The 68,341-nt window shown below is 31.6% G+C and overlaps 6 protein-coding genes across 7 annotated transcripts in view; 2 read left to right on the top strand and 4 right to left on the bottom strand.

Moving 5' to 3' along the window:
• Positions 1 to 13,330: 13,330 nt before the first annotated feature.
• Positions 13,331 to 28,109, bottom strand: LOC132749324 (ras-related protein Rab-22A-like). The gene is made up of 7 exons (XM_060739050.1): positions 27,895 to 28,109; positions 27,497 to 27,576; positions 26,856 to 26,937; positions 25,492 to 25,563; positions 23,800 to 23,923; positions 18,387 to 18,479; positions 13,331 to 13,805 (listed from the first exon to the last, which is right to left on the bottom strand). The coding sequence occupies exons 1-7, from the start codon at positions 27,928 to 27,930 to the stop codon at positions 13,678 to 13,680; spliced, it is 615 nt and encodes a 204-aa protein (XP_060595033.1). The 5' UTR covers positions 27,931 to 28,109; the 3' UTR covers positions 13,331 to 13,677.
• Positions 28,110 to 35,573: 7,464 nt separating this feature from the next.
• LOC132749323 (uncharacterized) lies at positions 35,574 to 39,542 on the bottom strand. Its single transcript, XM_060739049.1, has 2 exons — positions 39,183 to 39,542; positions 35,574 to 38,710 (listed from the first exon to the last, which is right to left on the bottom strand). Exon 2 carries the CDS (start codon positions 38,644 to 38,646, stop codon positions 36,115 to 36,117), a length of 2,532 nt encoding a protein of 843 aa, XP_060595032.1. The 5' UTR covers positions 38,647 to 38,710; positions 39,183 to 39,542; the 3' UTR covers positions 35,574 to 36,114.
• Positions 39,543 to 41,068: 1,526 nt separating this feature from the next.
• On the bottom strand, positions 41,069 to 44,861 carry LOC132749321 (uncharacterized). Of its 2 annotated transcripts, none has more exons than XM_060739047.1 (2): positions 44,728 to 44,861; positions 41,069 to 44,279 (listed from the first exon to the last, which is right to left on the bottom strand). In XM_060739047.1, the coding sequence occupies exon 2, from the start codon at positions 44,225 to 44,227 to the stop codon at positions 41,705 to 41,707; it is 2,523 nt and encodes an 840-aa protein (XP_060595030.1). In that variant the 5' UTR covers positions 44,228 to 44,279; positions 44,728 to 44,861; the 3' UTR covers positions 41,069 to 41,704. The 2 variants fall into 2 exon arrangements, with proteins under 2 accessions (XP_060595030.1, XP_060595031.1); XM_060739048.1 differs by having other exon boundaries at positions 41,069 to 44,276; positions 44,728 to 44,847.
• A 1,182-nt stretch (positions 44,862 to 46,043) lies between these two features.
• Positions 46,044 to 51,096, bottom strand: LOC132749311 (probable imidazolonepropionase). Its single transcript, XM_060739035.1, is given in 8 exon segments — positions 46,044 to 46,315; positions 46,870 to 47,030; positions 47,253 to 47,471; positions 48,037 to 48,274; positions 48,634 to 48,911; positions 49,159 to 49,223; positions 50,153 to 50,259; positions 50,876 to 51,096. Coding segments are annotated over 8 exon segments (1,320 nt in total). The 5' UTR covers positions 51,025 to 51,096; the 3' UTR covers positions 46,044 to 46,212.
• An 8,336-nt stretch (positions 51,097 to 59,432) lies between these two features.
• LOC132749320 (complement C1q-like protein 4) lies at positions 59,433 to 61,011 on the top strand. The gene is made up of 3 exons (XM_060739046.1): positions 59,433 to 59,673; positions 60,103 to 60,338; positions 60,754 to 61,011. Exons 1-3 carry the CDS (start codon positions 59,508 to 59,510, stop codon positions 60,970 to 60,972), a joined length of 621 nt encoding a protein of 206 aa, XP_060595029.1. The 5' UTR covers positions 59,433 to 59,507; the 3' UTR covers positions 60,973 to 61,011.
• A 3,287-nt stretch (positions 61,012 to 64,298) lies between these two features.
• LOC132749319 (T-box transcription factor TBX20-like) overlaps positions 64,299 to 68,341 on the top strand; it is an 11,422-nt gene continuing 7,379 nt past the window's right edge. Inside the window, exons 1-2 of the mRNA XM_060739045.1 lie at positions 64,299 to 64,761; positions 66,086 to 66,305. Coding sequence (XP_060595028.1) covers positions 64,626 to 64,761; positions 66,086 to 66,305 — 356 coding nt within the window. The 5' untranslated portion in view covers positions 64,299 to 64,625. The remainder of the gene's footprint in view (positions 64,762 to 66,085; positions 66,306 to 68,341) is intronic.

Here is a 68,341-nt window from a genome sequence, read left to right as displayed (position 1 = left end):
ATTATGAAATTTCATGAATTAGTACATTTTTGTGTTTCTTAAGCTTTTCACGTAAATCCTTAATCCATTATAGAGTGTTTAATAATGTAAGTCAGCGAGAATCAAATTACAGAAACAAAAATAGTTTATTGTGTAAACAAGGCGCCCTTATCTATTTATATGCGTTTTGACATATACTAATCATAAAAGCAAACTGATTTACATAGGTATTTATACGATAAATGCGCACGTGCTTTTAATAATTTTGAAGTATTTTGAAGTACATGAACATGTATATGTTTGAATACATTATAAAATCAATGTTTCAAATAAATATTTACCGATTAAATGAAGTCATGTACATGTACTATCTCAATAATTTTCGTTGAAATTTAGACCGTTCAGAATAAATTAAATAATACTTAAATGTACAAATGTACTATATCACATACACTGACTGAAGATTAAACATATTAAATTCCTGTAACATCTTAAATGAAAGTCATACAACTTAACAAAGATATTAATCTTTACCTTTTGGTATTTGTATTCCTTTTATTGTCAAAATTAAAACATATAGTTATCCCTATGTTTTCTTTTATTTCTTTACTCTTATTTATAACAGTCTATAAATTAAACGTTTTGACAAACATCATTCTAAATTGAGGTCAGTAAATACTTTCTATATGATATTGTTAAATCAATATCGATTGGATTTGTGGACATGTCAGATCAGGAATGACAGTGCAAGAGAGGAAACTCTTGTTGAAAAACAGAAATACGACAGAATAACCTCCCCCCGTGTTTTACATTGTTACGTGTGCGATTTACGAAAATAATAATTCATTTGGATTTAAATGTCTTTTTGTGTGTAGATATTCAAAGAATGATTCTTTTCCTAGTATTTAGTAAGAATATGCTGGAACATGTGGACATTTTTCCAATTCATGTTGATGTTGTTGTTGTTTTTTGTACAAGATATAGATCCAAGATGTCATATATGATGTGAGTGTAACAGAGAACAAATAGTAATGAAGCTGTTCATAATGAATGTTTATTTTAAATTTGAAGTAAAAGAAAGTTAAAAGAATGAATAAGAAAAATTCAAAGTTTAAGGAGGAGATAATTCTGGAAATAAGGATGCTAGATTTATAAACCTTGTCTTTTTATAATAATGTGGGAGTTTGAAGTAAATCCTAAAAGCAATGAAGAAGTTGGAGTAAAATATACATGTACCAATTTCTCGAAAAATATCTAGGTTCAAGGGGAACATAATTCTGGAAATAGTCTTGCTAGAGTATTGAACCTTCTCCCAAATGATTTGAGTGATAATACGAAACATATTTATGAAGTTTGAAGAAGATACATTAAGAAATAAAGAAGTTATCAAAAACACATTTTTTTCATGTAAGTTCAAGGGAGGTAATTCTGATAATTTTTGTGCTTGAGTTAAAACCATGTCACATATGATGTGGTTGAGGACCAGAAACTTATGTTTGAAGTAAATACCTAAAGAAATAAAGAACTTATAGTGAAAAAGCCTAAAAACTAGAATCAGAAATCTTGACGAGGTTGCCGACGTTTGTTAAGTATGACAGCTCTCAATATACTAGTAATCCCTATCATCAAGATTAAAATGATGTGTATAATTTCCATTCTACCATCTATCCATATTTTAAGTTTCATAAAAATTTTCAGCTTTTTTTGACTAAACACAAATATTGTTATATTTGCCATGTTTTAAGCCTATTTGTTGCCATGGCAACCAATTTTTTTTTTTCAAAATAGGTGAAAAGAAAAAGACATGCATAATCTCCATACTGCCATCTACCCATATTTGAAGTTTCATAAAAATATTTTCAGTACTTTTTGCATTATCACTAGATCCAGTTTTTGTGTTAAATTTTCAATATTTTCAGTCTATTTCTTGCCATAGCAACCAGAATTTTCAACATAGGAAGAAAAGAAAAAGACGTGCATAATCTCCATACTGCCATCTATCAAGTTTCATAAAAATATTTTCAGTACTTTTGGCGTTATCACTGGATCCAGTTTATGTGTAAAATTTGCCATATTTTCAGTCTTTTTGTTGCCATAGCAACCAGAATTTTCAAAATAGGAAGAAAAGAAAAAGACATGCATAATTTCCATACTGCCATCTATCCATTTATCAAATTTCATAAAAAATATTTTCAGTACTTTTTGCTTTATCGCGGGATCCAGTTTTGTGGACGGACGGACTGACGGACGAACAGACGGAGGGTAAACCTAAAGTCCCCTCCGGTAAACAAGTAGGGGACTAATAAAACTACTGTGAAAACAAAGATGGTGAATAAAAAAAGAAGAAAAAGACAAAATTTAAAAATTTAATTCATATATCTCTCAAGAATAAGTTTAATACAATAACAAAAGATAATGACCAATTACATAATATAACTTATAAGAAGATTAAATTCAAGCAAGGTGCGAAAATACATGAACTTAAATATATACTGCTAGAATTTTAGAGGAATTTATAATAATTTCACAAATGACATGGAATGCGTTTGCTAAATAAATAAAACTAAATAAATGTAAATAAACTTTGCTGACTTCTACAGAACACACATTTTATTAGAATTGAATAAAAAGGTCAAATATAAACGTAATCATAAAACAAGAGGGCCATGATGGCCCTGAAATCGCTCACCTGTACAAAGGCATCCAGGGCAGGGCTAATTTTAACCCAGGGGCTTTTATTTAAACAACCTTGGTAGACACCCATTTAAAGATGTTACATGATAAATAGCCAAGCTCAAGGCCAATTTTGTCCCCCATGGCTTTTATTTGAACCAACTTAGTAGACACTCACTAGAAGATAGTTCATGCTTAATATTTAATAACTAAACTCTAGCTTTTTGGGGTTTTTCTAAAGAAGATTTTTTAAGGTTTTTACTATATACATACATGTATAAGGAAAATCAATGAACCCCATGGCGGGACCAATTTTAACCCCAGGACCCTTTTTTGAACAAAAATGGAAGACACCTATTAGAAGATGTTTCATGCTAAATATCTTAGCTCTAGCTCTTACAATTTTTTAAAGAAGATTTTTAAGTTTTTACTATATACTATAAAGAAAGGGAAAAACAAGACCCCCTGGAGCGGGCCCAATTTTGACCCCAGGGCTTTTATTTGAGCAAACTTGGTAGACACCCACTAGAAGATAGTTCATGCCTACTATCTAAGCTCTAGCTATTTGGGTTTTTTAAAAGAAGATTTTTTTTAAAGTTTTTACTATATACAAATAAGGAAAATCAATGACCCCCGGGGAGGGGCCAATTTTGAAACCAGGACATTTATTTAAACAAACTTGGTAGACACTGACTAGATGATGTTTAATGCCAAATATTTAAGCTCTAGCTCTTTTGGTTTTCTAAAAGAAGATATTTTAAGTTTTTTTCTTTCGGTTGCCATGGCAACCAGAGTTTTGCTTGGAATTAAATTCTTTGAACAATTTTTAAAGTTGACTACCAAAGAAACATTCCTTTGAAGTTTGAATGAAATTGGCTTAGCATTTTTATGAGGAGATGTCGTTTAAAGTAAAAGTTTACGGACGGACGGACGCTGGACGAAAAGCGATCACAAAAGCTCACCATGTCACTTTGTGACAGGTTAGCTAAAAAGGAATGAACAAGGCATTGCAATGTAATTAAAGGAATGAAAGCACTGTCTGAAAATAATATTTCCTATCAAATGTTAGCATATAATCAGAGATTTAAATATAGCTCTGTGATATAATGAATCAATAACTAAAAAAATAGTGAAATATAAGCAAGACACCCAAAAGGGCCTATAACACTCACCTAAGTAAATGGAAAAGTAAATGTCAGATAAATTCATAAATGCAGAAGTACATTTGGCACTAGAAGCATAAATGATTTAAAACGGCCTTCAGCTTTTCTAAATGTTAAATATGTAGTAGTTAGGTAAATCGTTTGATATAATTGTCAATTCAAACAAATTAAGGCTGAAAATAAAGTTTTCGACCAAAGAAACAATAATGAAATGTCTCCCTCAAATCTACCGGTTTGCTCTCTTCATTAAATTAGTAAAGCGGACAATTCGTTTTCCGATCTTATATATTCAGATGATCACTACAGTCAATGCTACATGTCTCACATCAAAGTCCCAGAGGCAACACCTTCCTGTTTAAGGTAGAACACCCCTAATGGGCACTATAAGGAACTGTAAAATTGACAACAAAGGACAGTTATATGCCTTAAATGATGTCACCTGTATGCAAAATTTAAACAAAATTTACCGTGTGGTTAATGAGTTATGGACATTTTTCTGAACTAAAACTTTTCCATTAGAAGGGCTTTTTTTCAGAAATTAGGAAACTCTGAATAATCTAAAATATCACCATTATGAAAAATGTTTTCCTATTTTTTATTTTATTAAACTTTGAAAATATCTGGTATCATATTTGCTATTAAATTTGGCATTATTTAGTAAATAAATACCTACAATAATTATATAATTAAAATGAAACACTTTTTTCTTCCATTAGGGATCTGAGAGATTAATAAAAAAACATGCTAAAAAGAAAAACAAGAATTTGTAACAGAGTTACCAACGTCCCCCGCCTCGGGAAGTTTTATATGAAGCATTAATATGTGCTATTTCAAAAGATTTAAGTATATGATCAATGCTACATCTGCAAATGCAACAATAAATTTGTTAAAAAAATAAAATGAAACACGGAATTTAAAAATCTATCATGTTAAGCTTTGACCTCTAAGTGTGACCTTGACTTTGGAGGTAGGGGAGCAGGTGTTGTGCATGACATAACGTCTTATTATTGAGACTATTTGTGCCAAGTATTTTCAAAATCCCTTGAACTATGAAGAAGTTATAGATTGGACACAAAATATACCATATAACAGACTATGTAAATCTTTGATCTCTAAGTGTGACCTTGACCTTGGAGGTAGGGACACAGATGTTACGCATGACATATCATCTAATCATTGTGATTATTTGTGCCAAGTATTTTCAAAATCCCTTAATCTATGAAGAAGTAATGGATGGGACACAAAATATACCAAATAACAGACTCTGTTAACCTTTGACCTCTAAGTGTGACCTTGACCTTGGAGGTAGGGGTGCAGGTGTTGTACTTGACATATTGTCTTATTATTGAGACTATTTGTGCCAAGTTATTTCATTCCTTGAACTATGAAGAAGTTCTAGATCCGACACAAAATATACCCTATAACAGACTATGTTAATTTTTGACCTCTAAGTGTGACCTTGACCTTGGAGGTAGGGATGCAGGTGTTGCGCATGACACATCCTCTTATTATAGTGACTATTTGTGCCAAGTATTTTCAAAATCCTTTGATCTATGAAAAAGTTATGGACCAGACACAAAATATATCCTGTAACAGACTATGTAAGTATTTGACCTCCAAGTGTGACCTTGACCTTAGAGGTAGGTGACCGGTTTTGGCGCATGACACATCGTCTGTTTATTGTAAACAATTATGGCAAGTATTTACAAAATTCCTTCATAGATAAGAAAGTTATGGACCGGACACGACATATACCCTCAAATAGACAATGTTGACCTTGAATGAGCAAGTGCGACCTTGACCCTGGAGGTAGGGGTCTGGTTGTTGCACATGACACATCGTCTATTTATAACAAACATTTGTGCCAACTTATTTCAAATTCCTTTGATAAATGACAAAGTTATGGACCGGACACGAAATATACCCTGTAACAGATTATGTTAATATTTGACCTCCAAGTGTGACCTTGACCTTGAAGGTAGGTGACTGGTTTTTGCGCATGACACATCGTCTGATTATTGTGAACAATTATGGCAAGTATTTACAAAATCCCTTCATAGATAATAAAGTTATGGACCGGACACGACATATACCCTCAAATAGACAATGTTGACCTTGAATGAGCAAGTGCGATCTTGACCCTGGAGGTAGGGATCTGGTTGTTGCGCATGACACATTGTCTTATTATAGTTAACATTTGTGCCAAGTTATTTCAAATTCCTTTGATAAATGACAAAGTTATGGACCAGACAAGAAAGTGTGACGGACGGAAGGACAGACAGACAGACGGACGGACGGAGCCTATTTCTATATCCCCCTTTTTTCTTCGAAAAGGCGGGGACAAAAAAAGAAAAAAAAGTTGCCTCTTCTGGGGTTTGAACCAACGCCCCTCAGTTTCAATAAACTTTACAGTGATTCTAGCCTATTTGAATACTCTTCAAAGTGGAGATAGTGCATTAGGGGTGTACTACCTTCATAAAAGAAGATTCTTTATCTTTTTTTCATATCAGGGTGGGGGCATTTGGGCATGATCAGGGGTGGGGGCATTAATGCATGATCAGGGTTGGGGCATGTGGAATAATCAGGGTTGGGGGCAATTGGGCATGATCAGTCATTTGGGCATGATGCAAAGAGCAACTCCTGTAGATTCAGACAAGAGGATATAAACGTTGATTTTTTTTTTTTTTCATTTTAATCTGCGTAAAAAAATAACTTTAGAATGGAGCAAATTTGAACCCACTCTGTATGCTGTTTCGAAATTTAAAAGAAAAGCACTTAGAAATGTTCATACCAAATATTTTACTTGTCTGGGCATTATAGTTTCTGACTAAATATTTTGTAATTTGTCAAGTTTTTCAAATTCAAAGTATATTTTTAGCTCTAATGACTTACTTTTGCACAAAACCAAAAACATTTATAACCATATACCTAATATATTTTTGAAGACTATGTTAAACAAACAGTAGGCGATCACTAAAGTACACCTTATGTGAGCTAAAAATAACACAGAAATAAAATATCCTTACTTACTTATGTAAATATAACAAGCACAAATTAAACAATCTCCAGTTCATATTATGCAGTACACAATGAATGCTCTAGTTTTTATAAAAAATAAGAATGGAAGAAAAAGAAAAAAATTATAAGAAATCTAATTTTAAACTCTGGTGATCCTTAAATTGTAAAATGAAAGTACGCGAATGTAAATAAAATGTTTCATGAAGCTATATCATGTAAGAAAATATATTTACAGAACTGCTAGCCTAATTGAAAAAGGTTGGGTACATGGGGGAACACACTTTAGATAGTTAAGGGTTTTTTTCCATATTAAACAGGTAAGTTTAGAAAATTCAGTCAAAACTGTGAATAAAGGAGAGACCATAACTTGTTTTTTATTGACAAGTGGTCTTTATTTAGAGATTACTCTATTGTATTATTATCAATAAAGGCTTGTCAAAGAGTGGTCTTTATTTACAGGACAGTTTTACTCATTATTCAGAGGTGGTATTTAACACAGGTTTGTCTGTATACTGTATTCCTAGAAATGATCGCGGATGCAATATTTCGCGTTTTTCACAACCTCAACATTTTCGCGGAGACAATTTTTCGGGGATTTGTAGTAACCGCGAAATCCTCGAATATTAAGTCGCCACGGCCTAAATTACAGTATCTGGGGTCAATGTTTTTATGCATAACCTTGCCTGTTGGGTTCCTTTAATTATCTTATTTTTTGTCAAGTTGTGCCGAAAGCGCTACATTACTCGATACATTTTCATCTGAACACAGACAGTTGTTCCGTGGCCACTTTTTACTTATTTCCTCACCTTCTTCACTATGTGATTAAGTAAGATTTTGCCAGACCCGTTAGTTTTTATTTTTATTCTCATTTGAATCATAACTGACTTTATCTTCAAAATGTCGATACATAATTTTTTTCATGGTATCAGACTGTACATCGCTTTCATTATAACAACAAAACAGCTGTATATCAATGTAGCACTTGATCGCTATTATACTTTTAACAAAGGATTACACCTACTTCAAGCAAATAAAATCCAAGCCATTCAATGTACGCAAACTGTAAATGCTTTTGTATACGCCGTAACTGGCAAATAATGTCAAAAAACATGATAATTACTAATAATTGACTTTTATCAGGGTCCAAACATGTATCTATAACATACATACATAATTCTTTACACATTTCTATAGCACCTGTGTTTATATGTTTTTGTGTAAGTAGATAAAACTAGATTATAATAAATATTCTGCATGTTTATGATTTTATTCGGGTGAAGCTATAAATGTTCGCGGTTTGTTATAAGTGACATATTCGCGGCTTAAAAGGTTCGCGGAATCATGCCTACCGCAAAAAGCGCTAACTTAAAACGCGCGAAATCTTTTCTAGGAATACTGTATACAATTGAACACCATCATCTTTAACTTTATGCGAAGCAGTTTATATATAAGTTAATCTGTCCTAAAACTATATCATTTGATAATCATCAAAATCGTTTAAGACAACTTTAATATCAAAATGAAAATACATCAAAAGGAAGGCTTTCTTAATGATTTGAGCATTACAAATATCTTGTGAATGTTTGAGTGACAGACAGAATAAACAAGAGCACCACATGCAATGTTAACGCTCGTCTGTTAAAAAGTCTAAGTTAGAAAGGGCATAACACGAAAAATATTGCTTTCAGAATTATGCCCCTTGTCTGTACCTTGTCATGACCAGCAAGTATTCTAAGTTTTATGTTGATAACGTTTGAAATGTTTGAATAATGGTCTACTTTAAAGCTTTTGCATGACAGCAACAATGATGATGCCACCGCAGTGATCATAATAGTTTGACTTTTTGTTCGAAACAGACAAGCTAAAAGTAACCTCTTTCAGACAAACAAGATATATCCAATACCTTAAGGCTTTAGCTAAAATAATTCCCAAATTATTCTGACCTTATATTACCAAGATAGTTTCTCCCCAACATCGAAACCAGACACAACTTTTCATTGCACCATTAATGTTTCATTTAAAGTAAATAGTTCAGCATAAAATCTGGATGAGACATGACACTGTACGAAGTTGAGCAATTATATATGCACCAATTAACAGAAAGTTATAATCTATAACAATTTGAATATAATATATATCAAAATAATATCATGCTTTAAAACATTTAACAAAACACACCAAAAACTTTCAGAAAATACTTAAAAATAGATGAGCCGTGTCACGACAAACCAACATAATGGGTTTGCGACCAGCATGGATCCAGACCAGCCTGCGCATTCGCGCAGTCTGATCAGGATCCATGCTGTTAGCTTACAAACCCTATTACAAGTAGAGAAACTGATAGCGAACAGCATGGATCCTGATCAGACTGCACGGATGGGCAGGCTGGTCTGGATCCATGCTGGTCGCAAACGCACTATGTTGGTTTTGTCGTGACACGGCTCAAATGTTCTAAATCTGATTTTGCAAATTTGGTACATGAACAAATACATGTAGACAATAGTAATTCAATAAATCGTTTCTGTAATTATACATATTCCAAAGAATGATTGTCTAAACTGGAAGCAAGAATTATTTGGAAAGATATTCAACATATTTATCCAATACCCTGTTAATCTAAATTTTAACCTTTAATGACTCTACAAAAATATAAGAACCTTCCAGCATCACACATTTTAGAGCACATTATGCCTCAGAAATCTATATTTTATTAAATTCATTAGAAAGGGCAAAAATGTGTTTCATGATGTTTAAATAATTTGGATTAAGGGCATGTTAGATGTTTTACAACTGAAAAAAAGTAACCCTTAACATGCAGTTATGTACCGAAAAGTAGTAAAATGTAAATATACTAGTATTTTGACTTCCATACAAAGTACTAATTCAATTGCCGTGGCAACTGTAACAAGATACCAAAAACAGTTTTTGAGAAATAAAAATTATACAACTTCAGGCATAATGAGCCTTTTAACATAGCATACATAGTAGCAAAAATTGGACACTTGACACAGTATTGGCATATCTTACAAAAAGGCACAGGAAGGAACGAAAGCTAAGATCTAACTATCTATTTTAAAACTGCATCAATGTCTGTAAAACTATTAACTTAACACAAATAAAACAAACATAATTTAGCAATAACTACCAACACTTATTGTATCTTTTTCAATCCCTTTGTATAAAATAAAATTATTATAAGTTAACATTATTTCTTTATAAAAATGATGCACTTCATATTCTTTATACCATCTTATTGTTAGCAAAATCCAGGGTTCATATTCTTTATACCATCTTATTGTTAGCAAAATCCAGGGTCTAGTTACAAAGTCTTTAGTATTATAACCATAAAGCAATCTGTATCTGATGCATGTTAATTTTCATGAATGTTTAAAAACTTTACTAACTTCTAAAACTTTTATGTTGTCATGTATAAAAATTGAGCGATTTAGCTTCAAATGCATAACATTTGCAAGAATTATCTATTATATATGAAAAAAGGCAACATATCTCTTTCACCTAGAGTAACAATGTAAAAATTTAGAGATAAAAACGGAAAATTCTGTCATATTTTGCACAAACTTGTAAACTGAAATTTCTATTGAGAATATTTATACAAAGTGACCCTCTGTACAGCAACTACCTTTATGCTTACAGTAACTATTTATAATTTTCCCAAAGTAAGATTTAAACATCTCTTATAATAGAGCAACACCACACAGAAACAACAAAAATATCTGTCTCCTAAAGAGTTGTTGCTCTGTGGAGGTGGTAATGCAACATTCATTAAATTATTAATTTATATATATTTCTTTAGTTGCATTTTTTAAGGTTTTGTTAACACATATGTAGGCATTCTGATTTAACTGCCACCATGTCTTTTTAATAAATTACCACTTTAATTGTATCAAGCTATATCTTTGCTGCATGCAGTTTACAAAAAGAAATTGTTTTTTTTTTTTAGAAAACGAAAAAATACGAAATGCCTACATGAAAGGAAATATGTTGGTATGGCAAAAATGTACAAAATCATTGCTAAGCGATAAATACTTTCAGGCTACTAAAAACAGCAGCATATTACTTTGTTCCAGAACATTTTATTCTATTGAAGAACATGTAAATTATACATGCATCCAGCAAAATCAAAAACATTCTATGTTACAACTATTCTGAAAATTAACTACAAGATTATGCAAACAACATAATTCTAGATTACCATTTTTAAAATTAATAATAACATTTAATTAGGTAATATTTCTTACACTTTAGAAAAAAATAGAAGAAAATATTTTTTATACAAAGTATATTTCTTGTTTTTAAATATATCAGCAGTTTATAAATTTCTATCTACTAATATCTACTAAAAGTGTATTAATATCTTTATGAGTATAAAAGAAATGGTTTTACATAAAACAGTGATATGGTTTTAAAACAAGAGCTGTCCGTAAGACAGCGCGCTCGACTTTTTTAGTGCTTGCCTATAATACAAAACATTGACAGTTAAGGGCCATAATTCAAATAAAATCTTTGACAGAATTACCTTCTCCTGGACATGTTTGGGAATCATGATTGTAAACAAGTATTCCAACTTTCAAATTAATATCTCAAACAGTTCAGTCAAAAAGTGGACTGGTACTAAAAACTTAACCAAGATTCTAAGTCGATAAAAGGCCTTAATTTTTAAAACAAATCCTTGACAGAGTTACCTTCTCTTGCGTACAGATGGGGGTAATGATGTGAAATAGCATTAAAAGTTTCAAAGCAATATCTCAAAGGGTTAAGGCAATAAGTGGATTTTACCCATATTCAATGTATTTTCTAAGTCAAAAAGGGGCATAATTCTGTCAAAAACCTTGACAGAGTTATGTCCTCTTGTCTGTTGATGAAGGTCGTGATGGTAAACAAGTATGGTCAGTTTCAAAGCAATACCTCCAATGGTTTTGAAATAAAGTGAGGTGGTACAAAAAACTTAACCAAGCTCAATACACTTTCTAAGTCAAAAAAGGGCCATAATTCTGTCAAAAACCTTGACAGAGTTATGTACTCTTGTCTGTAGATGGAGGTTATGATGGTGAACAAGTATGGTAAGTTTCAAAGCCATACTTGTAATACTTCTGAAATAAAGTGGGGTGGTACGAAAAACTTAACCAAGGTGTGACGCCAACGCTAACGCTAACGCCGACGCCGGGGCGAGTAGGATAGCTCCCCTTTTCATAGAAAAGTCGAGCTAAAAAAACCCATAAAATGACTATATAAAAGCATCTACTGTATTTGTCTATATGAATGATCAAAGTTTTAGTATTTCAGTAAAGAATTGTATTATGTTTTGCACTGATGAAGGCATATAGCCGAAACATATGCAATAAACAACTACTGAATGTTCCTGTTTTGTGTGGCTTCTGTGTTAATTGTATTTCAGTTAATTAAGATAAGTCTTCACGTCGACCCTTCCAAGAGAGTTTCACAGGAATAATTTAACATTAAGCCTGCGAATGGCAAACAAGCACAACTCATGTGAACAGTGCAGCACAAGATTAACCAAAAGATCATGGTCTGTTACCTGTTTGCTATTCAGTCAGTACATATTTTGATTTTTTTTTCCTGAAAATAATGAAAGGCTATACTGAAAGATGAACTTTAGCAAGTTTAAGATATTAGACTTGATAAGGGTTAATAGTAAAGTGGCTACAGAGAAATTTAATGCAAATTTATGTGACCTGGAAAGGATGGGTAGATTGTAACAAGTGTATTTCAATCAATACCAAATGGGATAAAATCTACAATTTTCAAAATTTCAAAAATTACAGCCAGAATTAAAAACAAGCACTCTCAAAAATTGTTTATCAAATTGTTTTTCTTATATTTATTTTCGTTACAGTGTCAAACTGCAACAGTATGTTAGTGATATGTTAGCAGGCATTTACTGTATGTGTATTTAAATTCGCGGAAGCAAATTTTCGCGGAAAGGTCCTTTTTGGGGGTCTATACAAATATTCGCGCTATTTTGAATTCGCGGAGGCGACTGCCGAAAATCATAAATTCGCGTAGACCACTCAGGTTAAAAAATAAGGAAAATTACTGTAATCATCGTGGGAGTTCACAATTATTTTCAATACTAGGTGTCAAAAAATACGCTATTGTACAGAAAAAAGACACTGTCTAGCGGACAGATTATAGCAAACAAAAGAATGCCCGTAAACGTGTATAATTAATCATAGTTTGCGTCATAAACATCTTGACATCTGATTAGATCATGTTTTGGTTTTTCTGAACAATACAAAAAACACAAACATTAACTTTTTAAAATCATGAATAACTTGGAAACCAAAACACAATTACTCAGTAAATATTTAAATAAAAAGTGTGAAAGCGAAAATATGACTTTTAAGGAATAATTCGTGTAGAAATATTCGCGCTAAACATGAATTCGCGGATCGAATGTCACCGCGAAGATCGCGAAAATTTGAAGCCCGCGAATATTTCTACACATACAGTATTCCCTGATTCTATACCAGAACAAGCCTGCAAGAAACAGTTATCTCCTCCTTATAAATATCATGATAAGAGGGGATAAACTACAGAAGCTAAGGATGGGAAATCGCTTCATCTAGCACTTAAACAAGGTTTAATTTATAATAAACTAACACAATGAAATGTGACCCCAAAATAGCTCCTAACATATAACATTGGAAATTACAATAATTGTGATCCAATAAATATAAATTACATCATTCCAAATCCAATCTTGTCAAGTTTGCGTGCACCATTCTGTCATTCACATCAATATAGACAAATACAGTAGTTTATGATATAAATAATAACTATTTCTAAAGAACATAATGATATATCAGCTTTTCTTCCCGCCGCCACAACATGAACGTTTTTTCTGTTCTGGTTCTTCCGGCTTATGAGTCTGACCTAAACTGACGCCAAGATGACGCGGCCGGTATATATCTTCTGCAGGTAATTTCCTCGCTGAAATGACAAATAACAAATTTGTGCAAGTTCTTATCTTAGTGAGTCACATATGGTAAAACATATCTTTAAAGTATAAACATTGTTCAACTTATCGCCTAACAATCAAAAGGACATCTATAAGAATTTATATTTAAAGGAAATATTTAGGATATATAAATTACAGTATTAATATAACAGTCGAGAAACAAGATTGCATTTGTGAAAAATGCTATGCCACCGCATTTATACAACACTATATAGTAATGTAGGAACACAATTTTTTTGTTTCTTTACAATTGAAGATTGCCATAATGCATAGATCACTGACCTATTTAATTGTTATTATCAAACTAGTGGTTAAATCTATTGTTATTCAAATAAAAAATCAGAGCAGGAATCTATCAATGCAGTTGTGTCTAGTGAATTTGGTGATGAATGTCATATTTCACATGACCTAAATTCCATGACTGTACATCAAAGGACAACACAGTAAGACACTTTGTCAAAATCTAGGCCAGCTGATATCAAAGTTCACTATACATCTTAATCTGTGCACTGTGATGGTTCAAATTTCATAGCTGGCATTTGCTATATATACATATACATATAAGGAAACTATCACCTCTGGGGCAGGGAAATTTTAACACTAGGGGCATAATTTAAACAAATTTGGTAGAGGACCCATAGGTGATATTATATACAAATATCAAAGCTCAAAGCCTTGTACCTTCAGACAAAAAGATTTTTAATTTTTACTATATGACATAAGTGACTGAAAATTAATGACCCCCAGGGCGGGGCCAATTTTGACCCCAGGGCTATAATTTGGACAATCTTGCTAGAGGTTCACTACACAATGTTTCATGCAAAATATCTAACCTCTAGCCTTTGTCAATTTAGAGGAAGTGATTTTTTAAAGTTTTTACTATATACATATAAGGAAAACCTATGACCCCTGGATCGGGGCTAATTTTGACACTAGAGGCAAATTTGAACAACTTTGGTAGAGTACCTATAGATGATATCATATACCAAATATCAAAGCTCTAAGTTATGTACCTTCAGACAAGAAGGTATTTTAATTATTCACTATATGTACATAGTTAAAATCAATGACCCCCGGGGCAGGGTCAATTTTGACCCCAAGGCTATAATTTGAACAATCTTGGTAGAGGTTCACTACACAATGTTTCATGCAAAATATCTTACCTCTAGCCTTTGTCAATTTTGAGAAGATGATTTTTTAAGTTTTTACTATATACATATAAGGAAAACCTATGACCCCCGGGGCGGGGCTAATTTTGACACTAGAGGCAAAATTTGAACAACTTTGGTAGAGTACCTATAGATGATATCATATACCAAATATCAAAGCTCTAAGCCTTGTACCTTCAGACAAGAAGGTATTTTAAGTTTTTACTATATGTACATATAGTGAAAATCAATGACCCCCGGGGCGGGGCCAATTTTGACCCCAGGGCTATAATTTGAACAATCTTGGTAGAGGTCTACCAGACAATGCCTTATGCAAAATATCTATGCTCTAGGCCTTGTGTGTCTTTACAAGAAGATTTTTTAAATTTATTCTTATAATTCCTTTTGGTTGCCATGGCAACCAGAATTCTGCATGGAATGAAATTCTTTGAACAACTTTGGAAGCCCTTCATCCAAGGATCAATCCTGCCAAGTTTGGTTAAAATTGAACTATATGACATTAGTGACTGAAAATTAATGACCCCCAGGGCGGGGCCAATTTTGACCCCAGGGCTATAATTTGAACAATCTTGCTAGAGGTTCACTACACAATGTTTCATGCAAAATATCTAACCTCTAGCCTTTGTCAATTTAGAGGAAATGGTTTTTTTAAAGTTTTTACTATATACATATAAGGAAAACCTATGACCCCTGGGGCGGTGGAGGTCTACCAGACAATGCCTTATGCAAAATATCTTTGCTCTAGGCCTTGTGTGTCTTTACAAGAAGATTTTTTAAATTTATTCTTATAATTCCTTTTGGTTGCCATGGCAACCAGAATTCTGCATGGAATGAAATTCTTTGAACAACTTTGGAAGCCCTTCACCCAAGGATCAATCCTGCCACGTTTGGTTGAAATTGAACTAGTGGTTTTTCACAAGAAGATTTTTTAAGTTCACTATATAATCTATATAACACACAAACACACATACACACAGGTGAATCGCTATATGCCACCGCATCGCATATGCTGCAGTGGCATAATAAATTGAAATATTTCAAGTTCAACTGATTTAAAAACACTTCAAATTGCAATAACCTGAGAAGTCATTAAACAAATAAACCCATTGTTATTTTTTTAATGTACAATAGTAAAATAACCCTAATACAAGACACTTAACTATTCATTGCCTGAGTTTCATAACAATGACATACTAAAGTATAGTCAAATGATGCCCCATATTACAATATTTACACATTTCAATATACAATAATGTAATACAGGACATAATAATAATATCATCAAAATATCAAGGAGAACACACTATGTTATAGAAGACACACCTTTTGGTATCAATAAGGTACTTATCAAATAAATAGGGATAAAAAGTAAAATTATTTTATTGACTGTATAAGTCTGAAACTTCCAATTCAAACTATTCTTCAATCTGACATCAGTTCATGTTAGCCATAGGAAGCAAACAATCAAGCTTTAAAGCATCATTCAGCTTTTATTTTCTGTTGGAAAACAATTCTGTGTTGTTTCAAACTATGTATCTCAGTAATTTTATCTTTGAAAAGTCAGAGACATAGATAACATTATCTATGTTTCTGGAAAAGTGCATAATATCACTGTTAATTAAGCCTTCTTCAAAATAGTGTCCAGGGAGCTATTTGTAACAAGTAAGTGACATTCGTTTCTAAAAATAGAAGATCAGAAAACGAATCGTCCACTTTACTAACTTAAATATAGAGAACGGACCGGTAGATTAGCTGTATCAAGAGGTATTCTTATTTCATCTTTGGCAAATTTCATTTTCTACCTTTTGACAATTAAATGAAATAATTTATCTAAAAATTACATATCAAATCTTTAGAAAAGCTGAAGGTTGCTTTAATAAACATGTTAAACCCTTACAAAACGAATATCTGAAATGGATCTGCTCCACTTTAAATCTGGATAAAATCATTCATATTATCTAGGTAAAGATATCTTTTCAAACTAGAACTATCACTAAATGTGATTAATACCCCTGCAAAACTTCTCCGGAAATGAAGATGTTACTAGTAACAGAATACCTTGTAAAAGAATTGAAATAGAGTTATGGTTGTGGGCAATTAAAGATAGTTGTAGTTCTTGTATGTTGCATTTCCTTTTATTGTTGGCCATTGATGAAGTTTTATTGAATTACTTTGTTATAAAGCCAGAGAGACAAGGAAAAGAGACAAAGGGCAATAACTCTATAAATTCTGAAGGTGGAGTTATGGTTATTGTACACTGCACTTCCTATCATTGCGCTTGACCAATGTATGAAGTTGTATTGAATTCCAACTACTAGTTTTCAAGTTATGCACTGGACAGAAAAAACAAGCAATGGAAAAGTAACAAAGGGCAATAACTCTGTAATTAGTCAAGATGGAGTTATGGTTCTTGTGCACTGCACTTCCCCTTATTGTGCTTGACTATTGTATGAAGTTGTTTTGAATTCCAACCAGTAGTCTTTAAGTTATGGTCTGAACAAAAGAAAGCAATGGAAAAGTAACAAAGGGCAATAACTCTGTAATAAGTCAAGATGGAGTTATGGTTCTTGTGCACTGCACTTCCCCTTATTGTTCTTGACCATTGTATGAAGTTGTTTTGAATTCCAACCAGTAGTTTTCAAGTTATGCCCCGGACAAGGAAAAGTAACAAAGGGCAGTAACTCTGTAATTAGTAAAGATGGAGTTATGGTTCTTGTGCACTGCACTTCCTCTCAATGTGCTTGACTATTGTATGAAGTTATATTGAATTTCAACCATTAGTCTTCAAGTTATGGTCTGGACAAAAGAAAGCAATGGAAAAGTAACAAAGGGCAATAACTCTGTAATTACTTTAGATAGAGTTATATTTCTTGTGCACTTCACTTCCACTTATTGTGCTTGACCATTGTATGAAGTTATTTTGAATTCCAACCAGTAGTTTTCAAGTTATGCTCCAGAACAAGGAAAAGTAACAAAGGGCAATAACTCTGTAATTAGTCAAGACATGACATAGGTTTTTTGACATGAAGGGACTTTAAATAAATTTTTGAGATTAGTGTTCTATCTAATGTAAATTTTAACCAAAATTTCAGATCATTCGCTCAGTATGTTTTTCTAGAATAATTATTTTATTGTGAAAAATGGCCCAAAATTGTAAAGCGTTGCAATGCTTTAACTCAAATTGGGCTAAGAATATTACAAATACAATTTTCAATTTATTTTTAAAGATATTACTTAATTATCTTTTGCATATCTTTCTGTTTTAAGTAATGATCTTTGTTGTAAATTTAAATTTCATGTTTTTATGCTTCTGACCTCAGTGGATTTCCTTTGATAACTGAGCCAATGAGTGGTCACAGAGTATATAAGTTAGAATAAACATACCTATAGTTTCAAACAGCTGTTGTATGTTTACTGCTGTTAGAGCACTTGTCTCTGTAAATATTGCATTTATATCCAATGCATAATCCTTCGCTTCTAAAACAGAGAAAATAGAGAAGTTTCTAAAATAACATCTAAATATATATATAAGTAACCCCAAATATGAGTTATATTTTTATATTACATAATGCATATTTTTGTCCATTTTGTATGTATATTTTACTTGTTTGTATTTTATAATTTAAACCTTTAAATAACATGTATTTTTTGCAGTAATAACTTCTTCAAACTTTGGGATAGAAACCATCATTCTTAACATGTCAAACATACTTAAGATATTGTTAAAACAACACATTTTTCTTAAGCCTAAGAAGCACTTTAGGTCTTTTTAGCACTTTTCTTTGTTTAACAGATGGACTGTTTTTTATAGAGTAAATACAAACAAATACAGAATAATAGTTGAGTAAAATATCACAGCTTTGTTTCCTTCTTAGTTTTTGACATTTATAACTTCAAAGTGAAAACCCATTAATAAATTCTACTTTTCAAACAATTCCAAAACATACCTATAAAAGAGACAGTTTAAGGTTAGACAGTCATAATTTCTTGGACTGTCAATAAAGGATATATTTTGACTTATACTGTCTATGTGTTTTTCTACAGGTATGTTAAATTTTATTTTATATTTTAACTCATGTTAAACTTTATTTTATATTTTAACTCTTTTTCTAAAATCTATAGGAAATGAAATTTTGTAAACTTACTTTAGTTACTGACTTGTAAAAATGTAACTTTATGTTTTACTTACAACATATTTTTTATAGTTTGACTTATATTTTTGGAACACATGAATACATTGAACATTGATTTTTGTAATGTAAATTAAGTATTTTATTATATACATTTTGTTGACATGGTACCTGTTACCTATTTTAATTATCAAAATGTTCTCATAATGCTGAGTGAATAATTATTTCCCCAACTTAATTTTAATAAATAATTGTTATTATATTGAAATAAATTGTCTAAGAATTTTATATATTGATATACATGTATTGAGAATTCTTGATTAAGAATATTTCTTATTATACATTGTATTTGTAAATATAATTTCTTGGACTGTCAATAAAGGATATATTTTGACTTATACTGTCTATGTGTTTTTCTACAGACTATAAACAAAATAAAAATCCTTCCCCTCAAACAAGCAGTTCGTTAAAGATCGTTAAAGATTGGTGGAGAAAGAACCGGGTAATGTCAACACCTGTGAATCGTTATTATTATCTTCGGTCAACGGAACAGGAAGGGAGCTCAGAAGATCCATATGAATCAAACTTGGCGCTGAGTGACCACGAAGACACTTTCTTGCCTGAAGAGACCAATACGGATCCAGTGTTAAATATTACATACTCAACATTCCCAGCTGGTATGACATCACAGATTCACATGCCGTATTTCCATGGCAACCCTGGAGAATGTGCAACAAATTGGCTTCAATGGTTTGAGAACTATGGTGAGGTAAATGCCGTAGCTAGAGATAAAAGAGCAAGACTCATTCCTTTCTACTTGAGAGACCATGCACTGGCTTGGTTACACATGCAGTCTGATGAGGTGACATCTGACCTTAATCAATTGACAACAGCCTTGCGACTACGTTTTAATGGTAGTAATGGCCTTAATGCTGATATGGCTCTATTTAACTTACAGCAACTGCCAGGTGAAAGCACAGCATCCTACTTCACTAGGATTTACCAAACAATAGCCAACAAACAGTATCCTGAAGGTTTACTTATTAGTTTAACTTTAAAAGGATTATCAAATAGTGTAAAACAGATTGTAATGCCACAAAATCACAAGACACTTGAAGATTTGCGGAAGGCTTGCAGCCTTGCTGAACAAACTTTAGCAGCTACAAATATTCCAGTGACAATTGCACCAGTGGCTGCCACACAAATCAGTGACAATATCAATGAACAGTTGTGTGCTATAAATAAGAAACTGTCAAAGCTTGAGCTCAAACAGACTTATAATCAAACATGGAGTAGACAAAGGCACCAGAGACAACAGAACCAGGATCAAAGACAGGAAAACCAACAACTGAAAATGGCACGACAGAACAACTCAGAGGCACAGTGCAGAAGATGCCCAGGGTTCAGTGATGGCTCTATTCTGATGTGTGTACTAATGTGCATAATGGTCATGTTCGGTCTGATTTATTTAAGTGAAAGAACAGAAAATGTGAAACAGCTTAATCACGGAATTCTCTTAAAGAAAGAAAACCCTGTGTTCATTGCAAGTGACTTTTGGTACCAAAGTTTTGAGATTGAATACCCATTAGATATTGCTATGCCATATATTATTTCCTTTGCAAATGAAATATTGTTGTTATATACTATGAATGTAACTGTATTTTTGACAATCTTACTCTTATATACATTCCATAGAGTAAGGAAACAAAGCACGGCCTTATTAATTATACAACAGGTGCAACAAGTCAAAGGGCTTCCATCTACAGTTCCTAGTTTTATTTACAAACCAAAAACTGCAGCTCCACAGCTAAATCAGTCTCTGTCTTTGGACTTAAAATGGGAACATTCAAATTTTGTTTTGCTTCTTCTCATACTTATTTTGATTGCTATCTACTTGTTTAAAAAGAATTGTAAAAGTAAAAACTCTACAGTGTGTCTAGAGATCTTAAACAATGATGACTGTGTTCTACTTGACATTATTCGGTTGCCCAGGTGCCCATCTAGTTACCATATCAATGTCCCTGCTTCAGTATCTGATTTTAACATTGAAAAGCATTGTCTGTCATGCAAGTTAACTGTATGTTGGCCTGGCTTCTCTATAGTGGACAAACAGTCTGAAACAATTCTTTATGTTTCTTCAGCAATTCCTCTTAGTATGACCATAGCAAACAAACTACAAAATATTTTTACAAAACCATTCTATGTTTACTTTTATCAAAAACACAATAACCTACTCATACCAATTAGACATCAATAAGTACCACCAGGACAGTTACTATTTAGCATTGACTCTCACTGTTGTATATTGATGTATATTCTTTTAATTTTTGTAAACTCATATATTTGTAATATGACTTTCACTTTTTATTCTTTGTTTGTATTTAATTTAAAAACATTATGTTTAAATACCTTCGTCTAAAAACTTTCATAATTCTTACTTCGTTCAAACTTTGGGGTCAAAGTTCTCGAAGCCGAGGGGAATTATAAGGAACCCCAAATATGAGTTATATTTTTATATTACATAATGCATATTTTTGTCCATTTTGTATGTATATTTTACTTGTTTGTATTTTATAATTTAAACCTTTAAATAACATGTATTTTTTGCAGTAATAACTTCTTCAAGCTTTGGGATAGAAACCATCATTCTTAACATGTCAAACATACTTAAGATATTGTTAAATCAACACATTTTTCTTATGCCTAGGAAGCACTTTAGGTCTTTTTAGCACTTTTCTTTGTTTAACAGATGGACTGTTTTTTATAGAGTAAATACAAACAAATACAGAATAATAGTTGGGTAAAATATCACAGCTTTGTTTCCTTCTTAGTTTTTGACATTTATAACTTCAAAGTGAAAACCCATTAATAAATTAATTCTACTTTTCAAACAATTCCAAAACATACCTATAAAAGAGACAGTTTAAGGTTAGACAGTCATAATTTCTTGGACTGTCAATAAAGGATATATTTTGACTTATACTGTCTATGTGTTTTTCTACAGGTATGTTAAATTTTATTTTATATTTTAACTCATGTTAAACTTTATTTTATATTTTAACTCTTTTTCTAAAATCTATAGGAAATGAAATTTTGTAAACTTACTTTAGTTACTGACTTGTAAAAATGTAACTTTATGTTTTACTTACAACATGTTTTTTATAGTTTGACTTATATTTTTGGAACACATGAATACATTGAACATTGATTTTTGTAATGTAAATTAAGTATTTTATTATATACATTTTGTTGACATGGTACCTGTTACCTATTTTAATTATCAAAATGGTCTCATAATGCTAAGTGAATAATTATTTCCCCAACTTAATTTTAATAAATAATTGTTATTATATTGAAATAAATTGTCTAAGAATTTTATATATTGATATACATGTATTGAGAATTCTTAATTAAGAATATTTCTTATTATACATTGTAAATATAATTTCTTGGACTGTCAATAAAGGTTAATTTTGACTTATACTGTCTATGTGTTTTTCTACAGACTATAAACAAAATAAAAACCATTCCCCTCAAACAAGCAGTTCGTTAAATATACATGAAGATCATTGATGTAATACCTTTTCATTAAATTGTTTTTAACACTCCTGCACTGTAGTTTATATGATAAATACAAAATAATTCTAACAAGGCTTAAACAATCTTACATCATATGATATTGGACCTTACATGATTTATATTTTACTATCAACTTATGTTTACTAAAGTTCTGGCAAGTTTTATAATGCTCAAAATTTTAAGATAAGTTCAATACCAGTCTTTAGGAAATGACTATGAATAAAAAAACTCTTCATTACATGATATTATAAAGCCAGAAAACATAAAATACAATAAAATAATTTGTTTAATATACTATTTTAAAAAAGTCACACAAAGGTTTAAAGACGACATGCAATTTATAAATATGTGTAATATGAAGAAACATATAATACATGTATATTATATTAATTACAAGCAATGTATGTGATAAAATTTGATTTCTCAACAGTTCTATACATACACAAAAATCAAATGTTATTTAGATTCATTATTAAATAATCACTATCATGTATCATTTCAAAAGCAGAATGCATGTTGATTCAAAATGTATAAACATATCCTTTGTGAAGCTGAATATCATAAAACAGAGTTCTACTTTTAACTATAACAATTACAGTTATAAATTACACCTGGGATTCAACTGAAATAAATTTAAATCATACAGGGAAGCAACTGCAAGGTATCTTATATCAGTATAAGAGGCTATATGTTATGGAGTTTAGATGAGTGATAATATTCATGACGACTGCGGTCTGCCCTGCATGATTTACTACAAAACATCTATACAACATATCATGAGATATATCAAATTTAAATAATCAAAAGGCTATGTTCATTTTATCAAGCACATAGGAAGATAATCAAATTTCATGATGTCTTTCAGTTTACTAATATCCTAAGGGGTGTCAATATCTTTAAATCATACAATATAAACAAGACAACACATCAGCTTGTATTGATATTAAACTCCATTTCCCGAAGTGCATCTTGAAAGTATTACTTAACATACAATTTGCGGATTCAGTTTAATTGAATAAAGTCCCAATACAATTTTCAGAAAAACAAAAAAAAATGAAAAATACAATTTAAACAAGAAAACAACATACTCTTTGTATCAACTTCTCTGAGATCCTCCAAGTCACATTTATTGCCAGCAATTGCTATGACAATATTCCCTGATGCATTCTTGTTTAACTCATTAATCCAGTCCTTAACACCAGGAAATGATGACTGCAATAAACAAACAACAGCTGTCCTAAAGTAGCATACTAACTTTTCTCAGTGTTCGTAATGAAGAGATAGTTTGAAAAATTTAGTTCTGGCTTCCATAACTTTGTATGTCACTTTTATTTTGACACTGTGAAACAAGTCTAGAAGTACTATAAATCCTGTTCACTGAAGTCTTTTGAGCTAGAGAAATTATGTTTAATGTAATGATCATATTTTACTGTTAAAGCTGGTCACAGTAACCTTGAACTTTGACCTTTAGATCCAAATTGGGTAAGATGGGTAAGACTCACTAAGATGCATGCACATACAAAATTTTTTAAGTTTCAAGGTCATTAAAGTTTAATTTAATGACCAATATCATGTTTCTCTATTATAGGTACCAGAGTCCTTGACCTATGATATTTTGACCAGAAAATGGATGTGCAGGTAGAACTCATCAAAATGCATCTCATTCTGCATATTCAGTTTCAAAGTAATAGCTTTGTAATTATTGCATTCTATGACCATAAACAAAAACAATAATAGAATAGGTTAATCAATGCCAACAGTGTCTATTCTAGGATTCAAAAAAACCGGGGGGATTTTTATCGAAAAGTAAGAATTTTTTACATTTGTTGATCTTTTTCCTTCTTTCTCTATGCAAAATTTCCCCCCTGCCTCTGAAAAAATAGGGGGAATTCTCAAAAATATGAGTGAATCCGCCCATATCCTCTCCTAGAATAGACACTGGGCCAATGCAAACAGGTGTGTCATGACAATATGCCTTTTCTTCAAGAACAAAAATACAAACAAATATTACATTGAACTCCCTTCCTTTTTATGTACTAGATAATTAAATAATACTGACCTTCATGGAAAACACATAAATAAAAATATTTTTTTGTTACTATATTGAGTAAATGTATAATTGATTTTGTACCAAACATGGATTTATTTCCTTATTATTAAATACTTGTTACATTCATTACCAATTTCATATTACAATGTTACATATTTTTCTTCCCTATGAAACAACCTAACTTACTCTTATATTGACAGAATAATTTCCTGTCATTTAAAGATGACTAGATTTTTTTCCCAGAGGAATTTTTACATGATGTTGTTTTAAATTAAATTAATGACAACAAACTATATGATTAAATTCTGAGAGATTTCAGTTTGCATCAAGGTACACTCTCACTTAAGCTACAATAACTTCTTATCTATTAGTTGATATTTTAAAGTTTTAAAGTCCTGCCCAAACTATTAATTTGACTTGAGAAGGAGCACTTAAATTGACAATCCATACACTGCTTTAAAAAGAAGCAAGTTGCTTGGAAAAAACCCTATCTGTAAGCTATACATGTAGCTGTACATAAATGGGTTGACAAAAGTAATATTAATTATTATTTTCAGACAAAACACTGGCATCTTTTTATAACCATTTGCCTTCCATTAAGCAAATACACATATATTGTTTAGCCACTTGTAAAGGTTATGTTAGGATGTTTGAAATATCTTAATTGTTATTTCATATAGGTTGTAAGTATATCATTCTACTTTTTTAAATATAAGTATTACAGACTTACCTCCCTTGTTACATCATAAACAACAATAGCAGCTGATGCACCTCTATAATACATGGGGGCCAGAGCTCTATACTGTAAATATAATTATATTCAATCATATATCACTTTACAGGAATGATAAGTAACAAAACATAAGCATTTTTTTCTCATCTGACAAAGGAATTGTAAAGAGAAAATAAAGAAATTTATGGAATAGCTTATTTTATATGAAAAATATGCATCTGTTTAAAAAATACAGCATTAAAAAATAGGAAATTTTGTGTTTGGTTAAACATAGTAAAACTTTTTTATCAGACTACAGGTTGACAAGTAGGCCGTGGCATGAAAAGTTAAATACATTTTTTATACACTTTTTTAAGTTTTTAGTTTACTGGTATCATATAATTTTCTAAAAACAAACAAGCACAACACATTTGGTGCAAATTTTTCCCTGTTGATTGCAACAATTAAAACAAATTAAATTGAAGAGTAGTGGTATTATCACTGTTAATTTTTTCTGCATAATCAATAACTTTGCAAATGTGAATATTCAAGAGAATTAATACTCAAGTTCAATTAGTTACCAAGTAAAAGAGGCAGAGGTCTAGAAATACTTATCATTTATTTCTCCTAATTATCCTACAGACATGCCATCTGCTTCATCCTCATTAGACAGTATGCCAAGATTGAGTACAACATCTTTGACAGTTTTCAAAATTTTATTCAATACACCAATATTTACAAAAATTCTTAGTAAAAAAAAGGAACATCACAATAGTTTCAGGATTATCCCCAATTATAACATCTGCAGCTTACCACGATCCATGTTTCATGTTCATGCCTTTCATATAAATGTAGTTCAAAAGTATGGTAAGTAATTTTGACACTAATTCTATTACAAGTAAGTAAAATCTAGCTGTGGGGACATTAATGTCCCTTGTCTTGTCATGATAACCAAGTATGCAATGTTACTTGTTGAGATCTGTGATAGATTTGAAATCATTCTACTTAATAAGCAAATTTGAGGAATTTTTTAAATTAAAACAAAGCATAACTCAAACAATATAGCTTTCAGAATATAACCGGGTCACACTATCTACCAACTGCATCTTGTCAGATAAGTATGAATGCGAAGATTCAGTTTTAAGTGTTTGAGTAACATTAAAGTTTTTGCAAGATAATCGCAACAATGATGACTCAGTGATCAATACATCGTCATGTATTATTAAGCCTTTTTATTGAAACATATGAGCTAAAACCTGTTTTGAATTTCTACAAAATCTAACATAAATTTGCCAATTATTCATTAAAACATTTATGCAATATAAAATACTTGTAACACTGTAGTGTGGGTTTGTAAAAATTAAAACTTTTTCTGAACATACCTTCTCTTGCCCAGCTGTGTCCCAGATTTGGAATACAAATGAATTTCCATCAACAATTATACGTTTTGTCATAAACGATGCACTACAATAGATATAGAAAAATCTGTATGGAAAAATATATGTTACGTTACTATCACAATCAAAGGAATTTCAATATAAATTAACTGAATAGGGTATAAAATGACTCCAGGGTGTACTTCATTGAATTACAAAAAGAAGGTATCACATGGAAGGGCTATGGTTATTTATGAATTTCTTTTAATATACATTTGTAAAATAATAATCTTATTTAAGCTGTTGGTAGAAGAAATTGGAAAAGTTTACATACTATTACTAATGTCATGCTAACGCAGTTTTAATTTATAGTAATTAAATATGAGTATCAATTAGTGAATCAATCATTTCATGTGTCATCACATTGCTATGTTAATAAACTTAAAGTAAGTACATGTACATAAAGTAATCTAACAGTCTGAACTTCTTATAGTAAAAAATCCAAATAATAAAAAAAAAACAATTATTAAATTGATAAAACAGAATTACTGGTACATCAAAATTGGAGTTACTAGGGTGCATAAAAAGAAAAACATTGTTTCTAAAGAGTTATTAAAGAAAGAAATAACACTATACTAGATGTATACCCTATGGTGCTCTCTAAGTTTTCTTTATACTGATCTCTGACAAACCGAAGTACAATACTGGATTTTCCTACACCAGAGTCCTACAATAAATCAATGTTTTCACAATTATCACACAGTACATGTACCCGAGATTTGTATAAAAATATAAGGCAATGATATCATAAATGGCGGGGTATTCTGATAATGGAACAATCGCAACTTTTTGACTTACAAAGTAACAATAAAAGTCGAAGAATTCTGATTGAAAATGGATGCATAAACAGGACCACTGCACACTTCTATGGGAACCATAATATGACAGGGAACCAGATTAATGAAAGCAGTGCATAAAATACCGAATGACACTTTTAAAAACTTGACTTATGCAGAACAGTAACACAAATGAAAAAGAAACTCACTCCAAGCAAACATAGTTTAACTTCTCTCGCCGCCATCTGGGACAATTCTAATTATCTTACATAATCATGAACAACAAAAATTCCATATAATTAATTGTCTACTAATATATATTTATCTTTTTTCGTGGAAAAGGAAGGGAAATGTGTTTTGAATTTTTCAAATATATGACATCCGTTTTGTTCAGTTTCACTACCGTCCACCATATTGGTTTAGTCACATGACTGTCACGTGATCTATGTTAATTTACAATGAAGGGAAATAAATACCAAAAAGAGGCGGGTTATGTATAGGTTAGTGTTTAATAATACGTATTAACAAAAATAATTGGTCAAGCATGCCGCAGGCAGGCGACCAATTATTTTTGTTAATGCGTATTATTAAACATTAACCTATTTAATGATCAACATTATTTTTTTTAAACCAAAAACAAGGCAATTCTCTAAATCACCGATAGCTCCGCCCTATAGCTCTACAAGATGGTTTCCAACATGTCACATTTAGATAAGCTAAATAAATGGCCCTTTCAACATATAATCAGGCACATTTTTTACTAAATGTCACAGAATGTATACCTTTATCTACAGTAAGACTGTCGTGTTTCTATAAAATATGTGAGAGAAAAAAAAACAGCGAGGAAAATGATGCAATTAGGTGAAAACAATGGAGTTAATGAAATATGTACATCCTTTTCAAATAAATGGAAAATGTGAGAAAAATAAATTAGAGATTATTAATTGATACAAATCGTTATTAGCTTCAAGTTTTTCACTAACATTTAAAATCCCTATTGAATCGCTCATTTGAAAAACAGTTCATTTTTTTCTGTGTGTCAATTTAGGTTTAAAGGTGGAGGGGGTCCATTTTCAATGAGTATTCCAGCCAAAAAATTAATCATTGTATTCTTAATATCAAGGATTGTTAATGCAGTTCATTCCTATCAAGTGGAAGAAAATAATGTTTTGGTTACTTTTTCTAGAAAATATAAAGTTTAAAACAGTCAGCAATTTATAACAGACATTTTTCTTAGAGTTAAAAGGGTATAAAAAGTTACTATGTAATCATTTGTCTCTGCGTGCCCCACATGTATTATCTATGCATTAAATTAATTGATTGTATCAACACCTGACATCGCCTAATTTTTTTTACGTTGGCATTGTTTTGCTAACCTAGATATTTTACCATTCAGAGTGCAAATCACACCTCTAACTCCTCCCTAATATAATGCATTATTGAAATTTGTTAGACTGGTTAGACGACAGATTAAGTGAATTTTATTTAGTTAGTACACATTAACCAAAGTTAGACTTAGCAGAAATTTGAAAAATACTACAATGTGATTGGACAAAAAATAATTTTGATCATTAAAGATTTTTTTTAAATGATATTAACTATTGCATCTTAAATTCTTATATTCAAATTCATTGGTTCCCAAAGACAATTTAAAGGCAATAACATTCAAATCAATCTGTCATGTTCAGACACGGCTCACATAAAATTATGCTTTTTGACTTAATGATATTTAAAGGGAACTTGTATTCACAGTAGAATCTACATACCGTATAATTTTGTAAACATTAAAGCATATTGAAATTCAATTTTAACAAGTACCACTTTGGCGGAAAGATAAGCGTGCAAGTATGATTCATGTATCTCTATTAATGCGATGCTGAATTCTTACTGTACCAAGTTCATTATGCTCAAAATTGTCATTCAATGAGTGGAAATGAGGAATTCCTTTGCAAAAACAAATTGTTCCTTGTACTTTTCTGTAGCTATAAACAAAATTTCTATAATCCAAATGTAATATTTCACTCATTTGAATGTCTTTAAACTTAGGGTTCAGTGAACGACGCACGCCGTCCCATGCTGATCTTTGCTATCATATTTTGGTAGCTGATATATCTTGCCAATATTAGAAAGGCCTTATATATTTTCACGGTCAAAAACAGTGAAGAATTTTACTTAGTTCAGAGAAACTGACAGCCATATGTGTAAAACATTTTACAATTAGTGCAGCAGAATACGGACTCTTTCATTGGACAAAGCCAACCGATATATGGCTTAAGTAACCTACTTAAACATACAAAATGCATATATCCCGTCTACTTGTCTCGTATAAATAGTTACCTAAATAAATCTTTGCTATATGTGTCGACAGTCTAGATTCTGAGGAAGAATTTGAACACTGGCTTAATGTATCACATCTTAAACGAATTTGATATTTTGGTTCACAGCAGCTAACCGCAATCGGCTTTGAATTCGGGACTGACCATTGCTTTTATAAGGGATTTGGATTGCAGACAATACATCTTAAAGGATTTTACTGAAGAAAGAAAAAAATTGAGAATAAACATTATATATTCAACCTACATTTCCACGGACGGTAAACACATTTTTTGTTAGACGTCCAGAGCGATTTAGTAAATGTATTTAAATCCTTTATTCTAAAGTAAACTTACGATATGAAAGTAGAAACATTCTTCTCAATGCCTACTGCCAGTAGAAAGGCCATCCTGTTAGCTCAAAGGGTAGAGCGTTGGACTGTGAATCGGGTGACCCGATTTCCGGACAGTGCAGGTCACTTTCGTTGTAATTCATCATGAAATCCTTTCTACGGCATTCGCACTGTACCTTTGCTCTGGCGTGTACAGAAGTTTTAAGTTCCTTGCGAAAGTGAATGCAACTATAGCACAAGTGAACTGCTCGACAGCCTGCTAAGGAACGATTCGGTGGCTGAATTGTGCTCTGGTAAACTCGTTGTCGCTCACGTCCATGATCCGGAGTGAAAACTACTAATACCACCACCACTGCCAGTACAAGTACATTCCAGATAGTCTGTACAATAACGGAAGAATACGGGTTAGAGCACTTATCCTATATTTTTCAAATCTTTGTTTAATAGCTCGATTATAATGCTCCTTCAAAAACAAGCTTTATTTGTCAGTACCAATAGAACTTTACTTTTATGACAAGTACTTGTATAATAACAATACATATTGTGGTTCATTAAAACATATTCCTCGCAACTGATAATGTTTATCCATGACATTTCAAGCTTAGGAATATAAAATCTTGTTATGATATTAAGGTATTCTGATATTGATATGCAGTCGATTATCATTGTTTATCATTGTTTATCAAATGAAAGTTATTGTTCGTTATCAATTGTTGTAGTACCGAATATTCAAAATTTACCTCAATTGATTTTAAATAATTTATCGTATAGATAAAACAGATCACAAAGTCCATGATTTATCCGCGCGAATCTGTTGGTTGCAACAAAGGAAAGATATTAAAACATAAGGCTCAAAGGACACCAGTAAAACAACTATAGCATATATATAAAAAATATATACATTATGTTTTATCATTTATTAAGCCAACTTGCTATAAGACCATTTATATCATGAACATTCAACGTTTGCACCGAGTGATCCTCCAAATGAATCATGATTGTATTCAATCTCATTAATTTAGTCTCGTATTCATTTCGAGTCCAAAATATTCCTATCAATTCCATATTGTACCCGAAATATATTTATCAATACAGTATATCAGGTTAATGATGTTATCGGCTTTATTTGTATTTTACTCATATATAATAAAAACACAATGTTGATTTATTTGATGTGTTTTTCCTTAAAGGAAATAAAGTACATTGTTGGGAACAATACTGATTCTAATGAACTCGTTAACAAGATGCAATACCTTAATTTGGACGAGATGATATAGATTTAGTAGCTGTGTACTCACCTGATAGAAGTCAGTACTAAACTTTATATAATTTTCAATAAAGTAAAACATACTCGTTACTTCCCCTACACCGGTCTCAAGTTATGTTGTCCTATTGAAAAAGAAAGGTTTGATGATATTCCAAGAGAACTTAGAACTTGTAACCTATGTACCAGTAACTCTTTAGGCGACGAATTCCATTATCTTTTTGAATGTTCACATTTAGTTAATACAAGAAAGCTGTATCTTGATAAATATTTCTATGAACGTCCAAGTGCTTTAAAATTTGAAAAATTAATGAACCATAGTAATAAAGATATCCTTTTGAAACTTGCCATATTTTGCAAAAATATTATGTTATTATTTAAATAATGTTAGCTTATTAGATTATGTATTTTCTCTTTGTTTTTTCTCGCAATGATTTTTGATTTTTCTCTCTCATCCTCCATTATCAGTCAATTATTACAGTAATTTTATTACATCATGGAGTTGTATGACCATTTATAATTTGCCATTTTGTAGTATTTTGTTTTTACATATTATTTGCCATTTTGTATTATTTTGTATGTATGTACTGTTTTATGTTGTCACATGCCCATATGGGCCCTGACGTATTCAATAAACCTTGAAACCTTGAAACCTTGTGTTACAGTTACTTCCCTTAGATTTTAGAAAATGGTCCGTCTCATAATCAATTCTTAAATCTTGATCATGCTCCAAAAATAGTTTTATTTCTCATTTTCATTCCATTGCATTCAAATACACCATTAGTCATTTGAAGGAATGAGGGTTGATTATATAATTATACTAGGCTCTGAAATCCATCAATGAAACCCGTTCTGATAGGCCTTTAACATGCAATATTTTTAACAGATCAACAATTTACGCGAGATATAAATGAGATTTCACGAAGTTCAATAATGAGTTGTAATTTACGTTGAAAGAATCCGTCGACAATTCTTGAGATATGGAATCCTGTGTAATTACATATTTAACTTTAAAAAGAAATCTGTGCAAGGGTTGAAATTTCTTTTGATTTGTTTGTCTTTTCCTTGTTTCAAAATTGCGTGGCATTAGAAACGCGTTATATCATATTCAAGGGGCAGGACGTGAAGTGGTTACACACTTGGTTGAAGCGAGCGAATTGGTTGCAAACTTGACAAAATGGCGAAAACGGCGTGATTTTTTGAATCGGGTGAGCGAATTTTTGCCAGGCAAGTGGGTTTCTTTGTTATTTTGAAGTTCATTAGTACGTCTATTCCATAATGCAATATATATGCCACACTCGGTTAAAGGTTTCAGCATCCTAGATTCTGTTTTGAAGAAGTTATTGAAGATATAAACTGATCATGTAGATTTTTTGAAATTTGACATATGACTGTTCTGGCCGTTTTTTCTCCTAATTTATTCAAATTTGGAAGTTTTAAACTGCATTTAACAATAACAAAATATGTTTCTGTCAATGCTGTACAAACGGTTTAGTTCGCAAGTCCGAAGATAACGTTCAATACACAAAAATATCTTGTTCAAGCACATTTTGGTTGCAGACTTATACTTCAAGCATTTTTGGTTGCAAACTTTTGTGTCAATAATGTGGCATGCATATTTTTAGCGAGGAATAACTTATCATTTTTTTTAAATAATTAGCAATATTATGGCAATTATACCGGTTCATCTAATAAGAAATATATATACAAATTGTGCATGCGTGCAGATATATCCTAACACAGGGTCTTCAAATAGATATATAGCACAATATGCTAAATTGAAGTTCAGTTGTGTTTATCTTCATCATTTTTTCTCCTCGATATACTCCTTTTCTTTTTACAAAGTCTTAGGACTTTTTTATATCTTGGCATGACTAACTGTAAAGGAAAAGAAGAAAAAAATAGCAACAAACAGCTTTCATTATTGTTCTTTTTTGAGATTTGAAATAAATTTGATTATATAGTAGATAAAAACTATATTAACATTGACACAAGGGCATTATTCACATGTTTCTTTAAATTGTTCCTTATTATTGACCAATCGAAAATTTTTCCAAATTCCCTAACTCGAACAATGACTTTAAGTAGTTTTGTCACATAACAGTTAATGTAAATAACCAATTGTATATCATTTATATTATGATCTAATAATCAAAATCATCTTTAGAATACCAATGGACATATGACATCAAATCCGAAATATTGTAAACAAGCATGTACGTCATTTTAACTTTTGGTTTGTAAAAACATTATAAGTACATGTCTAAAGCAACTGCTGATCTTTACATACGAAACAAACAAATTAAAATTTCTTGTGGTTTTGATAAACTTTGGAAATTTTGCCGAATAACATCGTATGTGTGCACATGTCCTTATGTTTATGATGAAAAAAAATTCACTTAAATACAACAGTACTCTCACATGTATACGTTTGTTTTGTATGTAGTTTTCATTTGCATTTTACATATGATGACATATTTTAGAATTGAAGTATCAATAAATATTTTTCTATATGCTATTATTTTGTTTGCAGGTTTTTACTGATGATTATAGTATTGAACTGAGAACCATGTAATTTGAAACATAAAGTGCATAATTGTTGTAAAAGAAGAAAGTATAAATAACATTTATAACAAAAAGAAGTAACAGAACATAAATGTCAATAATTGCCATTGAAAATAGGTTAATAGATATGACCTTCTACACTCCTTTTGCAAAGTTTTACTATGAATTTCAATAGAATAAGAATAAGTTTTCAACCAAAAATGCTTGAAGTATAAGTCTGCAACCAAAATGTGCTTGAACAAGATATTTTTGTGTATTGAACGTTATCTTCGGACTTGCGAACTAAACCGTTTGTACAGCATTGACAGAAACATATTTTGTTATTGTTAAATGCAGTTCAAAACTTCCAAATTTGAATAAATTAGGAGAAAAACCGGCCAGAACAGTCATATGTCAAGTTTCAAAAAATCTACATGATCAGTTTATATCTTCAATAACTTCGTCAAAACAGAATCTAGGATGCTGAAACCTTTAACCGAGTGTGGCATATATATTTCATTATGGAATAAGGTACTAATGAACTTCAAAAAAACAAAGAAACCCACTTGCCTGGCAAAAATTCGTTCACCCGTTTCAAAAAATCACGCCGTTTTCGCCATTTTGTCAAGTTTGCAACCAATTCGCTCGCTTGAACCAAGTGTGCAACCACTTCACGTCCTGCCCCTTGATATTACAAGGGAGTCTTGGTATGTTCTTGCACATTAGTGCTCAAAATGCAATACATGATAGTTATTATAATGTGTATCAGTTACGTCCCTTTATACTTATCCTTCTTGAACCGGATGTGATTAGAATTTGCTACCAGTAAAAGGTCAGTTCAAACTGTTCAGGTTCTATACAGTAAGTACCTCATATTTTGTATATTGATACTGAATAAAGCTCTAAAAGCACGAAATTCAAAGTGGGACAAAACTATCACACAGTCAGCAGACTACCTGATAAATTACCATTATGGATTTTACCATCATTGTGGTTTTTGTGTGCATTTTCATTTTCCTATTAATTAGTTGTAAAATGCAATTATTATCATATAAGAAGGTCCTGACTGAAGTTTATTGTTACAATGTGATATAAAGGACATTGGTAATCACATCATAACTGATCTTCATAGTTTTACAATATCTCAATTTTGACTTATTGATTCAATGCTTTAATATTGAAAATTGAATACTATTTTGAACAGGTGCTTGGAGGTAACCGCTGTTAAATAGTCGGCCAGCACGCACACACAGCACCTACCTGGGCGATGTTAGAGACACCTATCATTACCATTTTAATTTGTGAAAAGCTGACTTCAAAGACACAAAACTTATTTTGCTGGCATCAAAATTATGAATATATAGTTTTTAAATTCAATGTTCAATATTTGTCCAGCAAGAAATATAAAGACATGGTAAAACGAATGAAAAATAATACATTTACTAACAATAATGATTACAAAGCTAAGATTTGCATTTATTATAATACACAGTATTTAAATAAAGACCGGCGAGTTATTGTCTCCATACTACAACAAGTAATAAACATTGATAAAGATTTTGTACACTATTCTACGAACATTTCGTTGCTAAACCGCTGCAAATCACACTTACTATTCATATTCAATTTCAAAATCCATTCTTTTTATGTTCTATTTTTGTCTCTGTAGAATCATGTACATCTGTTTTAAAGGCCCATTATACCTCATAATTTTTGTTTTCTTCTCTAAAGCTTTTTACTTTTGTTGTCCTGCTTGAACTTCTTCCGAAAAGTATCTCATTGGCCAATTACTTGAACCATCATTTGTATCTGTTGCATTTTAGCAACTAGTACAGTTAAAGTGATTTAGTTTTTTGTATGGAAGCCAAAATACTACTTTGTTTACATTTTGCTACTTTTATTTCATAAACAAAATATAAAAAGCAGGCAACATATCCAAGTAGGAATACTGTATACCTAATAGTGTGTATATTCGTGCACTAAAAAGTCTCTAAATCGGAAATCCAAATCAGGAACTCTCGACTTCTTTCGTTTACTTTTTCGAGTGTACGGACTGTATCTGTAGCTCTTAAAGCTATGATGAATTCTCACCGTTACCGGTTCGATGAAGACAAAATTAGTTCCTTCCTTACGAAGTGGGATGTCAAAATCTTCAGCAGCACACAATTCGTTTTTGTAACTTCCAATGTCATCAAGATGCTTAAACCCCAAACTAAGAATAATATGGGCATACTCGTCTGTGTATTCGGGGTACAACCTCTCCTTCTCTGATAACCAAAGTTGTAACTTCTTCATTAGCTTCTCATTAAACTTAAAAATGGTCTCAATGTCCACGTTTGGTAATTTGTATTGCCCCATGAAGCATATACTGGCTGTTATAGCTTTGTAACTGACATACAGTATAGAAGGTACGATGAATTCCGGGCATACTTGGATTGCCTTTTCTACTGTACTTCGGTTATGATAATCTACAACTGTGTATATTCCACTTTTGAAAAAATCAATGCCTGTCGGATTAAAGTCTCTTCTTACTATAGTGGTAAAATGGTTCATGATCTTGTCATACCATTGTAAGTTGAACAGTAGATTGTAGTATTCACCAACTACCCACGCACTACAATTTTCTTCTCGAAGAATGTTCTCAAATATACCCAAACTTTTCATCATTAATTTGCGACCAGTTAAATACCCAAAAGATATGCTACATGCATGTTGGTGGTAAAGTGTCGCAAGTAAAGCCTGAACGCTTATACAGCCTGATCCACCATCGCTTTTAGCTGCCTTCTCTACATAATAAATTGCAGTTTCTGTAGAGGGTGGCTGGTCACATATTTCAGTTCCGCATAACAAAGAGAGAACAAAGCCCACTTCTCCTTTGTCCAGCAGTGTTGATATGTAAGTTAATAACGTTTCCTGTGCTAAACTGTTCGACAATTGTTGATTTACCAATAAAGGCGTGAACAAACACGCTGCTGATATGTCTTGTGAAAACCAGCAGAACCTGTGTTTTTCTGTCAGCTCTAGAAAGATACCTACTGGGTTCTCAATAACCTTCTGAATGTCAGACAACACAACCTCCCTCGTGCGTTTCGTCATGAAGTGAATCATGTTCCGCTTTGGTATGAAGTACATTGGCAAATATCCGATTCGCAGACAGTTTTCCATCTGATTGAGTAACCTCATCAAAAAATCAAAGGGGTGAATTTCACTCCACTGATCTTCATGGATTTTCTCGCAGAGCTGGAAAAATATAGTTTTGCAGTGGTAGGTAGTTAACCCGCGATTTACTCTATTTATGGAATACTTGAATAAGAACTTGAACAACATGTAACATCTCTTCTGTTTGATACTCAAACTCAGGGCAATAAGTTTCTCACAGTGAGAGAATGATATGAGGAAGTCGTGGGCATCTTTGTGGTGTTTATCCCCCTTTGGGACAATATGACAACCACCTTTAACAACAAAACGGACAAGAGCTTTTGAAGGCCAAGCACGATCTCTATGGATCCATTCTGCTGCTTCATGTGGCCAGCGCGGACACGGGAGTGCAACGACATTATCACAGGAAAGTGTTACTTTCATAAAATCAGATCTTTCTAATTCACAAGTTACCGCTGGTCCATGGCAAGAAAAATGGACGCTTGGGGTCGAATCGGCAAATGGAGTTCTCCGAAAAAATAAGCGTTCCTTTTCCCTACTACGTATTTCATCCTTTAAATATTTTCTGAGAATACTAACTAATTTACTTCTCACAACAACATCTCTTTCATCTGACGATAAGAATCCCGGATAGTTTCGTTTTATGAGAGTTTCTTCAACACGTTCTCGTGGATATTTACTTGGTCTCTTTTCCAACCATCCTGTGTTCATGATAAGTCTTGTATATCCAGGCGGACTTTTCGAAGTATCCAACGAGCAGAAAGCCCTCCTGTTTTCACTGTCAACAATCAGTGAAGTAAATATGTAGATTTTGTCTTCATCTGGACCTTCTGTGACTTTATGTTTTCGTTTTATGTGTGTTACTTCTGGCAAACTTAGTCCATCCGAGCAGCTTCCTGTTAAAACAGTGCAATGTTCTTTATGATTTCTGGATACAGTAAGCATTTCTTTTTCTCGTTGAAAATTTTGCATTGCATAAAGTGTAAGACATCCTGCCATTGGAATTGGTAAAACCAAGTCAAGAATAAAATCCTCCGTAGAGTGAGTAAGAAAATAATTTTCTGACTTGTTTGTGTTCTTAACATCGACATCAAAGATTTCTCTTGCTATAGATTCTGGCATCAACTCAGGATGAGAACTTGGCCGTACTGAATACGGGATCGGTTCTATAGTATAAGGTAGAGGATCATTTTCTATTCCCTGTGCATTGTCTGGACATGTAAGTAATGAAAAATTATGTTTTAAACGTTCTACTGTCTTCTGGTTATGCGCTCTCACATGCCATATTGCTTCACCTTTAAAAGTCCCATTTTTTGCAGATGTTTGCATATTGACAGGTGTGCTATCTCTGTTCAGTTATATTCAATGTATATCTTTTCACGCTTACCAGCTACTGTAACAGAAAATACATTTGTACATAAAATACATTGACTTTTTATATGTGTATGCTAGATATAGGTATATAAAGTACTGTTTTAATACACTTATTGCAATTATTTCATATTTTTTCACTCTTGATTACAAACAAATGCAACTTCATATTTGAATTTTTTTTCGTACATTAGTGCAAGAGCGAAATAACAAAATTAGCCTGCATTTAAGTTCGAAATAAACATTACTAATATCATGTAATAAATTATTAGTTATTGCACCCAAATTTTGGAATAGAACAGCCGAAGTATACATTCTGTTCTAATAAAATAGATTTGTGTTCATTGTCAAAACGCCCATGGGGTTGAAATTTAGTTTGAACAAACTTTACATGTTCACTCGACATTTCAAGGAGTTCAAATTGATAACAAAATATTGAATACTTTAGACATAATATTGAATGTATATATGTATGTGTATAAAACGAAACTAACCTTTATTTGATCATGAAAGCAGAAAACAAGTTTCACCCGTTCGAATCCGTTGTGTTCATATTTAAGCGTTAATAACATGCTCTGCTTTTCAATGTGAGCTAACAATCTCAATGGTTTTTTTTAACGATCTGTAAAATATTTGTTATCTCCATGCATTTTCCTAATATCAGTCAGTGGTTATCTGTATAAGGAAGTAAAATTATCATTGTGCCTAAAGTAAACATTTTTATCATGGTTATAGATCTAATTTCATGGCTTAAAATATAAATGTCTTAAAAACACGGCATGGTAAAAATATGTTATGTTTAAAATCAATTCTACGTTATAATTGCTTAAAATACGTTACGATCAACAATAGTATCCGTTTTTACCACTCCATTTTGTTGTATATGAGTAGTCTTCTTTTTTATATATTTTGTTATTGTTTGGTTAAAAACAATTTAGGTCATATGGCGCCGAAAATAAGTGAACATCGATTGTGATATCAGGTTTATATGTCGTAAGTTTAAACGAAATGAAATGTTCGCTCATATTGTTAGGTTTAAAATTTCGATTAACAACTTATTCCTGTTCTTGAAACAACCATTTGAAACATTTGAAATTCTTCCTTCAAAGTTGGATCATTAAGTGCATTTCGAGTACAACATATTATCAGATATAAAAATAAAAAGCTTAAGTAAGTTATAACTTTACAAAATACAGAAAAAAATCATAATATTATATACGAAATATAATACAACTCATGCGATATATGAAGATTAGAAAGTTTTTATAACAGTTAGGTCTAAATCCTTAACCGATGACATTACGATTTTTCTTGCAAAGCGACCAACATTGCAAACAAAAAAGAAGTAATTACTTGTTGTATTTTGAATGCCTTTCTATCATGTTATCATCAGCATTTCTGTTAATAAAGTGCATGTCAGATACTTTTAGCTTTATCAGTCGCCCTCAGTTTGATTGCACACCTCATCAATACATATTGAAATAAAATTAAGAGAATGGAGTATGTTCAACTATTACTAGTTTGAAAATATAAAACTGATGAACTCTAATCGAATAGAGTTTTTAAATAATAAAAATTCTCTTACATTGGACTAAAAACATCTGGGACTTAATGCGCGCGGCATTTAATCGAAAGGTTCTTAACAGGTATTTGTTTCATTTAAATTTAAAGAAAGAAACGCATATTAAAATTGAAAATATGACAAACAGAATGCCAGACAAGTGTCTGATATTATAAATTTATCAGGCTCGGCACAAAAAAATGATGGCTGGGATAAACCTCGACTATCATTTTTTTTTTCTAAGCCTTGCGTGATAAATTTTGTAATATGAGACAACAGCATGGTTTTCTATTCATTTCAAAGCAAATCACACATACTGTTCTTGTTCAATTGCAAAATCCACACTTTTATGTTGTTTTTTAGTCTCTGTAGAATCGCGTATATCTGTTTTAAAGGTCTATTTTACTTCAGAAAAGATTTGATTTTTTATTTCTCTAAAGCTTTTTTACTATTGATGTACTGCTAGAGATTCCGAAAAGTTACTCATTGAACAATTTGCGTCTGTTAATTATTGGCAATGAGTACAGATAAAGTGATTTAGTTTTTTTGTATGGAAGTAAAAATACTACTTTGTTTACATTTCAAATAAATGTATGCTGCAAAATTTGTTTTACTACTTTTGAAAAAAAAGATTACTTCTAAAATGGAAGGAATGCTGTGTAATTTGTTTTCCGAATTTTGAAAAAAAAATGATTACATTTAGATGTACTCCTACAAAACCTGTATGAGAGACACACTTTTTAAATTTCCTTTTAAGTGAATAGCGCATGCATGAAGTTAAAATCATACTTAAGATAGCAGATATTTTGTTCAGGAACATTTTATTCTGTTAACCAACACTATTCATATGTGTTAAACACCAGTGACATTTCATGTTACAATATTTTTGAGAATATTCCATTATATCCATTATAAAATAATTTTAATGTTTAATTGTTTATAAAGTTAACAAAAATATTTTAATAAGATATACCTTTATAGCTTCATAATAGGAAGCTGCATTATGATCAAAATTATACTATATATAATTTCCAGTTTTTATGTTTGAAACGTAGAAACGTTGTACATCCAAAAGTAACTATAGGGTTAACTTGTAAACATAATACATGTAGATGTATTTAACATGCAATTGTGATACTCTAAATATAATCTTTAAAAATCTTTAAAAGCAATCGACGGACCTATCATCAATGCATCGTAAGAAATATTTTAGAACAATCAACTACTAAGATTACAAACATCATACTGTTTCAGAAATTAATTAAATCGCAAAATAGCTGTACAATGAAATCAATGAAGTAGAGACAAACAGAATTCCTAGTGTAAGAAAGTCCATGACGGCAAAACTGAAAATGCTGCAGGCTAGTTTTGATTGAGTCTGTCCATAGTCGGTTCTGGAATGTGCCAGCTACCGTCCACACCCCTAGTAGGAATACTGCAAAGTCATGTGTACATCTAATAGTGGGTATACTCATGCACTAAAAAGTCTCTAAATCGGAAATCCAAAGCAGGAACTCGCGACTTCTTTCGTTTACTTTTTCGAGTATACGGACTGTATCTGTAGCTCTTAAAGCTATGATGAATTCTCACCGTTACCGGTTCGAAGTAGACAAAAGAATTTCCTTTCTTACGAAGTGGGACGGAAAAATCTTCCGCAGCACAAAATTCGTTTTTGTAATTTTCTATGTCATCAAGATGCTTATACCCCAGACCAAGAATAATATGGGCATACTCGTCTGTGTATTCGGGGTACAACCTCTCCTTCTCTGATAACCAAAGTTGTAACTTCTTCATTAGCTTCTCATTAAACTTAAAAATGGCCTCAATGTCCTCCTTTGGAAGTTTGTATTGCCCCATGAAGCATATACAGGCCGTTATAGCTTTGTAACTGACATACAGTATAGAAGGTACGATGAATTCCGGGGATACTTGTATTGCCTTTTCTGCTGTACTTCGGTTATGGTAATCTACAACTGTGTATATTCCACTTTTGAAAAAATCTATGGCTGTTGGATTGCAGTCTCTTCTTACTAAAGTTGTGAAATGGTTCATGATCTTGTCATAACATTGTAAGTTGAACAGTAGATTGTAGTATTCACCAACTACCCACGCACTACAATTTTCTTCTCGAAGAATGTTCACAAATATACCCAAACTTTTCACCATTAATTTCCGACCATTTAAAGACCCAAAAGATATGCTGCATGCATGCTGGTGGTAAAGTGTCGCAAGTAAAGCCTGCACGCGTATACATCTTCGTCCACCATCGCTTTCAGCTGCCTTCTCTACATAATAAATTGCAGTTTCTGTAGAGGGTGGATCGTCACATATTTCAGTTCCGCATAACAGAGAGAGAACAAAGCTCACTTCTCCTTTGTCCAGCAGTGTTGATATGTAAGTTAATAACGTTTCCTGTGCTAAACTCTTCGACAAATTTTGATTTACCAATAAAGGCGTGAACAAACACGCTGCAGATATGTCTTGTGAAAGCCAGCAGAACCTGTGTTTTTCTGTGAGCTCTAGAAAGATACCTACTGGGTTCTCAATAACCTTCTGAATGTCAGACAACACTACCTCCCTCGTGCGTTTCGTCATGAAGTGAATCATGTTCCGCTTTGGTATGAAGTACATTGGCAAATATCCGATTCGCAGACAGTTTTCCATCTGATTGAGTAACCTCATCAAAAAACCAAAGGGATGTATTTCACTCCACTGATCTTCGTGGATTTTCTCGCAGAGACGGAAAAATATAGTTTTGCAGTGGTAGGTCGTTAACCCGCGATTTATTCTATTTATGGAATACTTGAATAAGAACTTGAACAACATGTAACATCTCTTCTGTTTGATACTCAGACTCAGGGCAATAAGTTTCTCACAGTGAGAGAATGAGATGAGGAAGTCGTGGACATCTTTGTGGTGCTTATCCCCTTTTGGGACAATATGACAACCACCTTTAACAACGAAGCGGACAAGAGCTTTTGGAGGCCAAACACGATCTCTATGGATCCATTCTGATGCTTCATGTGGCCAGCGTGGACACGGGAGTGCAACGACATTATCACGGGAAATTGTAACTTTCATGAAGTCAGACCTTTCTAGTTCACAAGTTACCGCTGGTCCATGGCAAGAAAAATGGACGCTTGGGGTCGAATCGGCAAATGGAGTTCGCCGAAGAAATAAGCGTTCCTTTTCCCTACTACGTATTTCATCCTTTAAATATTTTCTAAGAATATTAACTAATTTTCTTCTCACAACCACATCACTTTCATCTGTCGATAAGAATCCCGGATAGTTTCTTTTAATAAAAGTTTCTTCGATACGTTCTCTTGGATATTTACTTGGTTTCTTTTCCAACCACCCTTTGTTGAAGATAAGTCTTGTATATCCAGGCGGACTTTTCGAAGTATCTAACGAACAGAAAGCCCTCCTGTTTTCACTGTCAACGATTAGTGATGTAAATATGTATATTTTATCTTCATCAGGACCTTCTGTGACTTTATTTTTTCTTTTAATGTGTGTAACTTCTGGCAGACTTAGTCCATCCGAGCAGCTTCCTGTTAAAACAATACAATGTTCTTTATGGTTCCTGGATACAGTAAACATTTCTTTTTCTCGGTGAAAATTTTGCAATGCCAAAAGTGTAAGACATCCGGCCATTGGGATTGGTAAAACCAAGTCAAGTATGAAATCCTCTATAGAATGATTTAGGAATTTACTTCCTGAATTGTGTATGTTCTTGACATCAAAAATGTCTCTTACTATTGATTCTGGCATCAACTCGGGATGAGAGCTTGCCTGTTTTGAAAATAAGATCGGTTCTATAGTGTAAGGTAGAGGATCATTTTCTATTCCCTGTGCATTGTCTGGACATGTAAGTAATGACAAATTGCGTTTTAAACGTTCTGCTGTCTTCTGGTCATATGGTCCAACACGCCATATTGTTTCACCTTTAAAAATCCCCAATGTAGATGTTTGCATATTGGAAGGTGTGTTATCTCTGAATGTACTTTTTTGTCACATCTACCAGCTACTGTAACAGGAAGTACATTTGTACATAAAAACATACACATTTACTCTTGTATGCTAGTGTTAGGTATAAAGTACTGTTTCTAATACACTTGTTTTAATACACTTATTATAATTATATAACAAATGAATCTCAATATAACACTTGATTTTTTCCGTACATTTAGTGCAAGAATCAAATAACAAAATTAGTATTCATTCAAGTTTGAACAAACATTGATAATACATGTACATTGTATATTGTAATAAATCGATTAGTTGTTACACTCAAATCTGGAATAGGACAACCGAAGTATAAATTATGTTCGAATGAAATAGATTTGTGTTTATTGTCGGATTGCAATATATTTTACAAACTTTATATGTTTAAACAGCATTCCACGATTACAAAAATATTGAATATTTTACATGAAATATTGAATATATATATATTTCTATAAAACGAAACTAACCTTCATTCTTCCTTTCGAATCCGTTATCTCCTTTTTAAGCGTTTATAACATGTCCTGCTTATAAGCTTATAATCTAAATGTTTAACGATCCGTAAAAGATTATAATAGCTCCATGCAATAATTCTCTTATCAGTTGTCAGTATAAGGAAGTGAAATTGACATTGCGCCTAAAGTAAACATAATAAATATTTTGGCATAGCAAAACTTCAAAAGGATATAAAATGTAAATGGTCTGAATGACATTGCATGTTATAAATATATTATGTTTCAAATCAATTTTACGTTTTATTTGTTTAAAATACGTTGTGGTCAACATTAATTGTAATATTAGAATAATATGTTGTAGGTTTAAACATTATGAAATGTTAACTCATATTGCTGGGTTTACACTGATTCCTGTTCTTGAAACGGACTTATAACACTTTAAATTATAATAAAAAACATTGAATCTGTTCCATGCATTTCGGGTACAATATGAAAATTAAGAATTAAGGTAAGGAGTTAATTAACAAATTACACACATATAATATTATATACAAAATATAATGCGACACATACGATATATGAAGACCAGAAAAGGTCAAAATCCTAAACCATTAATACAAAATGTATTACGATTTGTTTTGCGAAGCGACCAACATTGCATACGGGAAAATGAAGTAATATTTAAATTGTTGTATTTTGAATACCTTTAAACATATCTGTTACTCTTAATATCTAACACACGAATGAAATATTTTGAAAATTTTGAAGATGTAGAAAATGGTAAAATACGCCAAAACCGTTTGTTTGTTTGACATTTTTCAACTCTTTCCACAGGAGTAAAATAAATCATTTAAAAATCAAATTTTAGAGCAAATAGTTATATTTCAAGACCTGTTTAAATATCTAGGACATACATTCATTGTTTTGTTTATATATAATATACTAGTATAACAGAATACGGTACTAACGTAGTAAGAGAATGTTTTGCATATTTTGAAAACTAATAGGTAATATCGTTGATAGTAAGTTTCTCTGGCTAAGGTAATCATATAATTAACATGGTGGTGGTTTTGGTAGTTTTCACTTCGGATCACGTTAATAAGCCACATTGAATTTACCAGAGCGCCGTTCAGCCACCGAATCTTACATGGGCAGGCTGTTAAGCAGTTTACCAGTACTATTTGCCTTCATTCTCGCAAGGAACTGATAACTTCAGTACATACCAGAGCAGAGGTAACCGAAGAAAGGACTTCATGATCAATCACAACATATATGTATTTGCACACGTTCTAATATATTTACTCATTTTGTAAATTTTCATAAAAATCAATAACAAATCTAGATAGGTGTGCTGCTAAAGATTTATGACAAAACAATAATCTACATAATTCAAGATTTATTAAAATGTGATAAAAAGTACAATGCAGTGAAAATCATACATGCTCAAATGTTTGTAAAAGCTACAAAAATAAAATGACATTGTATATATAGCATTGCGTTTTATTTACTAGATTTTGCCTTAGAATGGACCACCTCTCCCTGGAAGATGACATTTTTCACTATGTCAGTGAAGCAGCCAAATTTATAAATAAGATTTTCCCATCTGAAATGTAAGATATAGCTTTCTTAATCACTAAACAAAATGACAAAGACGTGTTCATATTATAGTGAAATACCAGGCAGTAAAATGAAATTAACAGTGACTTGTGCAGACGTTATACAAAGATATCTTGTAAACTCTAGACGAAAAAAATATGTTTAAGTATTTGGCGTATAAAAGCAACGTTTTATGACATCAGCGTAATATGAATCTGGCACAATTGACTCGCTATAAGCAAATCAACGTGGTTCTAGTAATGTTAACAGTCAATTTTCTAACTACATTTGTAGATTGTTTCGTATGTAGTATCATTTCATTGCATCATATAACAATATTCTTGTGAAAGGGACAGTTTATTTATAGAGAAAGCACTGATGTTCTTTGTTTTATTTGCATTTCTTTTATTTTGCTTTAAAGTAGGGGTTCCATAAATATTTTGCTACAGATTTAATGTATACTGAAAACAACTTTCTTATGAACTACCTTAGCCTTTCGTTCTTGACAAACATTTTGATAAAACATGTATAGTTAACACATCCTTCGTAATGATTTCTTACCGGTTTGTATCTAAAACAACAAAATTTCCATATTTTCCAACTTCGATGGAGCCATGTTTGTCTGAGAGATTTAGCGCATGCGCAGCGTTGATTGTTGCGGCATTAAGTGTCTCGGGCATACTCATGCGCAAAATAACACAGGAAAGGTGCATCACAAGTGGCTGAAAAGTTTAAATTATAATAAGAAATTAAAGTGATTTACTAGTCGGTAAAATATTAGTTCTCTACTTTTTTGTTAATTGCAAAATTGAAAAAAATATGTAAATCTACATGTGTTTAAGAATGCAATGGACAGGACGAAAACAATCCATACAGAAGCAATTTAAAGGGTAGCATTAGCGAGAAATTCATAAATTGAATCATTTTGTTAAACGTTTTATTACCATAGTCAAACAATAAGCATTCGGATTGAAGTCAGAACCGAGAGCTACAGCCATTCCCTTGTCAATCATCTGTCGGACCGGCGGAGGTTTAAGACGAAGAATATAAGCTGTTGTAGGTAGCACTACTCCTACCGATCCAGCGGCTGCCATTGCTGATATTCCATCCTCTGAGATTTCTTCCAAGTGACTTATGGCACGAGCACCAATTTCTGCGCCCATCTATAATGTTTGTATCAAACAATGTATTAATGTTCACATAATGATGACATGACATTATGTTTAATGTTTAAATCAAAGGGACATTACTCTTTAATATTGTTAGATAACAGACAAATGAAGCAAAATAAAAGTACTGAGAGTATGATTCACTAAGTATTTTTCAATAATGAAATAAATGTTATAATTAAAGTGCCTAAGTGAAGTGTTGAAATGGTTTTATTTTAAGGTATGACCACCCTAAGGTAAAACTAAAAAATTTGGGACAACGAAAGGGTCAGAATAAAATGCCTTAAATCCCCTTTAAACAAATACTAATAATAAAGTTTTGTTTAATTTTAAATTTTGCGTTATTTTAAAAAAAGGAAAAGGGAACCATCTTTTTATATTGTTCTTTGATAAAAAATAAGTAATTTTTTTCGGGGTATTTAATTATCAAAAAATTTTAAATATTTTCCCTTTGGGTTGACGTGGGGTTTTCATTTTAAAAGGCAACCCAATAGGGGGTTAAATTCCCTTTTTTTTTTACGAAAACAACATTATAAAAAAACCCAAAATAAAACAAAACCTCTGGGGAAATTCCCGGTTGGGAATGAAGTTTCATCTCCAGGGAAAATTTTTAATTGGGGGACCCCCAAACTTTTTTCCCTTTCTAAAAAAGATCTCGTCGCGCTATATCAAAGACGCCGCGTTCACAAAATACGTCAATATTGTCCACGTGCAATGAGTCGTCTAACATCAGTCTTTGAATTTCTGGAATCTGTTTTTCAAGGACATCGCGTGTGGCATCCTCTGCAGTTGTGTTCCTGCATTGTGAATATGGATTTCTCTATTATTATCATTTCTATAGATTTTGCTTTATACATACATATTTAAATATAAATATATGAATTCTATTCTAATGATTGGTTATGAAAACAAACTACATGCAGATTGTATCAAAATGCATCAAAATGCATGAAATGAATTGATCTTCTACTACAATGTTATAAAAACTATAGCGTAAGGACTATTAATGACAATAAATGCATATCCGCTTTCAAAAGGAGCGCATGAAAATGACACCCAATTGTTTGCACGAAGCATACATTTTCAATTAATCTATATTTATTATATTACATATTTCGATACGTGAAACCAAGCAAATAAAGAACATATATCTCACTTGGGAACAGCATGTGCACCGCAATATGTTGAGGATATACCGATCGCCATGTTACGTTTGGCTCTCTCAATGACTCGCAGCATCTTCACTTCTGTATCAACATCTAGTCCATAGCCACTCTTACATTCTACTAGTGTGGTACCAGCACTTCGTATTGTTTCTAGTCTGTTTTTAAATGAAGCATATAGCTCCTCCTCGGAAGCTTTTCTGGTATGTTCGACAGTGTAATGTATTCCTCCACCAGCCTTATGAACTTCCATGTATGTTGCTCCTGCAAGCTTGTTAATAACAATGGTTTTGACAATAAAGATTTTAAATTCAGACATGTCTGTTTACAGCTAAATATATAAAATCGTTTCAGGTGGTCTGAAAAGTATTTACATTTTACAAAAAGTTCATTCACCCATTGATGTAATATAGTTCTAAAAATTAAATATTGCTTTATTGTGGTTCTTAACTTATCATTCCTAAATAGATATTCCACTTTATATCGTGTTTTTAAACTAACATTTCAAGTATACTTACCTTCATAGCGAACTCATGTACACGGTCACCTGCCCATACTGGATGTGTGTGAGCATCTACCAAACCTATAATTGGAAAACGTTTGTTAATTTAAAGTATATGATTACATAAAAAGAGGACGAAATTGTGTTCGTGTGCCGTAAAACCAAACTTAACAAAATAAAAGTATATGTTGGAAAGTACAATCAGATACATAATCAAGTTAAAACCCTTTATTGAATTTGATCTATAATCTAAAATGTATCTATTAATATATTAGAAAAATATTATACATACAATTCATTTGTATATGATTTCATTTTCATTTTCGTCGATATGTCAACGAAATTTGGTTTTATTACATTTGTAATGTACTTTTCAGTGTAATTCAGTTATCGAATATGAATATATATATTTATCACTTTTAAAGGAACTCCGCTGAGGTCCAAAAACCTAAAACCATAAAATTTGAATTTCTTACATAGATTAGCAGGGGCACTCAAAATAGGAAGATATGCAATAGATGATTAAGAAATATTGTTGGAAATAGATTGCTAATTTTTGTGCAATGCTTTGCCCGATTTGAGTGAAAAGCTTTACAGCGTTTTTCAATTATGGGTATTTTTTCACAATCGTTCTGGAAAAACATAGTGAGCGAATGATCTGAAAATTTGCACACAAGTTCTTGGTCTAGACCTTCATCAAATGGAAAATTAATTTCAAAAAATCATTTCTAGTCCCGTCAAGTCAAGATACCTCCGTGCAGTCTCTTTTAAATGGAGGATAGAGCCCTCTGTTTCTTCTCGTAAGAATAAAAGCTTGAAAGATATTTTTTGTATAGCTGAATACATTATTTACGGTGTATATTGTTGCATGTATTTCTCTTATATGTCTTGATATAAAGACATAATGACTCATAATGATAGATTACCTGGAATAAAAGAACATTTTCCTTGAATAATATAACCTTTACCTGGAATAATTAAATACTTACCCGGAATAATAGAATATTTACCTGGAATAATTGAACACCCACTTGCATCAATAACTGTCTCTGCATTTATATCTGGGTTCCTATTTGCAACTTCTTTATCAGTGCCAATGTCCGTTATGATCCCGTTTCTGTACACGAAAAATTGTTTATTTTAAGATATTTAGAAAATGATAGCTTAATACTAAATACACTAGCATTAAGTTTAACATCAGCATAAAGCATAATTTTGTTATCTGCTTTTAACATTGTTGCAAAAAGATCTAAAATACATATGTTGATAAATTGTATGGCAAAGTATATAATAAGACAAGAGTTGTGGTTTAGAAATATAACTTTAAAGCTGCATGCCTCCAGATGAGCCAAAACCTTTCAAGAAAATCAACTTTGCGAAAATATACTATGCTTTTAAGAGAAGTAAAATGATTTACATGTCATATGCAAAGACTGATTTTGCTGTATTTATCACAATATTTCTACTGCGTGACTAACGCCGTAAGGGCTATTTTTGCATTTTTTACCTTTATTAGGTAATTTTCTGGGATTTAAAGTGTCGTTTGCAATGTGTAAAATATTTTCTTTGTTCACTTGGCAACATTTAATGTTTTATTACATTTTTAGAATTTTCATGGAAATGAGCATGAATTGGAGGCATGCTGCTTAAATGCGTGATATAACAAAGCCAGCATTCATTAATGCTGTGTTGTACATTTATATATTAATAAACAATAATGATATATAACGTACCTATCAACTAGAATACTGTATCCTACACCTTCTTCTTGTAATATATCCACAGTATTCATTTCAGGCCCCTGTTTAACACGACGACCGTCTGCACAAACTTGTACAATTTGTTTTGCAGAATGCACTAAAAGTTTATTCGTCGGCGGCATTGTTTAATATAATATTTTCGGAAGTTTAACTATTATTCGACTGATGTGAGTTGAGTTTATCGGGACTTATTAAGATAACGAGCCATAAGATTATGACGGGTCACGTCAAATAAACGAGATAAGCTGCTGGTAGTATAAAAGTGTGTATCACAAATGGACAAGTGAACCTCATTATTATTATTCGTGTTTTTATTCGTCAGATTTTCAATTTCAACGTAATTTGTCAAGAAATTAATAGCAAAATGACTGATGACTTAGGTTAATAATGATAATAATAATAATAATAAAGACTATTTAACGAGAGAACTCATTTGAACAAACATATCAATCTTCCATGAGGCCCTCAACAAGGAACAATATAAATTTAACATATTCAAACTATTTAAATACATACATGTAAATATATACAGAAGATTATCGATTTGTATAAATTGATGTGTGATAATATCTCAAGTATAAAGTTTTAAAAAGGTTCATAAGATTAAATTATACCAGACTATTTATTGAATACAATTAAACTTCAACACTGAAACAGGATGAATATATAAATATGTGTTTACGAGTACTCATACTAAAATGACTAATTCAAAGACATAGAAACAAACACACTGCAAAACTATGTAACATATTTATTAAACAATATATCTCATACATAAAACATTTGAAAAATAAAGACAACATTATATATTACAACGCTGTCGTATCTCGGAGATAGCGAGACTTATGGCAGTGTAGCAGGCGTGGTTCATATCTATAACTCACCACACCAATAAAACGCCGCCATATTTTATTACTCAATTATATTTATCAACACAATCCATTTTTGCAAATTAACAATCCAACACTTGATTGGAAATTATCACTGTTTTAGCAATAAGGAAATTATTTATTAGCGTTCCTGTGGTTGACTAATTGAAAGGTTAAGACAAGAAGATAACATCGTATTTCGATCTTATATGCCTGACAGTGAATAAATTATCATCTATGATACCTCACATATGCTTGCATTTGTTCTTTTGTACCAATTCGACAAGACATTGGTAAATAATCATTATAGAAGAGTTAGGTTAGAAAGATAGACTTCATCCACTGTACCTACCGATTAATTAAACATCATGTTCATATAGTAAATAACTCATTGCGACTGCAACGTAAAGTTGGCTCTTTAGGAATTAAAGAAAAAATCTAAATAACAAGTACATATAAATGTTAGTAACAAAAGTAAAAACATTACTAATATGGTATTTAATAGAAAACAGTTAAAATACTCATCAACAATTTAAGCAAAAAAGTAACATAAAATAGTTTGACTGAATCTAGCTCTGATTGAACAACCGCCATTTTATCAATGAAAACATTTAATGAATGAAACTTCAACTCAATAAGGAGGGAGAAAATGTAAACTTGCCAATTATTGCTTTACTCAACTACCACTAGCTTCAACTTTAAAAACCACATTTCTTTAAAAAAAAATGCAACTTCAAAATGAGGTTACTTTTTAACTTTTTAAGGAAAGAAGTAATTAAAACTCAATTAACAGATAATGCATGAGTTGACTCTATTGGAAAACTGTAACAGTATTTTGTTACTATAGAGCCCGTTAACACACCGTTGAACTATGTTAATTGACTATCGAGAGAAAGAATGGTCTTTACTCTCATTGACACATTGCTTTGTGTAATTTTGAAGACATAAGCCATTAATTTGAAGATTTATTAAACTTGTTCATGAGCCACCAATTATCAAAAGCACTATCTGCATCAGAAAAACGGTTTAAACAAAAAGGTGTGGAAAGGCAGTCTTTTGTGGTTGAAATATAGACTGGGTAAACCGTAGTGTATCTAAGATTCAAATCTCCGATTAAAACGACCATGAAAAGTGTCAAATACAATATCTCGGTTTGAATACTTTTGGGACAGTGTTTTATGAATGAAGTACACTGTGGTATCTTAGTACTTTGTCAGTTATGAATAAGTATTGGAATAAGAAACGCAAAGTGACACCTGTTTCATTAAACATTTACTATGATATGTATAAAAATGCAAGATTATCTATGTGTTCTTGTTATATTAAAAAATCGAAGAATACAAATGTATTAGTTAAGAAGAAATGGTTGGCTTAAGATAGACATTTGACCAATGATGGTCATGCCACCTCAAATCACTGATGCTTCAACCATGGCATAATTGGATCTAAACACACTTAACCTTATATCAAAAATAAATATAATAAAAGTGTCAGATAGGAAGGTATTTCAGACCAACGTAATAAACTAATTTACGTGAATAATATATGTCTTACTCACCCCCTTGTACCAAAAATAACTACGCTACTTTTTGTTAATCAAATATACTTCTAAGTGTAATGCCGTGGACAAAATTTAATCACAAAATGTCGAGACCACATTCTTCTATTACAAAGGAAAGTCATTTATTTCTTTCAGACCCTCCCCTCAACAAATCGTCAGTCCCGTATGTGCTTTCAACCGGAAGTGATGTCAATTAATCTATCCGCCATATTTCAAATGTGACAAAGTATCTGTTTACGTCATTACATCATTCCCACTTCAGTTTCAACAACATGAACACAACCTTAAAAGGTGGAAGACAATTTCAATTTATTGACCGAAGACTGTATGTCGCAAAATCAGTCTGCAACGCAGCATGATTGGTAATATTCTACATCCGTGTCTTTCAGGTTTAGAAGATATTTCATCGGTAAACATGACCAGTTTTGGCTCATTCTTGGTCAGATGAAGTGTAGAATGGACAGTTAGTATAAAAGGCCGCAATTACGCAGTGGGTAGACACGAATAGTTCAATCAAATAACGTAAACACCAATTCAAGGCGGTTGGTTAAATATATAATTTGGTGACAATGAACCTTGCAGACTGCGGGGAGTGTATTAACACGGGACCCATCAAGAATGAAAGTCCTTGAATTAAAATGATACTGTAATAAATAACATCTCAACCTTTTATGCAACAAGTGGAAGACATGTTTTTATTGAAAGTATCGAAATAAATGAAGGACCAACAAAAAGGAGGAAACAGTTCATATTTATTGTTGAATGAACGCCGCGTGACAATAGCAGAGGATAAAGAGAATATCATTTTCTATCGAAGTGAAAGTTTCGTGACTTTTTTTTGGACTTTTTTTGTTTGTTTGTTATCTTACTTATTTTACATTTATTTGTTTATTTTTCATTTATTTATTTTATTTGTTTGTTTGTTTGTTTTATGTTACGCTTTTTCCCAACAGTATTTCAGTCATATAGGCGGGTAGTTTCCTAACCATCGTTCCTGGAGAGTTACACCAGTACTAGACTACCTTCCTCCGCGCTAAACTACCAAAGCATCTCCCGGGGATGGAACCCACGCCAGAGAGGTAACTGGATTAGAAGTCATCGACTCTAACCACTCGACCACGGAGGCGATTTATTTATTTATTTATTTATTTATTTATGGGGGCAATTTTGCTACACACTGATATACAAAAGGTATATTCAATAAATAATCCAATGCTTAATGTAGCTCTAAATCTCTTAAATAGTTTAGAAATACCATTATGTCTTAAATTATTTTTTAAAAAAACACTATTTCTTATAATCAATGGACAAAAAAGTCAACTTTGATACTCATATTACCGATATTTCTTTAAATTGAGGTAATTATGATATCAAAATTATGATACACTTGGTGTAAATTATTCGTAAATTATAAAAAGCGAAAATGTCAATTTGACACTTAAGGTTATACGTATTTAACACTCAATTTAGTTTGTCAATGATTTCACCTTTAAAATTCCTAAGCTGATTTATTACTACGTTTCTCTATTTTGTATAACAAAATACACCAATATATCATTATTGTGGAAATGTGAATGCCCACTTTAACTATAAATAGAGACGGTTGAAACACGCAACATATTTACTGGTTTTATGATTTTACTTATTGATCGTGCAAACATTAAAAGCATTATTTTCCGCTTCTCGGTACCAAGATGGTAAAATATATTTGAATCAGCATGCTAAACATATAAAAAGACCGTTTTAAAAAGCAGTTCTACATTTCACTGTGCTGTGAAGATCGTTTTCTATATTATAAAGAAAATCAAACGTACACAAAATTCAATTAAAATACATGATAAGATTGATAACTTTATTTTCAATATTCCATAACGCCATATGGCCCATGAAGATATACAATACATTATATGTGACAAGACAGTATATAGCATAAATATACAAAACAATTGAAACATGCACCATATTATTTTCTAGAAGAAGATCAAGTACTATAGGTCTTAAATAGATATTGGCGAGTATAATCTGAAGAAAAGACTGAAACATGATAACAGCACATTCTAGCGCAATAATAATTGGCAATCATATTTGATTGCAAATATGTAAAATTTTAAATATTAATTATTCATAAATTTACATGTCTAGCTGTGATTTCTGTATGTTTAAGGAAATGAAATAAGTCGAACATTACTAAAACAAATAGTTTTAACTATTGTATGCAAACGATTCATTCATGTTTAATCTGTGAAATAGTTAGATGAGGGAATTTACTTCAACACATGTGACTAAAAATACAAAATTCTCGTTGAGTAGTTATATCATAATGTTATTCATTAAAAGAAAAGATGAATTTACACAGAAATTGAAAGTTCTTATCGAACAGATAACGAGTAACTTAACGGCTTAGCTGACATTGCATGCTTAAGTCGAAATCTTTAGTAAACTGTCACACGAAAGTTAGCATAACGAAACCGTGTCAAGACCTCCCAACTTAATTTAATGCGTTTCTTCATTGCGAAATTGCATGTAAAGCCTGCATTGACACTGTGACACCATGATGATGTCATTTGTGACAGTTAACTGAATATGAACAACCTCCAAAGAAGAAGTTAATTACCCCGACAGTCGGAAGAAAACAGAAATAGTCTAATATATTTATGAAGACGCATAAACGGTATCTAGCGTATATAAGCAAATAAACGTATTCTATCATGAGAGCTTTTCACTTCCTTACAAAGTAATGATATCTTGTTTGTTATTTAATATTGAAATTTTATATTTTCTTCGTGTTCAAATGTAAGGCAATAGCATAATGTGCATTACCGTGTTGGTAAGCTGATTTTAGAACATGTACACCACTGTAACCTAAAAAGTAGGTACCAGTGCGAAATATCAAATAATAATTGTGATGTGCACTTACAATTGTATTTTATACGTATATATTGATAAGAACAACATTTTTATACATTTTGTTACAGTTATTTGTACATTATATGCCCTGGGGATAACTAAATTTAACGCTTTTCCAGATATTTTTTTCTCAGTTACCCTCATTGAATTTTGAAGCTGCATGTTAATCTCCATATGTAAAGCTCTTTGAAAATGGCAAAAACAAGTCCACTTTGACGCCGCAAGTTAATTTTAAATTTTAAAAAACTACTACATTGTGTAGTAAGTTGTCCCTGAAGGGTTTAGGTCATGTCGGACTGCAGACCGGAATTCCACCAGTAAATGAGATGACAGGGATTAAACTGCAATGAACTGCTAACCAGAATTCCACGAGTCAACCATATGACATAGCTGTTGTTCCAAACTTTCAACACCCGGTGTCAGCGTAACTTTACGCCCGATCACAACATTGATATCAAATCAACACTTGAATGGATACTGAACATGATAAGATTTTACTGATGCACATTTTTATCGACTTCACTTGGTATTTAAACACGTCAATCTGTCAATATTGTGAAACAAAACAATGTAAAGCCTACACCCTTTTATGTTTTATTTTCTTTTCATTTTAAAATATTTTAGTTAAGTAAAAAAATAAGATGAAACAGGCGAAAATAAAGATAGTGATCACGTGATTTGTCCTGTAATGATCATATTAATGTAGATCTAAAATAGATTATGATTTACAAAAGAGAATCTGAAAATATTATACTTTAATCTTATGTACAAAAAATATCAAATATATATTTATTTAGAATTTCTAAAATTGACTTAAGTAGAATCTACAGTGCAGATAAATTGTGATCGATATTAGCTTAGATAAATAATTGTTAAATAACTGGTAAGATAAAACAAATGCTTATAAGAAATATATGAAATATGGAATAAAAAGCATACACCAGTAAAATTTAAATAAATTGTTGTTTATTCGAATTTAAACATATTTCAAGCTCTATTGATGAATTTTTACAGATTAATTGCTTAACATCATTTGCGTGCGTAGATTTTTATATAGAAAATATCATAAAAAAGATGCGTTTTCTATTTTCTCGTCTCCATTGTAAACAGTGTAATAAAAGCATATATGAGCACATAGAAAGTGTGTATATTATTCTTATAATTATACGACCCAGTAATCGGAATATTTTATCGGACAATGTAGTAGTCACTTGCAAATAAATTTATGTGCTATCGAATTGAAATGTATAAATATGAGTGTTTCCTTATACATATATATATTATAATTGACATTTATCATCATTCTTTGTATATAACATACTCTTCTCATGATATTTGTTGCCGCCTAATATATTCATTTAGGCAAAAAAACTGTATATAATGTTTATATGTCTAATAAAATATTGAATTGAATTGAATTCTATCTCCGTAGTGAAATGTAAAACACTAAATTAGTTAACTTAATATATCGTTATTTTTACATGTTTTCGTGTAATCAAATTACCTCATATCTTAACGATATATTCCTTCAATAAAACATTATCAGTCAGTACATTATGGTGACCATTAAACTGTGATATCTGTAATCTATGAACCTTTTGTTTTACGTCGTGAGAATTTATCTCCACCTAATAAAGAAATACAAGTGTTAATCTTGTCAGACAATTAATATATTTTAATGACTGGTCCACACAGGGGTGTTGAAATAAACGATGTTTTCAAATGAAAAAAATGTATATATATCGCGTTAAACGAATGCCATGTCCTCAGATATAAATTTGTGTTTTAAATTCCAAAACGGGCGGTGACGGTTAGTAAAATTAAATTTTTTAGATAGAGGCACGCGTGAGGTAAGAAAACATGACTCGTTTTATGCTATTCGCATACTAGATAAATACTTATTCATAAGACCAATACGAAGATTCTACTACAAAAAGAAAGAGAAAAAATTATATAACATGTCATTTATCAAACAATGATTGGAAAGTTTCATCATCAATCGAGGCTGTTATTCAACAGCCTTGCAAATGTTAACGATGAAACATTAGTATTTATTAAGAATTACGACACCCCTGTCCATTCCATGTAGCATTGCTAGTATTATGGCAATTTGGTGTTGACAAGGCCTGGGATTATTGTGCCCATCGATGAAATATTCCTTAAATCTATCATCAAATTCATTGTTCTAAGTTATACCTGCAGTATAAAAGAAACCACCCGATGACGTCCTGAAATAAAAGAAATATCATTACATTCTAGCTTGATGATATGTACGGGTAGTGATAAGGCGTTGTGCCATGTGGTTCGCCATGATTTGATGAGATTTTTCGGCAAAGTGGCAAAGATGAGATATCATCTGCAATTATTAAACATTCATGTATATATCGTTATATATCTATCTAAATATTATTAGATGATTTGAAATTTAAATATCTGAACAAAAGGCATTTAATTTAGATGATTTCTCTGATTCAGTGGTTGCAGTATGTTTTTTATATCCGTAATTTTGATAGTGTGAGTTCGTTCAAGGTAAACAGGTCCGTGGAATTCGGTTTGTTTGTTGAATTGTTGAATTTGATATTTCAGATTTTCCGACAATAGCTGTAAGTATATGAATCTAATTATAAAGATGATGTTATGAGCTTGGTGCAAATGAATGAACCCACATTATTGTAGAAAGAGTGCCTGTTTTGCTCGTTGCTATTAAAAACCTCATTTCTGTTTGGTATGTGTCTGGTCTAGAAATATATAATCAGTTCAATGAAAACAAACGCTTTTCTTTAGCTTTCGACGTTAAGTCTTCTTCAGAAAAAATTGACGTTTATTTTTTTCTAGTATAGAAATGAATTTATATCACTGCGTGATTTTAGAGGCGACTTAATGCATAGGTTCGAATTCCCGGAGGCTATGGACCTCTTAGCTCCAGTAGGTAAGGTGGTTTTGGCCTCGGGTGTTGCTTTAATTTAGTAACCCCCGAGGTTTGTCAAAATCATCTTTCCAGTTCTGGTGCCGTCAGACTTAAATCGTTGTGTTGGTGAGCCGTAAAACCAAACAAAACGAAAAACAAACAAAAAGTGTACTGACATTTGGTTGATAAAGACATTAAAGCGAATGGTTCCTCAATGTTATGTTACTATCATTCTCTCTACTTATCTTCGATCAAAGTGCACAGAGCTTTTGCAATAAACAAAGTTTAGGTCAGTATGGTAAGATAAGACTTCTGTCACAAACAGCTTTATATTCTATTCATGCTATTCTCCCGTCCGAGATGTTAAAAACGTTGTTCTATCTCGCCAGTTTTGTCGCTTTAGCGACATTTTCAAAGCTGGATGAAGGTGACATTGACATTAAGAGTCTGGCAAAGCAAATGAAAGCTCTGCAAAATGAAGTCGAGGATTTGAAAAATAGGGTTCAGGTCTGCGAAAACAATTCAGGTAAGTGAAAGGTATATACATTATCGTGATTAGGTACAAAACGATTGGTTTTCTTAACCATGTGAAATTAAAACATTTCAAAAATTAGTAACTTAAAAGCGTAAATCTTGCGTTCATTAAACTTTTCGTAACGAGAAATACGTACCACAGAGATTAGTGTACAGCCAATAAGATAGCATATACCTTTTGCAGTTTTCAGACGGTTACGCAAAAGAAATCGGGTCATTACCTAGAAGGAAGGATAGAAATATCTTTAAGTCGATCTACAAATACTTAAGGAATATATCATATACAAGAGATTACTAAAATCACTCAGGTAAGAAAAGTCCATTGTTTAAACAGCAAGGAACACTGCATTTTAACTTGGAAACAAATCTGTCAAATACCTTTGATCAAGTATAGCTAGTCATAATGTTACTATGTTTGCAGAAAAGCGAAGATCAAAGAAGTTTTTGCTATCAGACAACTTTGAAAATGGTCCGGTAGCCTTTTCTTCATATGTGACTAACTACCAAAGCAACGTGGCTGAACACAAGACCATCAGATTTGATGGCGCTGTCTTGAACGACGGAAATGCATACAACAACCACACTGGTATTTTCACATGCCCTGTCAGCGGTGTGTACCTGGTGTCGTTTTTCATAGCTGATCGAGACGTAAACCAGGTAGGGATTTCATAATTGTTTTGTAATTTTTATTTATCTTATTTTGGTACTTATGACATTTAGTATATGATCCCTTGTTTAAAAGCGTATAATAATATAATTTAATATATTGCATGTTAAAAGTGAATTTTCTTCTGTGTGCCCTGATTGGGTGTGTCCGGGGGCTGCGTCCTGTGAACGTTGCCTTTGCCTTGTTAATCTTTATTCTCGTTTTTTATTCTAGTAACTTAACATGTTAATGCAAAATTTATGCTAATCTTGTATCCATAGCGTTATTTGAATAGTTGTATGTTTGGCATAGTACTTTAAATGAGGTCAGATATTTCGTACATTGAAGAGTATTAAAGATTTTTGTAACGTCATGTTTCGTTGTTATTCTAATTAATCAAAAGTGTTTTTACTTTATATTTAATAGGTCCTAGTTCAGCTTAATGTTGATAATACAATTGTTTCTTCTGCCTGTGCCGAGACGATACAAAATCGTCATATAGACCAGGGCGGTAATGTTGTGCTCGTTCGTCTGACAAAGGGGCAAAATATGTGGGTAGAGGTGATCACTGGCAACGCCCATATTGAGAGTCATGATGCCTATAGATTCACGACATTCTCTGCTGTGCTTTTGTATGAGGTATAATAATAAAAAATGGAACAACAAGAAAAGATTGATATATTATTCACTTGTTGTAATTTTTCTTTATATTGTAAACATTTTGAATTAGGAGCGCACGCACTCACGCACATAAACAAACACACACCGTTAAAGTATATTGAAATAGTTATTTTTCGTATTTCATCTTCAAAACATATTAAGAATTGTGAAGGTAATCTAAATGTGTATATGCAGACAATTTTAGAACAGTACCTTTCATTGTAGAGAAATGGTCAGATGCATATTACATGTATACTCCTTTAGCATTAAAATCATGATTGTGTAGCTTCAACGATCAAACGGGAACAGTTGAACAAAGTGCTAAGGTGTCTGCCTCTTAACTTACGCACTGTGGTAAGAGCCCTACGTGGGCTACCATCATGACACCCAAACCGATTTATTCTTAAAAAATGGTTTAAAAAAAGCATCATGCTTTCATAAAATTGAAGTAAAACAATTGTGTTTGAACTGAAGAGGCGATAAATTTGTCTAATGAAAACCCATTTTAATAAACCAATTACTATATCTGCAAAATACGTGGTTATAAAACACAATTCACCAGTATTTTACTTATCTTTTTAAGAAGAGACTGTATATTCTTAAACAAAAATATGCCTTATTAATTGTCTAAAGCAGACATTATTAATTTCTGGAATGAAATAAGCGACTGGATTTTTTACAGATTGTCTGATGTAACGGTTAATTTACACAACATTAGAAATAGACTAATTTCCACATTTTTAAAACAACAAATTGGAAAACTTACAGGGCAGCATGCATCTCGCAAATTATATATTTCCAACATAATATTCAGACGTTAATTTACAGTTGCCGTATCTCCCATGAATATAACGTATGCCAACAAAAGTTTAGAGAGAGAACGAGCAACTGTTGGAAACGAGTCAATTTATATTACTGTTTGTATCGTACGTTTCGTGAATATGCACGAAGAAAACATCTATTTTACTACTTTTATAGGTTACTTTACTTAGGAAGTGAACTCGTCGTTGTTATGGTTACAGATTCTATATATTGTAGTTAACATTAAATTTCCTAGATAAGTATATGTTTCCTAAAACGCTAAAGAATTTAAAATGCATACTCTAAAGAATGGAATTAAATACGTTGTTGGTTATTAAACCCTCCCACTTTCCGATTTTTGGACTAAATTGATATGTTATAATTAAAGTGCGCGGATTTTGTTGAGAATTGAGTACCGCTCAAGCCGGTGCTAGGTGTGTTAGGAATGTTGCACTTATTCATTATTCCTCATGTGAAGACCCAATCAAAAACCGAGTCTGCATTATTCATGTAATTTTGTTATAATTAATGCTTCCGAGGGATCACTATGATGTTTTTTTGTAAAAACATTTGGGAACTTTTTTCATTACTTATTTGTTTCTATTTTGTGTATGAAAACTTACTTTTATTTTTTTTATTTCTGTATGAATGATGATTTAGTCACTGCAAAACTATATTCACATTTAGCATGAGAAAGCTCTACATCACTATCAACTGGTCTTTTTTCTTTATTTTGGTACATTTTTAACATTAATTCATTAGTCACTGAAACCCCAGCTTTAAAAAAATCAAAAATATCCCACAAATCTTATATATATTGTTTAACAATATGTACATTTATATATATAAAAACCCATAAATTCCTATAGTACAATAACGAAGATTAAATAGATAAAAACCTAAATTAATTACCGGTTTATTTATTTTCAAAAAGAATTCAACTGCCGTGCGAGATTCATTTAATTAGATAGAACTGCGTAACGTTGAGTCACCTGTCCTAAATGTAACAACTTAACTCGATCCTTAAACATCTTAGAGGTGCAATTATCTTTCAAAAATACAAAACGGTGATTTTTATCAAATTTTAGAATCAACGATAACATTGAATGGGACGTAACCTCAGATCTTAAAAGATAAAAGAAAACAAAGCAGTATTTTAAACGTGCGCAAAAATACGATTTCGTTTAATTGTCGGTTGTTGAAATTTGTAACTAAGATTGAAGAATGTAACAAAATTGAGGCTATTTATTTGTTCTGTTTAATCAGCAAAAGCACGATATGTTTCGGAAACAACTGTATAGATTTGATAAATGTACTTTTAAGCAGTAGATGATAAAGTGTTTGTTTGTTGTAATATAGTACTGACCAATCCGTCATTGTGCTGGTTGAATTCAAATTCGAAACTAACTTGAGGGACGGAGACATCTATGAAATATTCACAAGTCAACTATTTTATATTAATTCAAGGTTTCAACAACAATGATAAGCAAACGTAAAGCTACATTTCTTAAAAAAAAAGATTTTTTGTCACTTTACGTTAGCATTAATATAATAGCAACTGCATAGTTTCTCAAATAAACCTTCAACGCCATATTATTTTGAAGAGCAAAAAAAACTTATAGAAGCTTTACTTGCTATTTTTGGGACAACATTTGAAAATCACAGATCTACTCTTCAGCTATTCCACATTGTTTGGAAGTGTTTTTAGATTTTTTGGTTAATGTCAGAAATCACTTGATGACGTATACATTACGTAAATCAAAGTGCAACGCAGGACAACATATATACACAATTTGTTTGCAAGACTGAAAATGCCAATAAATATATAGAAACAACTTGTGGGGCAGTCAAATATTTTCTCTAGTTGAAATGCATACAGTCTTAATTTGCATCAATTTGTTCCGCAAAATTTACGTTTGTATCTTTCATTCTGCTACAATTCACGTCTGCTTTTCTAAAGTATTTTATCGCCATTTCTGTTTTCTTTCAGACGCACTTCAAGACCCCACCCATAGTACTAAAGAGACCCCACCAAATACACTGGCAGCGAGTCAAAGAACCTATATCTGTTAGCCTCAGTAATTATGTTTTTGCGAATTCACAATTAATTAAGAACAAAATAAACATATTCATTATAAGTGAGCGATACATCTTTGAAGTTTATTTCACAATGATATTAAAAAGGCAATGATCTTTTTTCGATAATTTCAGCAAATTCATGAGATCGGAGATATGCTACAATATTATAAAAACACTATTTTATCATCGCCTGGTGTAACTGCTATGGCATTTTAAGTTGTCTAACCCCTTACCCCCAATGAAATATTTTTTTTGAAACACATTTTCTAATTAGAGCTATTGCAGCGGCAGCGAAATGATTGAAGACATTTGTCGATTCTTCGCTCAGATAAGACGTTTATAATCTAATTATGCGATTGGTCGATAAAACTGAGCCCGCCCACCATTTGTAATATCACTCCGCTCTGTGGGCGATTAACCAATAGAAGCTCACGTTACATCTGATGTTCGGCAGCCGCTATTCTACACACAGGCTCTATAGGATTACAAAATAATGGGCAAAGTTGTTAATGTCTCATTCCATGAAAATAAAATCTTGTTTGAGTGTGAAGAGTGTAATGAAATCAATGTTGGACTGTCAGAATCGATTAAGTTTCTCCAAAACAGCAACTCACTTGCATGTGCAGGAATATATCGCTTAGTTAACTACGCGCAGGGAGACAAAAGCGAAACCCGACGGAAATAATACTTTTAAGACTGACATTTAACTGTTGTGTTTATTGTTTTAAAACATAGTGCAATTGTAAATTTAAATAAAAATGATCCAAGACGAAATCGAAAGGAACTCTTCGCCGACGGGTTTGAAAATGTCTACAAAAGCGTCGGCTTTCTCCATCGCCGCAATAATTGGTGAACAACCATTGAAAAGATCGGCGGATAATGTATCACCGTCTAGTAAGTATATTTCTACTTTTAAATCGCTTTTTTCAAAGTGACTTATTTCTGATGCAAATCTGCAGGAGATTCTGCTGACATAAGCAAACATTGGAATGAAAATTTCAATGATAATTTTAATAGAAGAGTAATGCAAATTTCAATTAAGAAGCAACTAACGCATGCTGGGGATTATGTAAAATATAAAGCTATGAATTTAATATATTACTTTAATATTTATTGTATACTTGTATGAATATATGAATATTGCTTTGAAGAAACAAAATGTATTATTAAAATATTAAACTCATTATTTTACTGTAAACAGACACATTTTAATTTCTCTTTAAAAAAGCGCCTGATCATTTTGTACATTTTGTTTGTAAATTCATTTTCTCATAGGAATGTTCATTTTTCCTAATTTTTATAGACTTTTAATATCTAATAGAAGAAACTGTATATGAAATCATGTAAGAATATATCTAACGCTATCATGTTTTTTTCTTTATTACTTACAAACTGAAAATAATTTATTAACAAACCTCATAAAAATAGAAAAGAAGAAAAAATAGATTAAAATCATAAATAATGATTTGAAAAAAAATATCAACAGTAAACATGTATTTTGATATTAATCTTTCTATATTTTTTGCCTAAAAGCAATTACTAACTTGAAATATAAATACAGCGGCATGTTCAAAGGGTAATTAAACCGTCAAAAATCATGTAAATCGATAAGTTTTATTGCTTTGTAATCATCACCGATTTGTTTATGAATAAAGAAAATAAATATTTGTTTAAATTTTATCGTGATTTAATTAAGTGATATAATGATTATTCTATTAAAATATAAAGATAAGTTTAGCTTGTAAAAAGATGCCGAATAAATGATAATTGATTAAAGTAAAGGAACGAAAGACAAATACATTCTTTTTATAAATATATATATTTAAGCAAGGCTTGTAACCAGATATAAACTATCCTTTTTGCTATATTTGTTTAGATTTATTATGACATATAAAATATAAATATTCACTTTCTTTGAGAAAAAAACATACAGACCATAGTCTCATCTGTTTATTGAAAAATAATGTACGATTTATTGTAACATTAAACAGTTTAAACTGTATTATCTAGTTAATATTTGTAATAAAAATAATAAATTTTTCAATGATTTATCCGTTTCTACGCATTTAGAAATGCAAAGGTACTCTGAATTTCCCGTAACCCTCATCACTTGCAGTATTAATATTTTCTAATATTTATTTAAATACTATTTAATTACTCGTACATTATAAATTCGTACATAGGAATCTTGCTCAAACAATATTATTTTTATTTACAGTAAGCGACTCAGAATCGGACTCTGTCAGAGATACAGATTCAGTCCGGGATGAGTGCGTCTCACCAAACGACTCGGGCGCTTTCTCACCCGTACGAACGCCCAGCCCCGTCGTTGCGTGTCCCGACTCCCTAATCGCCGTTAAATGCAAACTTGAGACGAGAGAATTATGGGAAAAGTTCAGTGAGCTCGGAACTGAGATGATAATTACAAAAAGCGGCAGGTAAGAGTTTTATCATGTTGAATAAAAAAAAATAATCAGTCATATATAGAAATTTTAGATGTAGACAATCATATCATTTCTTACAAATATAAGAATTTACAAAAAAATATCTCGTAAAGCTTTAACCACTTTGAAAGAAAATGGGAAGAAAATAGCGCGCTGTCTGCAATAATTAAACGGTTTCTTTTAAAGGAACTATTTCCGTTATTCAAGTCGATATGTTCACAGAAATGCGATATGTTTTTCAGAAATGAACAATGTTTAGGGATTGTTTCTTTCTTGATTTAAATAAAGAAAATAAAGAAAGTGAAATAAAATATTCAGATTGAAACTAGACCATAAACTAATTAAAATAAAATCTTAATTATTCGCATGTAATATATAAAAGGGAAAAAATGAGGATTGACATAACGTTTTATATTTTTAACTAACAAATAAGCGCAACCCTTGTATTGTTCAAATTCACTATCATAAAATATGTACAAGATATATTTATTGAAAGGGTAAGGGGTTTAAATAGTGGAATAATGTAAATCCTTTATTATTTTCAATAAAATAATGAAATATTATTGCAATGTGTACAAATGTTACATCAGTCGTGAATCATTAAAAAAATCATTTTAAAATCATTTTTAAAGCAATTCCGTCACCAAGAAGTAGATGCAGCTGTGACTTATCTGTTCAACTTAATCTTTGATTTGTTCAAATTAATTTTAATTTGGCGAAGAAGAAAAAGAAGAAGAAAAACACCGAAAAAAACAAAACAAAACATAAAATGCCATATAAATTTAAGAAATCAAAGCAGTGTTAAGACAGGTGCTTCGTCAATTTAAATTAGTCATCGAATAATGTGTTAGTTTTTGAAACCCGTAATTTGTGGTAATTCGTTCATTGCTTTTCAATGATCATTGTTTCTTTTTAATTGATATAACCCACCCCATTGCTCTAAAATGCACTGTTAAATAACATGACCATGTGTTTAATTCTTCAGTATCACGATATCTAACCATTCCAAACGCTTCATATTTTAGTTTCCAAACAAAAAAGAAACCAAGGTTAATCATCAATAACTTGAAGAGAATTGTTAAGTATGGGGTTACATTTAGCAAACAAAAAATGATATATAAGTCTACCATGCAAGTTTTTAACTAAAGCCCAGGTGTTAAAATACTGCTACAATTACTTGATAGATTTTAAAATGATAAAAACTTAACGTCAAATTAAATTTTGGAGAGCGTTGGAAGGACAACACAATATTTACATGTCTTCCAAAAGAAACATTACGTCTTTTACTGGTCTGGTTTCTGTTAGAACTATAACGACCCACGAAATTAATGGCGGAACAGTGAAGGTGAACTTGTGTGAACAACACTCATTATTCACTGGAGAGGTTAACTTGGGCGATTGATTTTAATGAGGAGAAAACAAAGTAAAGCACCGCCGCATTTGAATAAATGTATATATGCAAATTAAGCAAAAGACAAAAGGGAAAGGGTTACAATGTACGAGTTTGAAATGTGAGAAACTATACAAAACATACTCGTTATGAAGTCGCAAACGTGCCTGACAATAAATATAACGCTGCCGGCAAGACGTGTGACTAAATATTCCAATCGCGAAAATTTCTTTGAAGATATTTTTTATTTCATTTTATGTGTTGATACTTTGTTTACTTGTTAAGAAATAGAACTGATTATTTTTCGTATTTTTATTTGAATTTCGTGCTAATAATGGCAAATTATTTGTGTACGGTTTATATATTTTGTTTCAATACTTGCACACGCGTTTTCCTTTATCCAATGTCTGTAAAGTTTGCTTGCGAGGTTTCCTGTTAGCTTATTTATGAGTTAGTTGGGGTAGGGTGGAGGATGCTCCGTAATGTTTATGTAAGACTTTTATTTCTTGTTTGTTTATTTGTTCTTTTTGACATAAATTCTATTTAAGATTTTATCAAATAACTTTTGTAACAATATTGTGTCATGCGACGTTTACATAGAATTTAACAGATAGGAAGTTTAGAATTTCACACCTTGGGG

Source organism: Ruditapes philippinarum, unplaced genomic scaffold (assembly GCF_026571515.1).
Source record: "Ruditapes philippinarum isolate M1 unplaced genomic scaffold, ASM2657151v2 ctg322_1_1_1_1, whole genome shotgun sequence".
Taxonomy (NCBI): Eukaryota; Metazoa; Mollusca; class Bivalvia; order Venerida; family Veneridae; genus Ruditapes; species Ruditapes philippinarum.
This window is presented reverse-complemented; position numbering and strand designations above follow the sequence as displayed.

Bases quoted from the DNA above. Each gene is read 5' to 3' on its own strand.
- LOC132749324 (XM_060739050.1), bottom strand. From the start codon at position 27,930: ATGGCGGCGAGAGAAGTTAAACTATGTTTGCTTGGA. The intron at 23,924-25,491 runs GTAAGTCTGTAA...TGTTTATTGCAG, and splicing joins TTTATGATGTAACAAGGGAG to TCATCATTTCCTGGTGTTAA. The intron at 18,480-23,799 runs GTATGTTGTTTT...TCTCTGTTTTAG, and splicing joins CAGAGAAGTTGATACAAAGA to AAGCGAAGGATTATGCATTG.
- LOC132749323 (XM_060739049.1), bottom strand. From the start codon at position 38,646: ATGCAAACATCTGCAAAAAATGGGACTTTTAAAGGTGAAGCAATATGG.
- LOC132749321 (XM_060739047.1), bottom strand. From the start codon at position 44,227: ATGCAAACATCTACATTGGGGATTTTTAAAGGTGAAACAATATGGCGT.
- LOC132749320 (XM_060739046.1), top strand. From the start codon at position 59,508: ATGTTAAAAACGTTGTTCTATCTCGCCAGTTTTGTCGCTTTAGCGACA. The intron at 59,674-60,102 runs GTAAGTGAAAGG...CTATGTTTGCAG, and splicing joins GGTCTGCGAAAACAATTCAG to AAAAGCGAAGATCAAAGAAG. The intron at 60,339-60,753 runs GTAGGGATTTCA...TATATTTAATAG, and splicing joins CTGATCGAGACGTAAACCAG to GTCCTAGTTCAGCTTAATGT.